Source organism: Vidua macroura, chromosome 2 (assembly GCF_024509145.1).
Source record: "Vidua macroura isolate BioBank_ID:100142 chromosome 2, ASM2450914v1, whole genome shotgun sequence".
Taxonomy (NCBI): domain Eukaryota; kingdom Metazoa; phylum Chordata; class Aves; order Passeriformes; family Viduidae; genus Vidua; species Vidua macroura.
Window position 1 is genome coordinate 4,476,176 of NC_071572.1, and position 71,063 is coordinate 4,547,238.

The following is a 71,063-nucleotide window of genomic DNA, read 5'->3' on the forward strand; positions in this document are numbered from 1 at the left end:
GTGCTTATTACACATGTGGGGCCACCACCATGCAGTAAGGTAAAAGCCTGCACAGCAATCCATTTTTTCCTAATCCCAGTAGGCAAATCCCATGGGAAGCCATGAGCTTTAGGCTGTGGCATTACGCAGGGCGTGGGTTTGTAGATTTAAAAGTGGGATGGTACAGTAGGTGGTAGCAGTGGTTTTCCATGTCCTCTACATCTCTAGAAATACCCAGCCTTCTGGTGCTTACCTGTCCTGGGCAGACACTGGAAGCTACAGACATGGCTGGAGGTCACCTTGGGTGGACACCAGCAGCTTTGCCCCTATTGTGCCAGACCTTCCTTTCCTACACTTTGCCAGGAGGAGGTTCCCATTTCAAATCTCCCCAGCAGAGCATTTCACACATGGAATATGAGGGGGTCCCTCATAGCCCCATGTAGAAACACATTTTAGATGCTCCCATTTTTACCTCCCATGTTAACATGACAACCAGACCCATAAAGAACAAAGTACCTGGACAAAGTTCCTGTTTTACTTCTCCATTTAAGAGCATGAGAAGTATTTCAGGGTCCTGACATGTCTCTTAAAAATCCTTGGATCCCTGGCAGTTCAATTTGATGGCAGCCATTGAAAATATTGATCAAATAATAAGTAACATTTTCAGTTTCTCAGTGGCAACTGTTTCTCCATGTTCTTTGTGCAGTGTTGTCTAACTCAAAGTGGGAAGTTTCCACTATACTTAAAAGAAAAATAGAAGACAGGAAAAGAAAGATGAAAGATGCTCTTTTTTGAGGCAGGCTGTGCTTTAAGGAAAATTCTGACCAAGAGCAATCCACCCAGATAAGCAAAGAGAAGCTGATGCTTTTATTTAAACATAGTGCCTGGAGGGAAGTAATGTATGACTGTGATTTATGTGATCCCATCTTAGCTGCAGTGAGATGCTGAAAAATTACTAGAATTCAGAGGATTGAGATAGGTGGTTTAATAACATTTGAGTCATTTGAGTGACAGCAGTTCTTCATTTCTGGGGCCTCGGAAGTTTTGATTTCATTTCTCTGCTTTGGTTTATTTTGGGGGGGTTTTTGTGTCTTTTTTTTTTTTTTTTTTTTCTGTGTTTTTGTTTTGGTTTGAGTTGGGGGGGGGTTGTTGTTGGTTTTGGTTGGTTGGTTTGGTGTTTTGTTTTGTTTTGTTTTGTTTTGTTTTGTTTTGTTTTGTTTTGTTTTGTTTTTCTTTCCAGGAGAAGTTTTCAGCAGCACAGGAAATGTAGCTTCTCCTCCAGAACACAGACTTTACACTAGCAGTTCCTTCTTCCAAAGTCTACCCAAAGAATAGACCTTTTGGCCTGTCTCCATTTCCATTGCAGGTCTCATTAAAAATAAAAAATACTCTGGCCTCTGGCACCTGCTCCTCGAAGGCAGGAGAAGCCACGGTCCTCTGAGGAGGCCCCGGGCTGCCAGGTGGGGAGGCGAGGCCCAGAGCGGCACTTGGGGCACGGCTCAGCTGCCCCGCGCTCAACCCAGGCCTCCCGAGGGACAGGCACTGGGAGCCCGTCTTCTGCAAAAACTCCCAGTCTCTGCTCCCTGTCTTCTTCTTCACTCAGCTCAGAGAAGCTCAGTTTGTGCCGTGTCCTTCTCCCGCAGCAAGGGCTTGACCCCATTGCTGTGGACGCTCACGTGTTCCAAAGTGTCCTGAGCAAGCTCTTTGTCACCATCATTGTCCCAACTGGACTGCACAAAGGGTCTGCTACCATTGCCTTGGGACAACTCTTGGCCAGCGGAGTCTTCCTCTTTGGAAAGCTCTTGGCCAGCAGAGTCCTCCCAGTCAGACGGTTCTGGGGAGCTTCTGACTGCTCCTTGGGACAGCCCTTGCTCCATGCATTCTTCCCCATGGAAAATTCTTGGTAGCTAAGGGCTTTTCCCTGGGACAGCTCCTGCTCTCCTCATCCCAGCTGGAGAGTTCTCCACAGCCACTGACATCTCCTTGGGAGAGCTTTCGCTCAAGAGATTCTTCCCAGTCAGAGATCTCTTGGTAGCTCCTAACATGTCCCTGTTGGGAAAGCTCATGATCCACGTCAGATTCCTGCTCTTCCTCCACGCTGACAAAGGCCCCCTCCTCAGTCCCTGACAGGGGCAAGACTGAGCCACCCACTGCCCTCACCAAGTGCCTGCTGAGGGCCTGGTGTTCAGCCAGCTGGACAAGGGGCTGGGTGGCTGCGAGTTGGGGTTCGCATTGTCCTCTTGCATCTCTGCTGTGCTGTAGTGCACAGGGGTCCTGGGAGCTGCTTCCTCCTGAGAGCGGCTCTCCTGGGACTGGGCACCCCAGGGCACAACAAGCACCTGTGTCACCAAGGGCCACCCCCAGCACCCCTTCAACAGCCGACCCCAGTGGAAGCAGCACGGAGCAGCCACGGACTTGGCACTTGTAGCCCCTGCTGTGCCCAGGCCCCTGTGAGGCTTTGGACATGGCCCCACACGCCAGCCCCAGCCCCACCCTGCAGAGCCCTGGCCCTGGGGGCTGGGCTACTCAGGGCACGAGCCACTGGCCAGATGGACAGAGCCAGGGAGCTGTGGGCAGTGGCTCCATGTCCAGCTGCAGGCCGGGGATGAGGGGTGTCCCTCAGGGCTCTGCCTTGGCCCCGGGGCTCTTGCATGGTTTCCCACATGACACAGACAGCGGATCCAGCTCACCCTCAGCACATTTACAGGGGATGGGAAGCTGAGCAGGGCAGGGGCATCACAGAAGGAGGGGGCCGTGCACAGGGACCTGGACAAGCTTGACAAGTGGGACCACGAGAACCTCATGAGGTTCAACAAGGCCAAGGCCCAGGTGCTGCACCTGGCCCGGGGCAATCCCCAAGTCCCGGATTCATCAAGGTCGGAAGAGACCTCCAGATGCCTCAGACTAGCGCTGCCTCCCCGGCCGCTCCCAGCACCTCCAGAAGCAGCGGCTGCTCTGACCTCGGGGCTCTGCCCTGCGCTTGCCCACCTCCAGCAGGGCTGGCCCGAGGGGAGCGCCCGCAGCCTTTGCCTCCGCGCCACAGCCCCTCTGGGCAGGCTGTCCCCGGCGTGCGCGGGCTCTGCTGGAGAATGTCCTTGCAGCCGCAAGTACCGGAGAAAGCCTGGGGTCAAAGAGTCTCTGCCCCGCAGGCACGGCTTGTTTATTGCTTGTGGCAGTGGGGGCGAGCCCCGCGCGGGATGGAGAAGTGGGCTCGGGGTTGAGGGCGATGGCGCCGAGGCTACTCCCGCTGTGTCCCGTCGCCTGCGCGGCGCCCCAGAGAAGGAGCCGGGGCCAGGCTCGGTCCCTGCTGCCACAAGAACGCAGCCGAGGGCTCCCCGCCCGCCGGGGCTGAGGGGCCTGCTCCGGCCCCTCGTCCCGGCCCCCATCTCGAGCACGGCCACCCAGAGCCGGTTGTGCAAGACCACGTCCACACCGATGGCTTTTGAACATCTCCTTGGGCTCTACAACCTCTCTGAGCAACCCGTTCTAGTGCATGCTCACCTTCCAAGTGAAAAGTTTCTTTTCCTTCTGCTCAGAAGGAGCCTCTTGTGTTTCGGTTTGTCCTTGGGTCTTGTTCTGTCTCTTGGGCGCCAGTGCAAGAGCCTGTCTCTGTCCTGTTGGCACCCTCCCTTCAGACATTCCTATACCCTCGTCAAATTCCCCTGCAGACTTCTATAGCCTCTCCCCCTCAGTTCCCTCAGCCTTTCTTCCTCTGAGAGATTCTCCAGCCTGTAAATCCTTTTCATGGCCTTTCAGTGGCCCCTCTCCAGTGACCATAGCACTTCAGGAGTGGCCTCACCATTGCTGAGGAGAGGGCAAGGATTTCTTCCCTCAGCCTGCTGGAAACACTCCCCCTAATACAGTCCAGGCTGCCCTCAGCCTTCTCTGCTGGAAGGAGATGTTGGCTGGTATGAAATTTGCTGTGGGCCAAGACCCCAGGTCCTTTCCACAAAACTCCTTTTCAGCCAGCTACTGCCAGCGTGTGCCAGTGCCTGCAGTTGTTTCTGCCTGGCTGCAGGACTCGGCACTTTGTCATGCAGAACTTTGCCAGATTCCTGTCAGCCCATTTCTTCAAACCTGTCCACATCCTTTGGGATGGCAGCACAACCCTCTGTGTGTCAGCCACACCTCCCAGTTTTGTGTCAGCAGCAAACTCACTGAAAGCATGCTCTGCCCCACCATCCAGAACAGGAAGAATGGGACGAGAAGAGTGCTGTGGAGGATGGGCAAAAAGGGGACTTTCCTTAGGGAGAGTGAGGCAGGGAAGGCGTTTTGGGGTGAAGGAGACACATTCAGGTGACAAGGTCCCGAAGCTGGGTGGGCTCCCAGAGCAGACAGCAAAGGCTTCTTTGCTGGACATTGTCAAGCACATTCCCAGCACAAAGCAGAGGCAAGAAGAAAAGGAAAGCGAGGAGCTGACAGAATCCTGGAATGCTGGCGGCTGGAAGGGACCCTGAGCAGGTGTTACAAGAGAGGCCTCTGCCCAAATGAAGGTGCAAAGGAGACCATATGAGGACAACATATGGATTTTATTTAATGTGGATTTTATTTAACAAGAAAGAGGAGGTAGAGAGTTAGAAACAAATAGGAAAGAGGTCTCAGAAACAGAGCATCAGTTAGAACTAGATGATCTTTAAGGCCCTTCCACTAGCAACCATTAAATCCTGATCTAGACACAGGAAGCCAAATACTCACTGTATCTACAAGAGTATCTCTTCAGATGAGCTACAAAAATAAATCAGAAGAGAAAATCAGTTCTCCCTCACTGTGCTGCAGGAGCTGATGTGTTAAAAAGCAAAATCCCCTTTCTCAGATGAATGGAAAACAAATGTTCACCTCCCCTTTACAGGTCATTGCTGTGTGACTCATCACGACTCTGCCTTTTATCTTCTTAAGACACACCCCATAGTTGCAGTTGTCCAATATTAAATATCAGAGAATCTGACATTTATTGTGGTACTTGCTTTCTCCTGACATGGAGGATTTACTGATCAACTTTTCATTTCCTTCACTTACAACTCGTCATATATGTGCATGTGCAAGTACGCTGTAGTTAGACCTGGTTTAGGAACTGGTTGCTCAGTCTGACAGACAGGGTTGGGGAACGCAGCTACAGTTCCTGCACAAATAAACTGGTGATTGTTAGTGATAGGAAAATGTCTGGAGCACAGGGTTTGCCAAACTCCCTGCATCCCTGTTCACTTCGACTACAGCACTGGCCTGACTGAGAGCAGCTTTGCACATAACCAGCAACTGATTTAGAGCACTCTGTCCTTTACTGAGTCCCACTTCTCACAGCTCATATGGATGAACTGTGAGGGCTTTTTTTGTGTCATTTCAGGGAATGGGCCAGGATCACAGAAAGTTCATGGTTCCCTGCCACAAACCCTGTGTAGAGCTCCAGCTGATGGCAGCTGAGAGCCCCCTGCAGAAGAGGGGCTGAGGGATGGTCAGATGCTTCTATAACCTTGTTTTGGGAGTGGATTTCGCTAAATACCATGGGGAACTTCAACAAAGTAAATTTCCCAGCTCTCCCCTTCTGGATTATGTAACATTTCCATCAGATAGGACTCCAGTCTACTGGTGCACTCCTCTGATCCCTTGCCTAACAATCCCATGGACAAAAAAAAGGAGGTTTTATTTTGCTGTTGTTATCTTAAAACTTTCATAGCACTATACTAAAAATGAGGGCTCAAGAGTTACCTAAGATATAGTTTCCCACAGTTTTTATTGCAGGGCACCTCAGCAGGAATGCAACACATCTCATCTATTTGGTCTGGCTCTAACTCCATTAAGAATGCAGTAAAACTAAGGAAAGGAAGGCTTCCTCTACCTGCTCAGCAGAGCATAAATACTCCTTGTTTATGGATATATTACTACAACCATCATTTTCTAATGCTGCTGATACTGATATCTAATACCCCAGGAATTTTCCACAAAGGGATTTGCATTTAGAGTTTTACAAGGTTTGTTTCACATAAATATAATTTAGACAGAAAACATCAGTGAAACATACACGTGGTCAGTCAGGGATCATTGTTGTTCCTCGGGAAAAGACTGTTTTGGAAGTTCTTGAACATTTATAAGGCACAACTGGTGCAATTCAGATGTGGCCCTGCAAATTTCGTGATGCTGTTATCCCATGTTTATTCCCAAGATGACATGGCTTGCTTGTGGACTTGGCAGCTCAACCCCAGGTTTCCCGTAGCAGAGTCTCAGGTATCTGGATCCTTAAAGCAATTTATTTCCCTGGCTGGTGCCACAGGTGCCTGTGACTTTTAAGGGGCAAAGGGTCAGTGCCAGTTCTTGCCTGGGGCTCCCACCCCCCAGAGCTCAACCTGCAGCTCCTGCATCTGCACCCTGAGCCACCTGCACTGATTGTATTCCTCAACTCCATGCCGTGGGGAAAGCATTTTCCTTCTCTCACAGTCCACTGCTTGGTGTCTGCACCTCTACTTGTGTTTTGCTGCAGTGAAGTGAATGTGTCAGTGAGATACTGATGTATTTCGTAGCAAAGAGCAAGCATTAATTAAATCCATAACCTGTTTTCTAGTATGGCATAGGAGGGATAATTGAAATTGTAACTGCTTAGCAATGATAATTCCAGACCAAGGAATGATCTGGTGCAGAGGAAATGAGGCCAGGAAGGGGTTACCCTGACTGCAGGCGGGGATGCCAGAGCCAGGGCTGCTCCCTGTGAGGGAGTGAGGTTCCACTGGCTGATGAGATAAGAAATGCTGCAGTATTTTGGTGGTAGTGGTGCAATGGGAGCACTCAGGGCCCACCTTTGAGCAGCAAAGCTGGTGCTGGGGGCTGGACCACGGGGATGAAGTGCCCTATGCACTCACACAATGGATACAAAGGCAAATGTAAGGAATCAGCCCATTCCACATCTTTGCACTGTCCTTGTAAAACCACTTATGGCAGTAGGACTCTGCTCTGGATATTGTTCATTAAATCTCTTAGCATTTAAGCATAAACATGTGCTTAATTCACCTTGAGGGATAAAAAAATCCCCCACCACTGTTCTGCCAGATCCTTTGCTACCATTTAATTTCCTGCTGACAGTAGTAATTTACATGAATTGAAGAACTCATCTCTGTAATTTTTAATGTAACAAGATTTAAAGAGACAGACAGGAGGAAGGTCATGCAAAGCCAGTTGCACCTGAACAGTTCATGGACAATCAAACACACTACATGCTGTGCTTTAGGTTTCAGACTCTCCCTGCCCCACTCAAACTGTAATATTTTAATGCTGTGAGGAACTCTTTATTTGCCTTATCTGTAACAGATAACACTCTTTATTTCATTATCAGAAACTAAGGAAGTAGAAAAATGGTTAGAGAAAAATATCACTTCTTGTAAATGTCCCAGTGGCAACTGTTTAAATACCAGAATCATAATGATCATTAACAGATTTCGGTACCCCTTGAACAAATAGGTTTAATATTCTAGATAACAAGGTCTTAATTCTTAGTCACCCTCCCTATATAAATTGAAGAAATGGTCCCTGTCTTTGAGGGGGGATATTTTTCTTCATTTTTCTTCTTCCCCTTTTTTTTGATAGCTTCTACTCATTGGGGTTATTTAATTAATTTTGGGAATCTTGTTGTGTGGAGCTTGCTTTGGAGAAGTGTCCAATCTATTGCACAGTTAAAGGTCTTCTTTGTTTTTTGATACATTACTTCATTTTTTACTTCTGATTACCTTGAAATTCAGAGACAGAAAAATACTTCACCTTATCAGCTGTTGGTGGGTTAGTTTCTTTGTTGCTTTTAAGCAAATCTTCACTCTTTTATTCAGTGAAGTTTGTACCCTCCCTTTACAATAGGAAATTTCATCATTTTCTAAAGAGATGAAAAAATGCAACATGTAATTGAAAACAAAGTCAGGAGCATGGACAACAACAAAGAGGGAGTTCAGATGTCATTTCCTGGACTGACTTCAGACTGCCTTGCTTTAGACACTCTTTTAAAGCTATTCCTGGGCCAGGAGTGGAGGTTTTCATAGTGTAAAAAAGAAAACCCAAGTCAAGATTCAGTGTCCAGACAGACAAAATGGTTTTGGCAAACACACCAGCACAGGCAATTTGTGAACAGAGCCAACAGTTACAGCATTTTCAGGTGAACATCATTGTGAACAACAGCATCTGGTTGATGAATCCAGCTCTGGCCAAAAGTAATCAGCCTGGGAATTCATATGAGATTGGGACTAGCTACAGGACTCTCCATAAATATTTATGAGAAATAAGGAAATATTTAGTATGAAGTAGAAAGCAAACATAAATCCCTATTTTTAAAAGTTGAAGCCAAGTTTCCACCTCATTAGATTTGTATATTTACTGAAAACTCTGAAAGAGCATCAGCTGAAACCACAGTCTCTTCCATGCCTCTCAAGGAGAACATCTGAATTTCACTTTGCTTTACCCACTACTACAATCACTTCCGATGACCACAAAACTTGCAGTAAAGGAGCCCAAGAAGATTCCCCAAACAATCCTGTTCCTATGGAATAAACCACTGCTCAAAACTCAAATGCAGGAAACACTTCTGTCCACCAGAGAAGCCACTGAAGTTCTTGCACACCAGCCTTGGGGGTGACAGCAGGGTCTGGTCCCTTTGCTTCCAGCAGATTCCCTCTGGTGATCAGGGGTCAGAGTCTCCAGGATGATGAGCTCCATGTGCCTGGCTCCAGGGTGGGGTGGACACTTCCAAGTGGGGGGAACTGTGCAAGGATCATGTGAGAGAAGAGGGAAGGGTGGGGGCAGAAAGGAGGGTAGACAGATGGAAGGAAGGAAGGGTCACTGTAGTAAAAACAGAAGATATACTGTCTGCCCTGCACAGTCTGAACTACCCCCTCTGCCCAGAAAGCTTGAAGTCTAATAAATCACAGAATCACAGAATCAATGAGGTTGGAAAAGACCTCCAAGACTGAGTCCAGCCTTTGACCACAAACCACAGTATCAACTGAACCATGGCACTCAGTGCCATGTGCAATTATTTCTTGAACACCACCATCACCTCCCTGGGCAGCCCCTTCCAATGCTTAACAGCCCCTTCAGTGAAGAAATTCTTTGTGGTGTTCAACCTGAACTTCCCCTGTCTGCCCTGCGCAGTCTGAACCACCCCTCTGCCCAGAAAGCTTGATGCATAACAAATGTGCAGGAAAGCTGGAAGAAGGGAAAGCCCCCAGGCAGTGAGTAGACAACAGGAACTGCAGGTCTCTGCACACAGCTGAAGAGGACACAGCCCACTAGGTAAGGCTTTCTGAGACTACAGAAAACCTATTATCTGGATAGTCCAATGCATGTGGGATTACCCTGGTATTAGTGATGTCAGCAGCTCCCACTGCTTCAAGTAATTTGGATCTCTCAAATTTCAAGTATTTTTGTACTGGAAAAAGATCCCCTTAATTACAATATCCAGTTTACATAAGGCAGTCAGGCCTCACCAAACCGCATGCAGACAAAATGCACTCATCTCCCTCTCTGTGACTGACAGGAAGCCACACAGTGATGGCTACTCACACAAACAAGGTTTTATCCCACTCTTCATGCTCTTCAGGATTGCCCCTCTCATTGTAAGGATGAAATCTGCATGTCAGACACTGTGACCCAAACTTCAGCCAAGTCAAACAGCATACAAATACACCTGAGACATTTGCAGGAAGAGGTGGACGTGTTCATACACAGCAAATCACACAATTCCCTATAGCTCATCCCTACTAGAGAAGAACAAGGCTCAGGAACTAAAGACAATGGCTCTGGTTTGTGTCTCTCTCTGCTCTGAACCATGGAGAGCATTCTACCCACTGATGATGTATTTTTCAGACACTTTTGTGCACAGATACATTCCCCCCCCGCCCCCCCAAGAATGCACATTCCCCCAGTTATATTTTCTCTCTGACCTTTCCATTTCTCTATTTATTTTAAAGCCTTTCAAATCACCACCCACTCCTTCCCACCTCATGGGCTGCTTTTTGTCTCCACTAGCTTGTGCTGAAGCAGCTTTGCACTGGAACTGAAAATCTCCTCCAAGCAGTAACTCGCTCATCTATCACCCCCACAGTGGGATGGGGAGGAGAATCACAAAAAACTTATGGGTTGGGATCAAAAGAGTTGAATAATTGGAACAAGTAAAATATTATCATAATAATTTCTAACTGAAATTTTTAAAAATTAAGCCCAAGTGATGCACAGTACAGCTGCTCACCATGTATTGATTGATGCCAACCTATCCCTGATCAGCAATAGGACCCCTCTGGCTAACTGTACCCATTTAAACCCTGAGCATGGCATTCCGTGGTGTGAAATATCCCTTTGGCCCTTCCAGCTCTGCTCCCTCCTGGATTTTTGTGCTTCTCCTCTCTGGCAGAGCACGAGAAACTGAAATGTCTTTGACTGAGGGTGAACAGTAGCTAGCAACAATGAAACATCTGTGTAGTGTCAACACTATTCTCCAAAACACAGCTCTGCACCAGCTACCAGGAAGAAAATCACCTCTGTCCCAGCCTCAGCCAGGACACTGGGGAGGGGGGGTTCTGGGGGTGGGGCTGTAGCAGCCCCCCAGCACCTCTGGCCGAGGGGGTGGCACTGGGCTCTGTACAGAGATGCACAGTGGGGGAATAAGAGATATTGGGTGGGAACTGAAACATGGGGGATACATCCAACCAGATATGAAAAGGAAAAAAAAAAAAAAGTGATTAGTCAATCATTTGAATGAATTTCATTCTGTGGAATCTCCATACCTGAGGGTTTTCAAGACTCACTGGGATAAAGCCCAAGGCAACACAGTCTGAATCACTTTGATTTATAAGGTTTGACTAGACAACATCCAGTATAATATCTGAATAATTTTATGATTAAGGATTTTTCCTAGTGGTTTCTGTCACAGAATGGTCCTGCCAACTACTGCATTTACACTATATTTTGATTTCTTTTTAAATTATAGTGTGAAATGGCTTTGACAAATGTTTTGTCATTCATCTTTTGCATCATGCCCCATTTTTCTGTTCATTAAAATTATTTCAAAACATACTCTGCACTGTCAGATTTGAATAAATACTGCTTAGTCTATTTTAAACATCTCTGTTGTGTTGTGTTAATCTGTAGAACTGTATGCCAGTGAAAGAAGCTGTTATAAATCATTACATATACATTAAAACTGTTTTCAATGCCTTACACTAAAAAGTTTCCCACTAAGGGGGTCAAGTTTTTATTTTGCAGTTTCAGGAGAAAATAGGAGAACCAAACTCTTGACATGTGGAAAAAGGAGAACCCTGATTTCACTGTTCACAGCAAGTGAAGCTGCTCAGAGTCCTCCCTTTTTTGCTACATAGTCCTGTGATTAAACAAAACAAAACTGATCAAATAACAAAGGCACAGCTGAAAATTCATAAGCTAATCTCGAGTATTGATGTACGGCTCCCAGATAGATCAGTTATGGTTTAACATGCCTCAGTAATTGCAGCAGCTATAGAAAACAAAGACTAGAAGACAGAAATTTAAGATAATACATCAACTGAAACCAGGCATTTCTAGTGGATAGAGGAGCCAGACATTCAGTAAAACTCACTGCAAGGGTTTGCTAAGTGAAGTTACAATTCTGATCTTGGAGTAATGGGAAAGTGAGCTTCACAGCCATTCTTACAACCCACAGAATGTGCAGCTGGAGACACTAAATTAACTCACGAGTTTCTGTATGACAGCATGTCTTGTGTTGGAAATGCAAGATGTGGCTAGGGGTATGTGTTCTATCACCATCTGTCAGAGCTGGGGCAGTTCTCTGCTGTTCACTGGGCAGTTTTTTCTTTATCTCTCCCACAGCCAATCCTCCCTCCAGGAGATCTCTTCTGTTCATGGCCACTGAGTGTCCCTGCATGGCTGAGAAAATTCCATCATCCCATGGGGAGATGCTGTGCCCAGGGGAGGAGCCAAGCATTCCTACCTGGATACAATCTGACCTGGGGAACACCACAGCAGCCTTTGCCCACTGCATTCCCAGAGGAGCAGCTTTCTTCCCCACTGCATTCCCAGAGGAGCAGCTTTCTGCCCCACTGCATTCCCAGAGGAGCAGCTTTCTGCCCCACTGCATTCCCAGAGGAAGCCCAGGCCCATCTCCAGCAGCCCTGGAGCTCCAGAGGAAAACTCCAGCCTTGTCCAGGATCCTGCTCCAGCAGAAGCACAGCTGGCACTGCAGGAGGGCTGAGCCACCATGGAATGGGACTGCTGCCACCTCCCTGACCCACAGGCTGCCAGGGCCTGCTCTGACTCTGGCAGGGTTGGTACAAAAGTATTACTGCATTTTTATTTTATTTTTATTTTTTCCCTAATAAGCTGTTATTCCTACTCCCATATCTTTGCCTGAGAGCCCCTTAATTTCAAAATTATAATAATTCAGGGGGAGAGGGTTTACGTTTTCCAGGGAGGCTCCTGCCTTCCTTAGCAGACACCTGTCTTTCCAAACCAAGACACAGGAAGTGTACTCTGTAAGTTAAATGCTTGAAAAGCTTTTTCAGAAACCTCTATGCATCTCACAAGAAAAGGCATGGAAGGCTTGGATCCGTTTAATAATGAACCAGAGCTCAGAGGAACCTGAGAATGACATCCTGAATGCTGCTTGGAGAGGGTCACTCTGAATCAGACACCAGCAAAGAAGCCTCGTTCTCAGCAGTATAGGCTGGTACAGGATTTAGAAGAAATAAAACAAATTATCATGGACAAATAATGATTTGTCTGCTTTGGATTTAAAAGATGCTTTCTTTTGCATTCTGAAGGATGAGGAGATCTAGACCATCTAAGCATTCCGGTGGGGAAATCCAACAGGAGGAAAGGTGTTGCTATTCCTGCAGAATTGATGGTGGGACACTCGTTTCAGATGGTCACAACAGCTTACAGGGATTTTCACTAAGTTACTTCACCCTGTTGTTGTTCTCTTAATGCTAACCCTATTATGCTTTGTCTTAATTGCAGCACTGAATATTTGCATTTGAAAAATCATGAAGCAATTGACTTGCCAGTCATCCCTGTGATTAATTTCGGGAAAATGTGTGATATTCATAAAAAGTGAGGCTTTTGAGTGCTGTTGTGGCTTTAAAACCACAACTGGAGGAAATAATGAACAGCTCCCTCAAAGATAAATTATGTTTAATGTGTCTCAGTAATTGCAGGAGCTGTGGGGAAAAAAAAAAAAAAAAAAGAATAGAAGAAACTTGAGATAATGTAGCAACTGCAGCCAGGCATAAATTACTGCTGAACCAACAAACCAAGGACACTTGGTGAATAAACTAAGACAATGCCAGATAGCAAGGAACAAAGCAAGGCCAGCTCATCAAATCAGGAATGGGTCATTTTGGCAAGGGGAGATCACAACCACTGACTCACTGCCCACCAACCCAAAAAACTCACTGACTCAAAAGAAGAGAAAGACTGAGCATGAGGACTAATTAGCAAAAGAAGTGAGAGAATAATTTAATGAATAGAAAATAGAATACTAATTAATAAGAGAACTCTGTGACTTGTAGCCAGTGAACATTAATGCCTTTGTTTGTGTATAAATAGTAACAAGTTTTGATAGTCACTGGGCTGGCTCTGTGGATTTGCCACCCAGCACCTCTTTCTGTGCAAGACTGGAAATAAACCAAATACCTCAGCTCTGTGTGAGGATCAGCCTTTTTCACACAGAGTAGAAAAAGCCATTTTGGGACAAGAGCATGACTTAGAATATCCTTCAGATTGATATCCTGCACAGTTAAGTGCAAGGATAGGAATGGTGAAGGAGGCCAGGAGAGCTCAGAGCTGCGGTGTCCTGCTGCAGCCCATGCCCAGCATCCTGCCACCCGCAGCCAGAGCTGGGGAACAAGTCCCCTGAGTCACTGCCAGGTGAGGAGTGAGGAGAAAGGGCTGGTTCCAGAGAAGTGTGACTGCTGTGCAGTCACACCCATGGACCTGAGTAAGGCAGTTGGAAACCCACCAGAACAGCCAGGAATTGAGAACAACTGATCACTCGAGGCAATGGGCAAAACCAGAGGGAGTGAGAAGCAAGGGGGGTTCCTGCATCCAGCTTGCAAAGCCCCTGACTGAACAAAGTATACTGATGTTGCTTAACAGCTTAGAGCCTATTAACAACAGAGGAAAAAAAAAGAACTAAAACACAAAAGAATGAGGGCAGGAGAACAAAGACGGAAGAATAGGAAGCATCCTGACCCAGTAATGTTGAGAAAACACCAGAAGGTCATGAGAAACAACTTGTGACTGTCCTCTGGCAGCCAAAGCACATCCCCAGGGGAATGGTGGCATGGTTTACCACCCTGGCTGGGATGTGAAGTCCCACTGGGAGGTGGAAGAAATACTCCTTGTCCTGTGGAGGTGGCCCTCACCCACTTGCTTTTTGCATGGAGGGATGAGGAGGCTGAAAGGGTCCCCTGGATGGCACAGGACCAGCATCCCCAGCAGGCAACACTGGTGGGAGTGGGGCACAGCAGCTTGAACCAGCAGGTTCTGCCCCAGGTGTGAGTGAACTGACTCACTGAGATGCCTTTTTGTGGGGGAGGAAAGGCAAGTTGTTGCTCAGATATTTCCAAGTAACTCTGCCATTAATCCCTGACATCATATTATACAGTACAGCCAAGGAAGGAGGAGCTCAGCTGAGTTGTGAGGAGTTTCATTTCTGCTGTTCACTAAACATACAAGGAAATGAAAGTAAAAAACCCAACATGTTGCATTGTTATTTCCAGGGCTATCACAAAGCTGTCTCCTCAATAGTAGGGATTTCACATTTGCCTGACAGAGCCCCTCCAAGGCCTTTCATGGAGACAGTTTTGTCAAGTCAAGAATTGTGTTTTGAGGTGACAGCTGTAACAGATTCAGAATTGCCTTTGATAAATGCATTTGCTGCATTAGTGCTAAATATCCTAAGGCTACACAGTGATTAATTAATAATTCACAATTCACTAAAAGTTCAGCAGTAATTAAGCTTAGCTTCACCTGGATATCATCTGCTGAATGCTGAACTGCTGTACAGAGGTGTGGCTACTCTTCTGAGAGTCTTCAGTGAGGAGAGGACTGAGATTTTTACAAGGGCAGGTAGTAAAAGGACAAGGGGGAATGGCTTTAAATTGAAAGAAAGTAGGTTTAGATTGGATATTAGGAAGAAATTCTCCCCTGTGAGGGGGGGGGAGGCACTGGCAGAGGTTGCCCGGAGCAACTGTGGCTGCCCCTGGATCCCTGGAAGTGTCCAAGGCCAGGTTGAACAGGGCTTGGAACAGCCTGGAACAGTGGAAAGTGTCCCTGCCCATGGCAGAGGGGTGGAACAAGATCATCTTTATGTTCTTCCAACCCAAACCATTCTAGGATTCTCTGGCTCTCTGAACTTCTGGCTGTGAGGTCCCCCCTTCTCTGTGGACACAATTCATGTGTTAGGATATCCATGTCCTTAATTGAGCCAGGTGCAAAGTAAGTAAGTGGTGCCCACTCGTGGCAGCTCTGTCTTTTGAAAGAGCCTGGTCATTTCCACAAAAGCCAAATATTTCTCCTGTGAGAATTAGTTTCATTTCTGGTCCTTCTTGTCATAATGAGAAGGTGGAGCCTGTAAATAAAAAAGCATCTGAAGAAGTTTCGGAAAGTCACTGCTTCTCCTTTCTACAGGACACTTACAAGGGTAAGTTTCTCTCTTCCTTCGTCTAAAAAGAGTAATGCAAATTTTTGCTTTTATCTTCATTCCTTTTAAGGTGACAAGGCTGCATAAAGTGTCTAGAGTTAGTGTGATTAAACAGGGCTGCCAGAAGCAGGATTTTTTGCTTTCTGGGGTGGAAAAAAATAAAAAAAGAAAATATGTTAGTATTATTTCCTCTTTAAAAGGGAGGAAACTGAGAGATGGCATTTAATTTTTTTAAGCCATTATTCAGCAAGATGATCTATCCAGCACTATTTATGAGTAGGATCATAAGCTTTGCATTGCTTCATTTCCTTTCTGAGAAGACAGCTGGAGTTAACAAACATAGAACACAGAAACTGTGAGGTTTACCCAAATATCCTGAGGTCACAGGATGTGTCAGCCAGAAATCCATGTGTTCCTCTGGCTGGACAGAGAATGAATAAATGCAGGAGCTGTGCGGATTCAGCACTGCAGCTCTGCACCTTGAGTTTGAGAGGGGACTTTTTTTAGAAGGGGATTTTCATCTTCTACAGATGCATAGCCAAAGAAAAAAACAGAAAAAACAAAGGAACTTCTCTTCAGAACCATCGGCAGGTTGGTATTTGTGCAGATATGGGTGTGCAGCAGAGTGCTTCATGTTGTTCTGGGAGAGGTTTCCCTCACATAGACAGGAAAATTCTAAAGGTAAAGCTCAAGGAAATCGGTATTATCCCGACAAAGGAAGCAGGGCCAGCTCTGGTGAGAGGAAATTTTTGGCAGACTTTCAGTATCATCGCGTCATGTAGGTGTCATGTTTCACATGTGGCTTCTGGCCCATTGGAGAAGGGCTCTTTACAATTGCAGCTTTTTTGTTTTCCTCTCCTCCTTTCTTCCATCCGATGTTGTCGCGGCTCAGTACACAAAGAAATCACTATGCCCGTGTGGTTACAGAGCCCACCCACCCTTTCAGGGGAGAGCAGCGGTGTAGCCTCAGAAATGCACACGGGTGTTTATCCTGGTGCTGACTGCAGGTATCTTTGTGCTGGGTCTGCACGCTGTGGTCTGCACCCCATCTCGATGTTTGTAAAGGGTGACTAAAGAGACTCGGTTTTCCCCATGCATCCTTAGCCTTGCCCACGTCCCTTCCACCTCTGTGATGGCCATGGGGTTTGTCCTGAGTAAACACACCAGGTGGGTATTGCAGGATGTCTGGATGTTTGCATAATTAATTCATTCCAGAGATCAGGGACTGAGATGTTTGCGATTTACTTTGTTGTAGATTGGCCACAAAAAGAATATAAAATGCTGCTGGAGGCTGGACCAACAGGGCAAACTGGTGTCACGAAGCTGCAGGAAGTTTCTGGCTTGATTTTCCCCCCTCCCCATCCCCTTCTCTCCCCACCCCCACTAGAGATGCCCACAAGGTACCTCCAGTTCCAGTGCTTTTGGACAGGTGTTAAAATACCCAAGGTCCACCTAAATACAAACATAAAATCCTAAAGTAGCTCCAGAGGTGCTTTGTTGCTTTGCAATGGTGAATTCTGCAAGGCCAAAGACTGGAAATCTGTACATTTCCACCTGAACCTGCTCCTATTGTAACCCTTTAGACACGGACTGCTGAATAAATCTGGAGCTAAAGTGGAGCAGCTTGCACCTAAACTGCTCTGAGAAGTTTTGGAAGCAAGGGGATCTCACTTGTGACTCAGCAGAAGGACCATGACCTGATTATTATCCATTGTAGTAGATGATAAAGTTGTTGTTTTGATATTGAACTGGCAATATTTACATACTGTACTAGCAATAAACCTAATTACAAATGTCCACACAGTCACTGCATCCAGTTTCTCATGCCTGGCACACAACCTTCTGTCAACTGCTCTGCTACAATGTTTTTTTTTTTCTAAACTTGTTTTACACATTGAAAGTCTAACCTACATTGTATCTGATCATCCTATTTTGGCATCTGTTTAAATTAGAAAGCCTGTAAACTTAATTCAACCAAAAAAAAAAAATTAACAGAACAGGAAGTTATTTCAAGCAAAGATGTGGTTCTCCCAATATGTTTTCTGAAGTGTTTGAGTCTTGGGTTTTTTTTCCTTAAATCACTTTCTCTGGAAATTGCCTTCCCTGGATAATGTCACATCAAATGCCACTAATTTCCTCAGTCACTCATAGAAAACAAAATTTTTCTTTAAGGAAATGCTGAACAAGGAAATAAAAAGCTTCCTAGTCCTCCCTTCTCTAACATCATGTGAAGAAAAGTCTGCTTTTGGCAGAGGGTTTTAAACTATAGAGGAGGGGACCAAGATGCAGAGTTTAGAAAACAGGTGTCAGACTTGCCCCTGACAAGTATTTCTTCCACAGAAGAGGTGAGATGGGCACTGAGCAGACTATGTTTACACAGCCCTGCACTTCTGACCCCAGGAAGTTAAGGATTCATGTTCCCTCCAATCCTGCCCTAATACTGACTGAGCTTCTCCAAACACCCTTCAGCAAAATTTTTCATCTAGGAGAATTGGCTTTTTGCAAAAATTGATGTAACTTTTTTTTTCCCCCCCAAAAAAAATACTGTTTTTTCCTGTGGCATTTTTTTTAAAATATAAAAAATAAAAGCATAAACGAGGTAGGGAGAAGTGTTTCAAGTCTATCCTCTGGAGAGCAATCTTAGTGATTTGAAAAGAGCTGGTGCACTTGGTACCTACCAAGGGTTTGGATCAGGAAATAGAGGTGTTCGATTTTCTCTCTTAGGTGGAGTCACTCACTTCCTCCTGTTTGGTTTCAGAAGCTGCACCTCAGAGTGGTTGGACCAATATTTAGTGAGGCACTATGGACAGCATACGTTCAAGCCCAGTAAATCAGCAGACCATGGATAAAAAGAAAGCAGCATTCAAACAACTTTCTGAAAGAACCAACAATACCCTAAAGAAAGAGGGGTTTGTATTTTCTTTTGTAAAACCATTTCCAGAAGCTGCTAAAATTCCTCTCCCACCAGAGGAACCAGAAGAAGATCCTGAGCTATCAGAGAAGCTGTTTGAGAGTAAACCTAACTATGACCAGGACTTGGAAAAAGAGTTTTTCGGAGAAGAGGACAAGGTAAGGCAAGGGGAGGGCACAGATCCTCCCCACTCTTAATCTGTTGTTTCACTTTGTGCCCCAAAATTAATTCCTTTGTCTCTTTGGGCAATCTGCACTTGTTAGGTCTAAGGATAACTTTTGGGATGAGGCCTAGCAATTATTCATGTAAGTAGCAAGAGAGGTACCTGCAATTAATATGCAGACATTAATAATGCAGGTCTAAAAAAAGAGATGGCTGCAGCCTAAAAGCCAATTTAATGTGTGACATGTGTCTGTTTCAATCCTTGCAACAAATGTTGAACAGAAATCATAAAAGCTGAGGTTTTTTTTTTTTTTCTTGAGGCTCTTCAACCCTTAACAGAAATGCACAGAAAGGTTTATAATAACCTGTTTGGATATTTAACACTGAACACGGGTTGGTTCTAAGTCTGCGACACAGTTATTGAAGTTTTTTGAGAATTTACTAGCTATTAAACATTGTAGTGAAGAGAGTGAGCAGGGGTTACTAAAAAGAGTTTAAAATGCCTGCCTCCAATAATATGTGCTGCCTTCCTCATCTTGAACCAAAAAATCTGCTTTGTCTGAGTGCATCTGATCCATAAACATACTTCTGGAGGTATTTTTCTTGGATAAAAGTGATGGAGAGAAACTTCTATTTTTTGTTTCAAAAAATCAGGTTTGAATATGCCTGGCCCAATATGTCTGAAACAGATTGGTGTTCCCAAAATTGCATCTCTAACTGCAGCAGTCAGACTGGAACATTGAGAGAGGAACAGGGAGAAGAGACCAAGCTGATCTTTATATACTTTAGCTGAGCATATTTAACAGCAGATGGACCAGTTTTGCCAAAGACTGGAAATTGTTTTGTTTTCACATAAATGAAGAGGCTGTGTTAATATCTGGACCTGTGTCAAACACAGAAATGACAATAATCAGTCATTTAAAACAACTCACTCATATTCATGCCTTATGTGAGCCTAAAATGAGGCAAAGAAGAAAGAGCCATGATGATCTAAAAGATTTCAGCCACCTGTTAAGAATGTTACAGCAGAACTCTTTTGGTGCTTGTATACAAACTAAATCTTCAAATTCCAAAACAAAGATCGAATAAGCTATTTTTTACCAAATTCAGTGATTTCTGGGATCAGTCTTCATTTGCATACACATGTTTCAGTACATCTGTGGATGAGTGGAAAAAAAATGTCTGTAATTTAAGAAACTGTTATTAAAAAAATTAACAAAGCAAACGTAGTAATGTGTTCTTTATCTTTTCAGGATGGCTTCCAAAATTTGTTATTTTTACTAAGGATGGTCTGCGAGCCAACCTCAACTGTTTCTTTCATATTTACAGACACCTGTTTATTACATGGAGATGCAAGGATGCACAGTGATATAAAGTACAGCTTGATGCCAGTAAATAACTTTTACTAAAGATCGACGAACAGAAAATGTGTTGTTTTTTTTTTGTTTTTCTTTTTGACTATGGAAAATTCATTGTAAGTTTAACTCTTAACAGGCTGCAGAACACACCTTGTACAACAAATATGAGGAGAAGATCCGACCCTGCATTGATCTTGTTGACAGCCTGAGAGCTCTTGGAATAGAAAAGGACCTGTCCTTGCCTGCGATTGCGGTGATTGGAGACCAGAGCTCCGGGAAAAGTTCTGTCCTCGAAGCCCTGTCTGGTGTTGCTCTCCCCAGAGGCAATGGTAAGAATTCACTTTCTCACGTTTTCTCTTTGATGAGGTGGAAGGGTTTTTGTTTTTTTTTTTTTTTTTTCTTTTTTTTTTTGTTTGGTGTAGAATTGGATAACTCCATGACTGAGAAATGGAGGTGTGAGTGAGGCACCACAAGGTAAATCTAAGGTACATGTTCCACATGCTCAAGAGACCAGGAGTAAGAAGTGTAGTGTGATTACCCCAGCTGACTCTGTGCATTTCTCAGAAAGCAGCAGTGCAGCAGAGTATTAATTTCACATGGAAAACCAGTTTTTAAATTTGCTTTTGGGATTGTCTTGGGTTTTTTAAACTACATTTTCTTACAGATATCTTTTATTATTATTATGCGTAAAAAGTGTACAAAGATCTTTACTTAAAGCATTATTTAAGTCAGAGATGATTGTTGAAATACTTTAGAGCTCAAGAAAATCCACTTTCCAGCTCTGTGTGTGCATTTTTGCACACATAATTTCTGCAAGTTCCATGTGAGTTTACAATATAATCTAGTCTTCCAGGCTGGAGTTGTGGATAGGTTTTTCATAGGATTTAGTTGCAGCACTGAAACAGATAATCCAGAGAGGAGCAAAACTCCATCTGTGGAGGTTTTCAGGGCCAGACATGTCTGGGAAGAGCCATGTTTGACCTCATCTAGCACTGGTGACTATCCTGCTCTGAGCAGGAAGTTGGACAAGTCCCCTCTGGCAGCGTCTATTGGAACATTTCCACGTTTTTGGGTGAAACATTTTTGTGTGAAATATTTTGGTGTGACACAGGCAACCCTGTGTACACCACACACCTCACAGCCATGTTTCATGCACAACCTCTGCCTTTGGAACTGCTGCAGGTATTGTCACTCGGTGTCCCTTGGAACTTAAACTGAAGAGGTTGCCTGAAGGGCAGGCCTGGCAAGGGAAGATCTCCTACCGAAATGTAACCCTGGAGCTCCAGGACGCCTCTGAGGTGGACAGAGCAATAAGGCAAGGTGAGTGGATTTGGCTGGCTCCGTCTCCTCTGAATGTTCCTCTTAGACTGAACAGCATCCACAGTGATTGTGGAGAAACACCAAGAGCTGGAATCAGAGCAGAAGAAGCTGGGTCAAGAAAAAACAAAACTCAGTTCTCTCAAGGGAGCTGTGCCAGTTCTTCTGTGGTGAAGATGATTTATGATGATGATCCCAGAATGGCCTAGATTGGAAGGGACTGTAAAGGTCTTCAAGTTCCAACACCTCAGGCAGGGATGCCACCCACTAGATCCATGATCCTTTTATCCTGATCCATGATAAAGGCTCAGGCTGTGTCCTTACGTGCATGGTGGTTTCCTGTTTTCCTGGTTTGGGGTGGTTGTCTGTCAAATTGTAAACATGGAACCTAAATGGTTACTGACATGAGTTCAAAAGCCCAGAGAGTGCCTGAGGTATCTCTGGCTGGAAATTTTGTTATTTTGGAGGAAATTGCAAGAAGGCAGAGTGGAGAACAGAGAGCTTCTGGCAGGTACTGTGACCACGGGCTCAGTCACTGCCCTTCACATGTCTCAGCTTTACTGTTACAGCATTTCAGGCTGGGTAAGAAATCTGTGTTCTTACGCAAAGGGCAATAAGCGCTTGCCCTAAATGTGAAATTTGGATTGTCCTTACTTTCTTGACTAGCACAGCTCTGCAAATTGTTATTATTTATATTTTTTTAAATTAGCTTTTCAACACATTATTTGGATATTCTCAAAACTGGCCAGGCAATTGGTATGAATTAAGGTAATTAAATTTCATCAGAGCTGAAAATCTCTGATGAAAATGACTGGGGTTTCCTTGCTTCCCTGTGTTCACAGTTCAAGCATTATTGCCATGTAGCATCTGGGACAATTTACTCTCAATTTCCCTATCAAAATGTGAAGAATATAGAGCAACATCTATATTTCTTTCACGGCATCCAAGGATTAATTAATGCTTACAAAGTCTCTTGTTGTTGAGGAAGCATTTCTACAACTGACCAGTGTTTTACCTGATCCCTTTCATTGTGGTTTATTTATATGTATTTTGTCTGCATACATGAGAGTGCATAAATATATGCTCTGTAAAATATTACAGCTCATATTCCAACAGGACTTCACATCAACTTGTTCTGCATGATAATTTCTTAGATTTTTGCATAAATTGATTTAATTGTGTGGCTGGATCTGAAAGAAAATGCCAAGCCTGAAAGAACCTTAGGTGGTAGTTGGTACATTTCGAAGTCATTGTGTTCAGCTTTGGTTTGATGCATCATTTGAAGCTTGTATCCATTGCCTTGTTCTTTTCACAGCCCAGGATATTGTGGCTGGTCCTAGAGGTGCCATTAGCGGGAAATTAATTTCCCTGGAAGTTCAGTCCCCTGATGTTCCAGATCTGACATTAATTGATCTTCCTGGAATTGCCAGAGTGGCCGTGGGGGACCAGCCAAAAGACATCGGGGACCAGGTAAACTCAGCCTCATGTGCCAACCTGTCCCAAGCTCTCATCCCCTCAGGGCTCCCAGCAGACTTTCTGTGAAGTAAACAGAGTAAGTGGAGGGCATCTCTGCTCTTCCTCTATCTGCTTTAGGAAGAAATGCTGGGAAATGCAAATAAAACTCTGGTAGGATAAGGCCGGCTGTGAGGGTGATGTGCAGGAGCTGGGTGCGTTGTTTCCCCTAAAATACCTTTAAATAGCAACTTGGAATAAGAGGAGCCCAAACTAAACTAGATATAGCAAATAGAAATGAGACAAGGTTAGATTGTCTGGGCTTTACTTTCTGGGAGGAGAGTAATTTGATTCTACAGTTAGATAACAATCTTTCTCTTGTATTGAGAAGAACGCAGCAGATGTGATAAAATCCAAACATTTCCATTGTTCCCAGCTGTCTGCGTGCTCCAGAGATGGAGTCTGTAGCACTGCAACCTGTCAGAAACTGAGATGGGTGGAAAGTATAAAAGAGAGGCATTTTTACCAAAATCCAGGGAAAAAAAAATAATTGATTCACTGTGCAATAAGCACAATAGTGCTCTGTGAAGCTTCTACAAAACAACACAAATTATGAGGAACTCATTTTGTTTGGCATTGAAACTAAATGTCATGTTCATCTTCAGTTTTGGTGCTTTTTAAAATTTTCCTACAAATATTCCACTGAAAAACAAGCCAAAGACATTTGTGCACCTTTCAGAGATACAAATTTGAGATTTATCAGCAAAATCGAGCTTGCTTTCTTTCCATAAGTGTATACCTACACATCAGAACCTGCTTTTCTTACATGTGTTAGATATCAAATACCTTTAATATTTCTATAATGAAAGATTATATATGCACAAGAGGTTAAACTCCACGTAGCTGTCAAGACAGGCTTAACAACATTAGTCTGGTCTCATTCATGCCAGATGTTTGGATTAATCCTGACATAAGGAAAAAGGCTGCATTCTTCTGCTGGTCCCTTTCCATGCCATCCTCTAGCATGTAAGACTATCCTCAGCACATTTAATGGCATTTAATGTCATCAGGCAGTGGCTCATACTGCTAGAAATTGTTACATCTTACAAGCAAGTGTCTGATTTCGCTGAACCTCCTCACTGTTGTATTGAATTGCAGATCAAAATACTACTTAAAAGAATTATTGGCTGCAAAGAGACAGTCAATTTGGTAGTGGTGCCATGTAACGTGGATATTGCAACAACAGAAGCATTGAAAATGGCTCAAGAGGTGGACCCTACTGGAGAAAGGACAATAGGTGAGATAATTTTTTAATCTATGAGCTGAAAAGGAGGTCAAATATTTTTTTATCCCTGCCATGAGGTCTGATGTTCTGTGTTCTGTGAAATTAGCTGCAAGAAGAAGAGAGAAAAAACTCCAGAAAACAGCCTAAAGAATATATTTGCAAGTATTTCTAGTCACAATTCTTGAGTAGCTCCAAGAATCCCTTAGTTTGTTGTCTTGCTGGCACTCCTGTTGTGAATAACTGGAAGCTGAAAATCTCAGTTAATAGTAGTTGATCTGAAGTTATTGGTAAAAAAGCTTTGCTTTAAAAAAAAAAACCTTTAAAGAAAGGTTTGCAATGCAAAAAGCATGGTGGGAGGAACTGCAGAGTGAGTTTTACAGCCTGGGAGCGGAGAACTTTCTAGGAGAGAGAATACCAAAAAAAATTTCTTTATAAAACATGGTACAGAGTGTTCCTGCTTGGTTGTTAACTTTCTCTTTTAACTTCACAGGAATACTCACAAAACCCGACCTCATAGACAGGGGAACTGAAGAGGCTATTGTTAAAATACTGCGAAACAGGGTAGTCCCCCTCAAAAAAGGCTACATCATTGTGAAGTGCCGTGGGCAGCAGGACATCCACAACAAACTGACCTTGGCTGCTTCAATCCAACAGGAGAGAATCTTCTTTGAGAATCACAAACATTTCAGGTACTCCTCACAGAAAAATTCTCATCAAAAACATGTTAAAGTCACGTCAAAGCTTCCTGTTGATTTGCTGAGATTTAACTACTTAGGGGTCACAAACAGGTATTACTTATACTCAATATTTCTCATTGCCCATATAGGGTTGTGTTTCAGTAACCCAGAAGATTTCTACATGCTGAATACATTTTTTTAAATGTTTTTTTGGGGTTTTTTTGGATGCAAAACACATGGGGGGAGTGCTGTGAACTTCAGAAGTTCCGAATAGTCCCAAAGAATTCGAGTTAAAGCATCTGAGCACTTCAATCAGGCACTGAAGTATTTCTGTTCACTGTAAAACATGGAGGAACAGCATGAGAAAGGCTGTGCTGAGGACACAGGCTGCCCAGATGACTCAGCAGCAAATCAATCATAATACAGAGAATGGCAGCTGACAAGGGTTGTGAACTTCACACATGAAGAAATAATAGAACAGCACATTCATCTGCTGTTAGAATTTGCTTTTTTCAGATTTTTCTCTGTTTCCCTTTGCTCAGTCAGTAGCTGTCAAACAACTCTCAAATAAACCCAGAGAGTCCTGGGCTGTTGCCACATCTGCACCAGCACGGCCCAGAGACCCTTTCTTTACCCAAATTGTGTAACTGAATTGGGGAAAATGGAGCAGAGCATCATTGCTGCCTCCTTGCCCTGCACAGCCTGGCTAACCAAAGCCACCTTTTCCTCTTTTTTCACAGGGCTTTTTTGGAAGAAGGAAAGGCTACTATCCCCCATCTGGCAGAGAAGCTCACAGATGAGCTTGTGAAACACATTATTGTAAGTAACAGAAGTCCCATGCTGAGCTGTTTGTATCAATTACTACGTAAAAACGAGTTCAACCCTTCAACCTTGGATTTCGTCTTTATGTGCTTAATGATCCTTCAACTCAGTGATCAGAGAACAAACTGAACTGAGAGGCAGAGGTAAAAAGCCCCATGCTCTGTCTTCAGATTTGCCTTTTAACTGCAGATCAACAATAAACAAATTATTTCATCTATTTGTGGCTCATAATTCCTGCCTTTTCAATGACAGCCGTGATATTTCTTTTTGTTTATGAGTGTTGATCACCTGGGTGACGAGTTACTGCTGTCAGCTTACTGAAATAGTGATTTCTATTCCACTGAAAATGTCTTCAAAACATCAAGATGTTCTATTATATTAATATACTTGGGTAAGGTTATTGGGGGTTTTTATTTGGTATAAGTATATCTGCACATAATATATCTTATTCCTTTAAGAGAAGATGATAAAATATAGGGAACATCTAAATTCAATCTTTTCTCAAAGGAGAAAAAAAAATTAAGTAAATTTACTGAAAATAAGCAACTAAACAGCCAGGTTCCATCAGGAATTGAGCAGTCACAACTTTCCTGGCACAAGCTGTGAGGATACTGTTTTTGGCTTACTGTGGGTGAAATTCTGCCCTAGACTGCAGCTCTTCTGCCCAGATCTCAGTGAGGTCCAGCCTGATCCCTCAGGGAGATCCTGGCTCCTGAATTCCCTCAATAAAGGCCATATTTGCTTTTCCGTGTTATCCCACTATCACGCATGGGACACTGACAGCAAGCTATTGGATTTGTAAAAACAGCAAACATCCCCTGCAGGTGTAGATCACTCTTAGAGGGATTTTGTTTTCCTTCCAAAACCAGACAGGTTCAACCTATCTCAATGTCCTTCTTCACTGTTTCCTCCCCAGAAAACTTTGCCAGCACTGGAGAGCCAAATTCGTGACACCTTCCACAAAACATTGCAGGATCTGCAAAGGTACAATAGAGGCACACCCCAAACAGAGTCTGAGAAGCTGTTTTTCCTCACAGATGTAAGTATCAGTATTGGTCACAGAGCACAGCAAGGAGGTAACTGTGGGAGAAAAAGAAACCACCTGAAATTATCAAAACATTAGCATGGACCACTGGGAAATTTGTGGTATCCATCATTTCAGTGAGGGTAACACAGACAAGCCACACCTGCAAAAATAATGGACCACAGGAGCTCATGGCCTCTTCTAAAATTTTTTTCCTGTGATTATGGGACATGAAAACTAAACTACTTGGTTGATTGGGTCAAAATCATGCATCTCAGCAAGGGAAAACAAACTCCTGTATGCTCAACACTTTGAAGGGTTCCCATTGTTTAGACTCATAAGATCAAATGCATTCCTGATATCAAAATGTGGTTTGCAGGTCCATCCAAGTGCCTCATCTCATGGAGTTACTCCCTGATAAGCCTTCAGAAGGTTTTAGAGGTGTTTATGGAAGCTTATCAGACTTCATACAAGTCTGGTCTATTAGAATTTAGTAAATGGCTCTAAAAGTCTACAGGGGACAAAACCAAAAGAATATAAAGTTTGTTCTCCTCTAGCTGTTACAGTTTGGGGGGAAAGAATAAAAAAAACAGACAAACCAGGAGCTAAGAGCACAAAAGATGTAAGAAAGGGATGTTTTTTATTAACTATGTCACTGCTTTAATATCAAACAACTGCAGATTTGCTTAACATCCACAAATTAGTCTGAAGAAATGAAACTTCACTAAATTGCCTGCTTGTTGCTCGATTCACTGCAGTTGATCAAACTCTTCAACCAAGACATCTCTCAGAGCACACGGGGAGAGGAGCAGTTGTTTGGGGAGGAGGTCAGACTGTTCACCAAGATCCGCAAGGAATTCCGCTCATGGAACATGATTCTCCTGGAGTCTGCTGCGAGGGGTAAGCACAGAACAGTCTCAAGCTGCACCAAGAGAAATACAGGTTGGATATTAGGAAGAAGTTTTTTACAGAAAGGGTGATAAAGTTCTGGAATGGCTGCCTGGGGAGGTGGTGCAGTCACCATCCTTGGGTGTGTTTTAAAAAGCCTGGATGTGGTGCCAGGGTTGAGTTGAGGTGTTGGGGCTGGGTTGGACTCGATGATCTTGAAGGTCTCTTCCAACCCAGTGATTCTGTGATTCTGTCAATTCTGTGAACCCATCCTGGCAGCTGACCTGAGAGCCCATCTCCCTGCTTTTAAACCCAGACCCAGCATCTTCAGTAAATGTTTTCCAAGAAAATTAAGAGCAAGAAGCCAGGAGCATCCATCCGTTCTGGTGTCCTGGGGACACAGACACAGTTTGTGTTAAATGCTGTCATTACAGAGAGGTCAGTGCTTGTCTCTCTTCATCCAGCACAGCAATAAAATCAAGACACTGGCACAGAATTTGTTGGTGATTTTCTGAACCGTTCTTCTAAGTAACAGCAACACTAATGAATAATAATAAATAATAACAATCTACATAATTTTTATTGTTACTCTTAATGTTTTTATTTTATTATTGCTATTAATATTTTAGAGTATGGGTGGGGTTTTTTCCACTTTAGCTCTGGGCTAAGGTGATACCTCATACAAAAAAAAAAAAATTAGCAAATTTGTACAGTATCAACAAAGAAATACTGACTGTGATATCTTAAATAAAATAACTAGTCAACAGTAGATTCCCCAGAAAAAGTGTTTAGTGAGCTTGGAGATTTGTTTTGTTCAGGGATTTTTTTAAACTTGGAAGAGACTGGTAATGGCCAGCTGCTTCTGTGAGGGTGAAAATACCAAGAAGAACTAGAATTTTTGTAGCCCATCATAATTTCTGTCAGTCAGATGCTTGATGCAATGTGTGAGATGGCTCATTCAGAGAACAACAACGTGTTAGCTCTGTTCTGTGGTAACAAAAAATCATCTCAGTAGTTTTTCCTCTCAAGAACAACTCAAAGAGGAGAAATAGACTTCCTTCTTAATCCTGAAACGTGTACATTGAGTGATTTAGTAGCAAAGCAATGTTATTTTACCATTACAGCTAAAAAAACCATCCCTGGTAAAGTGTGGAAATATGAAGACCAGTACCGTGGACGGGAGTTCCCAGGCTTCAGCAACTACAGGACTTTTGAGGACATTATAAAAGAGCAGATCAGACAACTGGAGGAGCCAGCAATTGAGATCCTGAACAACGTGATGAGTATGGCCCAGCCCATGGGAGGCTCTTGTGTGGGGGACACTGCTGGGCCTGACAAGTTTATTTTCCAGGAGAAGCTGATGCTCTCACTGATGCTCTCAGGATCCTTCAGAGTGTGGAAGTAAATCTGATTCAGCTTGGGGATTGCTATTACAAATGCTAACAGCGTTTGTTAATACTTTTCCCATGGGCTCTTGGAAGGGAATTAGAAAATAACTATAATAAATAGAAAATAACTATAAAAAACTACAAAATAACTATAATAAATAACACAACAAGGAAACAGTACAGTAGAAGTACTTGATTTAAGTGGTCACACTCTTGTACCTGGAAATCTAAATTTCTACTTGTTTGTATGCATCATAAAGGCAGAGTGCACCAGTACAGCAGCTCAGCTATTTCTGAATGAATACAGAAAATGAGTAGTCTCCCAAGTCTCATATTAACAATAGCTTAAAACCCTCACTTACTTACCTGACTTTATTTTGTCTCTCTGTTCTTCCCTTAGAACTGGTTGAAGAGAAATTTATGGAACTCGCTAAAAGGAATTTTGCTAATTTTCACAATCTAGACAGAGCTGCCAAGGTGAGGCACTACTATAACCTGAGATTCTCAAAAGACAGAATGGCATTTGTAAATACATCCATGATTGTGGTACCTTATGCAAGTGTGGAATTTCTTGCAGGAAAGTAAGAAAGAGCCTGAAAATGATGGCGTGATTGTAATGGCACTAATGAAAGTGCATTTTGCACAACTTTGACAAGATCTAATATACACATTATTCATTCTGCTCACATTCTTGACAGTGCAAAGAAAACCTGGTGTGGCTACCTTGAAGAGTTTATCATTAATTTCAGATTTAAGTCCTGCAATGATTTCTCAGAGTGCTCAACTGTTTTCTTCTCTCTGAAAGCAAGCCTGGGTTTTAGCCAGTGCAGGAATCTCGTCTTTGATGAAAGGGAGCAGGAGCAGACAAACCAAAAATCATCCAGCCATGAAAAAACTAGAAGATGGCTGTTCACAGTTTGGGCATTGGGTGGAGTTTTGGGGTGGAGTTCAGTGGCGTGGATGTCCTTGAAGGCCTTTTCTAAGAAAAGAGCTTGAGGAAAAGATGAGAAGCAATGCTAACAGTCAGGAAACAGAGTCCACTCACAGGGTACTGCTGAAAAAGGAAACTGAGAGGCAAATGTGAGTGAAATAGGTGCTTTGCTATTTCACTTGCATGGTCAAACCCTGCTGAGCTCCCAGGCCAACCAGACAGTGAACAAATAAATTATTTCATCCAAACACAGAGGTGTTCAGGCAGGGTCTTTAGGTGTAACACAGTGAGAGGAATGAAGAGGGAAGAAGTTCTGGCAAACACTGGACATGAGAAAACGTATGGGGTGTTTTCCTAGGGATGCTAGGAAAGCATTTTAAGGGAATTTGAGCATGACTGAGGGAACTTTGCCACCCCCACACACTTTTAGGTGGAAGTATCAAAAAGGCCAGAAAGAGTCAGATGGCTGCAATAAAAGCACCAGACAGAGAGGGGTTAGACAGGGTTTGTTTGCTGACTACAGATATTTTCCTTGGGGTTCCAAGCACCAGATTTGGACTGATCCCACTTGTGTGTAAGGAGGGGACAAAACTGCCATATTTTCCTGCTCTTTCACAAGAGAGAGACCACAATCCAAAGCATTACTCCATGTTCCCATGTTCTGGGATTAGACAGTGCTGCACAAGGGCAGTTGAACCCTGTGCCCACCTTGTCATTCCCTGGGGATGCTGCTAATCACTGGCACCTTCCCAAAGGGAGCAAATGTCTCAGAACTTCTTGTTCCTTTCTTTTCTAGATGAAAATTGAAGACATTAGAGACAAACAAGCAGTGGAGGCTGAAAGACATATCCGGGCACAGTTTAAAATGGAGAGAATCATGTACTGCCAGGATGACCTTTACACTCAAGACTTAAATACTATTAAGGCACAAAATGCTCTCAACATGTCCTCCGGGAAAGATCTGCAGTCTCAGATTGCTCCAAAGGAGTCCTCTCTTGTCATGGAGATGGTTTCTCACACCAGTGCCTATTTCTCTGTGAGTTCACAGGCAGATTTGCTGCCCCCTGAATGCCACAGCAGATCCCCCTCAGCCAGATCTTGATGGAGTCAATACAGCCTCGAATGCCACGCTAGCACTGTGCAGGGAATAGCCAGGGGGTATCTCAGTGTCTCATTCAGGTAGATGCTCAGCTTCTCTGCAAACTACTTGGAGCTTCTGACCAGTGATGAGAGTGTCAGTGCAAAGCTGGGCTGTATCAGCAGGATGCAGGATATGGTGATTAGAAAAGCCTGAAGGTGCCAAAGTGACAGCTGGCTCCTAAAGCACTTGTTAGCTACCTCCCAGTCTGGCTCAGGTCAGCCTCAAGCCACTCTGCACATTCCTACAGCCAGCAGAAAGTGGTGTCAGTGGCTTGCAGTCAGATCCTAAACTTCTACAGCAGGAGGAACAATAATAAAACATTACATTAAAATATATCAGCTGTCTGTAGAGATCAGAGTGCATCTGCTGTACTGCAGATAGCACCCTGTAAGTGAAGTCTCTGAAGATTTGCTTTGTTGTAAAACTCCCTCAGAAAGCAACAAGTTTGATATTAATAATTCAGGAAGGTAGGTAGCAGCTCACTTTGAATTCCAAGAGCAGGCTTTGTGACAAATTCCTGCAATTAAATGGTCAGGCTGCTCAGGCTGATGAAGACAAAGCCCTTGGTTGTCATAGAACAAGAAACAAAGCCATAAGTGCATAAGCACGTCCATCCCACCTTGCTACACACTCTGCTATATGTTTGATCTGCAGTTAAATATTTTTGTAAACGCCTTGAGAGCCATTTTCAACAAACCCCCAAATGCCAGGGCACCACAACTCCGTGGGACTGACTTATGCAAGGCCAAATACAGTTTGAATGAGATGGAAGTTAAGTGACCATGGCTGCCTACACCCTATAGGACCTGTGAATGCCATTTTCAAGTTGTGCTACAAAATGAAGGACAGAATCTCTCAATTGCAGCCAGGCACTTAGGTCTAAGTGCTCACCCAGCACCAGGAGGGCTGGAGGCAGCCACTTCCCAGAGCTGGGAGAGGTTTAGAACCTCATGTTGCCCTAAAGCACCAGGTGGGCCCCCAAACCCTGTGGATGTCCATGGGGAAAGGGCCCCACAAGCTCTTCTGGATCAATCTGTTTCAGTTTGCATCCATAAATGAACCAGGCAGTTGGTCAGGTCAGACAGGAGATTATCTTGTGAGGATATCAATTAATGTAATGTAGGCACAGTCTGGTCTCACTACTGCTGAAGACATTTCCCCTTAAGGCTAAAGCTTCCTCCAAAGCTGTCTTAAGCTTAAAAGGACAACCACATCAGAAATACCATCTAAATACCACCATCTAAATAATAATCTAATAGAGGAATTTACCAGCTTTAGGAAAAATCACTCTGATTTCCTGCATCAAAACATATTGTTAGCATTCAATGAAGACAGGTTGGACTCCAGAAACTGGGCACAAGTTCTGTTTGTCAGGAATGTCCTCCTATAACTTGTCCCAGTGACAGCTGACAGAGCTGAGCAGAGGAAAGTCTGCCTTGGGTCTAGTTTGCTGAGGGAAAAAAAGCAACAGCTGACATCCCGCTTATTCTCAATTTTTAGATTTCAGGTACAAAAGACATTGTTTGCAAACACTTTTAGTTCATAGCATCACTCCCTTCTTGAACAATAACTCAGTCCAACATTTTAAGACCTTGGAACCACTTTTTTTACAGATTACCTATAGACCCTTCATTTTTCAGTTCTTTTTACTAATTTAGTATTTTGCCTTTTTCTTCTTCCATCTCACAGGAAGCAAGTAAACGCCTCACCAATCAGATACCTCTGATCATCCTGTCTTCTGTCCTTCATGACTTTGGAGAAAAGGTGCAGACCTCAATGCTGCAACTTTTGCAAGATAAAGAGAAGTTAAACTTTCTCCTCGACGAGGACTCTGAAGCTGCTAAAACCAGGAATTGCCTCAGCCAAAGAGCTGATCGTCTCACCAAAGCCCTCCAGTACCTGAGAGAATTCAGCTTGTTGTAATTTCTTTGTTTTTCATAAGTTTTTTTCTCTCTTCATCTTCTAGCATTACTGAGGAATTTTGTATAATCCCATAAAAATGTAGTGTCAGCCCAGACCTTTGATACTAATTTCTAGTGTTCAGTTTTTCTTTATTTTCCATAATCATATGCAAACAGCTGCCTTTGCATAAAGAGCTCCACTGAGGGAGTTGTGATTAAATAAACATTATCCCATTTTTAAACATTTCTTTTGTGAACTCTGTTCAACCACTGGAATAATCATTAAAAAGCTAACACTCTGAGGATTATATGTTTTGTTGGGTTTTTTTTTTCTCTTTTTAATGATGGAAGCTGTATAATTCACACACTGTAGAAATCAAATTATCTAGCTTTCCTCAATGAAGCTTAATGCATGACACTGATCTCCCACTTTCCTTGTGTTTTTGGCTTGCTGGGGTTGTTCTATTTCCTGCTGTCACCTAAATCACACCTCTGCAGTGTTACCACTAAGTCTCAGCCCAGGAGGGAGAGAGGAGCAGACAGCAGGCACGAAACCCTTCCAGCCTAGAAGGAAAAGAAAGGTTTATTTTCCTTTATGTGACTGGCGCATGCAGAGGACACCATTGGCTACGTTCAGCCTCCTTTCCCAGCTGGCTGATTTGCAGAAGGCCAAGAGGCTCTTCCTCTCAGATGTCTGCAGCATCACCTGAAATTTCAGGATTGATAGGCAACTCACCAGAGGGCAAGATTTGGATGTCCAAAAGGAAAGAAACCTCCCAGGATGTTAAACATTACAGGGGTGTCTCAGCATGTGTTTTGCTGCCTTTCTCCTTTCCCTCCCCAGGGCAAGGAGAACCTTTCCAAAAGTTCTTTCATTTCATGGAAGCCAATGCAAAATATATCACACACTGTGTTCACGACATTTTTCACACAGAAGATTTGGTTAATAACCAAAAGTAATGTCTGCATCCAGCTAGAAAAAATGTGTTTATACCAGCGTTTGATGCAGTCATTTCCAAGTTTCTTACAAGAGAAGCCTTCTCCTCAGGCTAGATATGACAGAGAGGGTTTGATATCACAGTCCCTGTCATATCCCCATTCACCCCAACATCCAGGTTCCTCAACCTTCTTGAACACTGCAGCCAGTTTCCTCTTTCTCCCAGTACATTATTTTGCTATTAGTGACTTCCAGTGCTGCAAGAAGCCACAGAAAAAGTGTCTCATGCCTGTAACAATTTAATTTTTTGATTTCTGTTTTGAAAGTACTTTAAACTCTTTGGTTATTTCACAGTATTCCCCCATCCCCAGGATGTGCTATTGCAAACACCCATCTCACACCTAGAGAGGAGAGGCAAGGCCACATTGCTCCAGGCAGCATGAGGGGGAATGACAAAATAGGGTGTGACTCCCTCAAGCCACTGCCTGCAGGCTAAACTTCCTTATTCAATTCAATTAAGTCAGAGTGATTTCATCAGACCCAGTCACCAAAACCACTCAGCATTCCTGGACATCCTGTTCTATTTCCCTGGGTTTGTTCAAGGACCAGAAATATTGGAATTAAAATAATCTCTCAGCTCACACTCTTGAGGTGTTTTTCTTTTTTTGCTTGTTTGTTTGTTTGTTGTTTGTTTTGGTTTTTTTAATCAGACTCTCAAAGCACGTCATACACTGAATCCAGCAACTGCTTTCAAAAACAAAATCCAAGTCAACAGATATAAAGCACAACTAAGGAAAACTATTAGTAAAAAAAAAAAAAAAAAAAAAAAAAAAAAAAAAAAATTTATTTGGTGCAGTGTTTACATGTAAGATTATTGCATTTCAGTACCAAAAGAGAAAACAAGACTAGTAGAATCATTTCATTCAATAAAGATTTATCCTTCTTAACAAAGTGACTTGATATGGCTTTTTGATCCTCTACCATAATTATAAATTATCGTCAAAATCCTCAGTCAGGTGGCACTCGGATACGAATTACATTTTGCTAAAAACATACAGGTGGATACATAAAGGAGAGCTCTAAGGAATCAGAAGCCAAATTTAACACATGAGGTAGTTCATCTCGTCCCGCAGAAACGCAGCTTTGTGTTTCCTTGTACAAAACATCCAGTCCCTGTGTGTGTGTGTGTGTGTGTGTGTGTGTGTGTGTGCAGCTCCAGGTGCAGCACAGCCTGGCTGGACACTTCGCCCTTTGACAGCAGGGAGAGGTGCAGAGTCACCTTCAGTGTGCTCAGCCAGGGACATCAGCACTGAGACTCCTCCTGCTGCAGCTCTGGGGCATCCCTGTCCAGGGCATCCCTGTCTGGGCCATCCCTGTCCAAATCCCACATCGACAACGCGCCCCTTTTGGGTTCAGAGCAGCTTAAGGCAGAACAGCACTTTTTTGTAAGGTCTGAGGCAGCCAGACTGCACCAGTCTGACTTTGATTGACGGCTGTGTTGAGATCCTGAGGATTTTTAACTACCTGAATAGACAGTGTATTTTTTTTTTTTTCTGTGCCTGTACTGTAGTGCATGAAAAATTCCCTTCATATATATCCCTCACCTTCTCACTCTCCTGAGACCCCACCTGGAATAGTGCATCCAGCTCTGGGATCCCCAGCATGGACCTGTAGGAGCAAGTCCAGAAGAGGCCACAAAGGTGTTCCAAGGGCTGGAGCACATCTGTTATGGAGACAGGCTGAGAGAGCTGGGGTTGTTCAGCCTCTGGAAGGCTCTGGGGAGACTTCACCACCTTTTCCAGTCCCTAATGAGCCTACAAAAGAGCTGGAGAGGGACTTTGGACAAAGACATGGCGTGAGAGGACAAAGGCTAGTGACATCAGACTGAAAGAAGGCACATTTGCATTAGATTTTAGGAAGAAATTCTTCCCTGTGAGGGTGGTGAGGCACTGGAACAAGTTGCCCAGGGAAGTTTAGGATGGTCCAGCCCTGGAAGTGTTTAATGCCAGTTTGGATGGGGCTCTGAGCAACCTGGGATAGTGGAAGGTGTACCTGCTCATGGCAGCAGGGTTGGAAGTGGATGATCCTTAAGATCCCTTCCATCCCAAACCATTTTGTAATTCTACACTAAAAAAACATTCATTTCTTTTTAAATTGCCAACCAGCAGCTCGGAGATTCAACATTCACATTACTTAACATTTAATTTAAAAACTACTAAACCAACTGTCTCAGCATCCTGCTACAAAAATCTGGAATTAAACTGTGATTGAAATTGTCATTATAAGCCTGATCATCAAGTGAAAGTTATTCAACAAAAGAGAGACATTTCAGCAAGCAGTTGACAGAATGACTCTGCCAGGCACCACAAGGAGAAGAAAGGTGCTCATTGTGATAATCCTTCACTGATTAAGATCTGTCACTGTAGCCAGCACAGAACCAAGTGTGCAATCCTTCATGTTACTTTTAAAAAGAAAAATCAAAGAGGAAAAATAAAATCAACCACAAAGTGAATAAATATCCCAGGCCCCCATGGCTTCATTCATTCTTGTCCTCAGGAACATCAATTAGCAATGTTGTCATCTGTTTGCCTGTTTAAAAGACAAAACAAAACAGAAAACAAAGGTTCAGGTTCTGTCTTAACAATCACTTGGATGCTTCCCAACAAAACAGCTTAGTTATCATGCAAGTCACATTTATTTCTTTATTTTTTAAATGCAAAACCACGTTTCAGGATGCGGGGCCTTAAAATTTATGGAAAAACTCCGACTATTTTACCTGCATATTTTTATAAATCCAGTCTGTAAACACAGTCATATTCCCGTACACTCCAGGTTTGTTGGGAGTGGCACAGCCAGTGCCCCAGCTGGTATCTCCAACCAGCCACCACACAGAGTGGTGGTGAGTCACCAGAGGACCTCCACTGTCACCCTGCACGGGCACAAACACCTTGTTAGTGACACAGCCACCAGGAAAAGCACGACCCGTTTCACTCCAGGAACACAGCTTTAGTTTCAATATAAACCCACCTGCTATTCAGGGAGTCCCTAAAACAAGATATGGCAGCAGTTTTGGTGTTATTTAAATGATGTCTGCTTCCAATAGGGATGAAAATAATTTGCCCAGAGCCCTCTAAGTAAGATTGGCATTATTGACTTTCTTGTTCACAAGCACAACGCTGTGATTAGCAATATAATAATGATAATAATGCTGTAGTTATGAGGAGCATTTGATCACGTTCAAGTACCAAGTAACAAACCATCCTTGAAGCATTAAAAAGGAGCCTCAACCCCTTGGGAATTTAGTGAGGACTCAGCACTGGCAGCCATTCAGATGATGAAAAAAAAGCTCTCCTCTTTAAAGGGATGCACCACCAAAAGAACCAGAAGCCCAACCAGATGTAATGCAAATTTTTAATTCTGGGGAGGGCATAGGGTTTATTTGAAATAGAGAAATGATGAATGGGAGAGAGGGAAGGAAGAGAGGAAGGAAGAAAGCGAGGGAGGAAGGGAGAAAAAAAGAGAGAAAGAAAGAGAGAAAGAAAGAGAAAGAAAGAGAGAAAGAGAAAAAGAGAGAAAGAGAGAAAGAAAGAGAGAGAGAAAGAGAGAAAGAGAAAAAGAGAGAAAGAGAGAAAGAAAGAGAGAGAGAAAGAGAGAGAGAAAGAGAGAGAGAAAGAGAGAGAGAAAGAGAGAGAGAGAAAGAGAGAGAGAAAGAGAGAAAGAGAGAGAGAGAGAGAAAGAAAGAAAGAAAGAAAGAAAGAAAGAAAGAAAGAAAGAAAGAAAGAAAGAAAGAAAGAAAGAAAGAAAGAAAGAAAGAAAGAAAGAAAGAAAGAAAGAAAGAAAGAAAGAAAGAAAGAAAGAAAGAAAGAAAGAAAGAAAGAAAGAAAGAAAGAGAAAGACACAAAAGTAATCAGATCATTTTTATTTCATCTTTTATATAATTATTAGCTATTAATTAGGAATAATTACCTGACAGGAATCAAATCCCCCTGCTAGGTCTCCAGCACAGATCATTGTAGGCAGAATCATGCCATTGTAGATATAAACAGCATTACACCTCGAACGTTCTATTAAGGGCACCGCAACGTAATTCAAGTGATTTGATGTTTTACCTGGAATTGAAATATGCACAAAGGTGCAAAGGCAAAACCAGAGTCAGCATCACATTACTTTGCTATTACAAAAAATCCCAGCAGCCAAGATGAAATAAACTTCCTAGGAGCAGTGGGATGGAAATTTCAGATGTAAGTCTACAAGAGGTCAAGAGAACCTCCCCCAGTACTTTTGTTATACCAAAACAAACCCTTCCTCCCTTTCCTTTTTCCAGTCTTGCAAATTTACTTGCATCATTCTCTTCAGCCTGAGGAGGTGAAAAGGAGCAGCTCCTGCCCTTTCCCACATCCACAGGACATGCTTGGCACACAGCAATCCTTGCTGCAGGAGAGGTGGCTCTGCCAGCAGGGGCACAGAATTATCTCCTGGGTGGGTATTTCTGGCCCCCAGAACTGATCTGAGGGTCCTTTGCAGTCTGCTGAATGCAAAACCTCACAACTTGCTTTGAGACAGAATGCCCTGGGTAAATATTGCGGGCTGTAAAACAGGTGAAAAAATAGTGTATGGTCAAACATAATTCAAACTGCCCCATCAGCCCATGCAACAATATTCTTAGGATGAAGAGGACTAGTTTATGTGAAAGATCAAAATATTCCAGAGGCACTTTTTACCTCCTTGGTGCTCTGCTCCCCACCCTGATATCCAGCACTGCTGGTTAGGCTGGAACATCATTCCTGGATTGGGCAGACAAACTGGCCTCACAGTTTCTGCAAAACAAACAGAAAATAGATGTTCAGACAGAACTCAGATTTAAATGGCCACCACTTAAACACCAAGCATTCCCTCTTTACTTTACATGCCTTGCAGGCAGTCAATGCAGGAAGCAGCAGAAAGTTTACCAGCTGCCCTTTCCCTGAGGGGTACCTCATCTCCACCTCAAATCCACCTCATCTCCACCTCAAATCCACCTCATCTCCACCTCAAATCTACCTCATCTCCACCTCAAAGTGAGGGACAAGCAGTTAGTGGTTCAACCCTAATTCATCAGGTTAAATAGAACAATTAACACCAGCTCTTCTGAGCAGTAGAAGACTGAGAAAAAATCTGAAAACTACAGCTCTGCATTCTCTTTGCAAAACTCTGCTGAAAACAATCACAAGACAAGCAAGATTCAGTATTCTTATATACAAGAAGTGTGCAGCACAAAAACCTGGAAAACAGACAATCTCCCTGCTCTCAGCAGCAGAAATTCCCTTTCAGATCACTCCTGGTAGCTTTAAACTGATGCACTGAAACACAAAGGGCCTGCACACAAAAAGCACTTCAAGTTTAAATAATGGCTTGTTCTCTATTTTGTACTGATTGCTTACAAACAACCTACATCTGCTTTTATGAAAGGAACTTCTTGTAATGTTGAATTCTGAAGGGTTTTTTGACCATCATTTGACCTGACTTGAGAGGGGATTTAATCAGCTGCTCCAGCACTGCACCTGTAGTTGTCTGCACATACAGCAGTGGCTAAACTGAAGCACCATAGAGCATTCTGAGGTAAAAATATATTATTGAGATGAGCCCAAACCCCCTATCCATGTAATAGATTTAAATAAATCCTGCTTAGGAAACCAGAGGCTGTGCCCTCTGTCTCTATACCCTGTCTCTAGGGTAATTTTGTGTTTTCCAATAAGTGTCTACAAGGATTGCTTGATGAAATTCTGAAATTTTAAAAGGTGTGCTCACTGCCACTGGATTTTTCCCTTAAGAGGAGCAGAATACCTACCAGTAAAAACCAGTGGTGTCTCCAGCTTCATAAGGGCAACATCATTGTCTTTAGAATCTGTGTCATAATCTGGGTGGGAAATTATCTGCTGCACTTTGTATCCACTTTTAAAGAGCATCTCATCCTGATTCAGAATCCCAGCATAAACCCTCCAGCTGTGTGGGTCAGACAGTCGCCTGCAGAACGAAGAAAAGGTCTGAAGGTTTTCTTCTGTGGTGACAAGACAGGGATTAGGACCTTCAAAAAATTGTCTTCAGGAGCTGTAGTCAAATGTTTGTGTGAGCAAAAATGCACATGCATTTGACTACAATTTCTGAAGAATAAGACAGAAAAATTGCTAGACATGTAACTTGAGGAAAGCTTGGCTCTAGTTTCAAAAATATATTAAAAAAAAAAAAATCTTTGCAGTGGGTTAAGTATTGCTGTCCATCCCCTTAATCACTCAGCACAACAAATTAAGTCTGAGACTGCAACACTGAAGCCTTTTGATTTCCATGACTGAGGGATCAGGCAGGTATTTCTCAAGTCTCACATGTCAGTGGTATCAGCAGAAGCCAGAATTAGTAAAAACATGATCTAGTGAAAGAATTTCACTATCTTGAAAACACCAGGGGTTTTTTTTAGGCTGGTTTTGGGTTTTGGTGGGCTTTTTTAATTGCTAAGCATGCTTACTAGGTGTTATTTAAGCAGCCTCTTGTGCTCCAGCACAGTTTACAAAAGCTTGACAGAAAACCTGCCACAAGTGTTAAAACTCCCTCCATGAGAAGCACCAAGGCAGTTGTGCCTGCAAGTCACCTCCAAAAAAACCCCAGATCAGGCTGAAAACCGGGTCTGTGCCAGCTGCAGCTTGGTTGCCATTCCCAAAGCTTTAGCACACTGCAGAGCTCAAATCCAGACAACAAAGGAGGGATAAGATCTCCAGGTAGAAATCAACACTTGCATTCCTTTCTCAAGGTTAAGGACAAATATTCTTCCTTGCCTTAGCCTCAAACTGTGATCCAGCCAACCAACCATTAAAAATGGTTTTGTTTTGTGTTTTCCCTCCAACAGAAGCAGCCAACTTTTAAAGAAATTCTTGCCCTTTCTGAAGGCACCACACAACCCTCAACTCTCTTTTATAGGTTAAAAATGTACAAAGCACCAGCTATTTTTCTTGTTGATGGCTACATAAAGTGCTCCTTGGATAGATATAAATCTGTATTTAATACTGACTTGGACTTTACTACCCTGTGGCAAGAAGATACGAAAAAATAAATGGCACAGGAATCTTTAAATTGATTGTATCTACAGCAGTGTGATATTTGAGAATTTGGGGAGGGGGAGTTTCCTCACAGTGTAATTCAACATCTTCATGGAAACATTGTACTGGCTGGCATTACATTTGGTGCCTTGAGTTTACATCTTAAATTGGGTGGGTATCTGTGCTCAATATCTCCCATTTCATTTTGTAAATAGGACAAAATATAAAATAAGGCTTCCTGTAGAAAGCAGACAGATGAACTGCAGCCAGCCTCCTTCCAGAACCAATCTTCCCTTAATACTTCAAATTTTTAACACAGACAAAACACTGCACCAATCACCTGCGTGCCAGGCTGGGTGGGGCAGAAATTCAGTTTTAAAGGAGAAAGTGGGGAGAATTGAAGATATTCATGCATTTCAGCCTGAAGAAAGGCAAACAGCCACGGAGAGAGGGACTCACCCTTCCACACAGTGTGCTGCTGTCACAAGCCAGCGTGGGGTGATGATGGAGCCCCCGCAGACGTGGGTGCCCTGCACGTGCAGGCTGACCTGCCATGGCCACTGCCCCAGCACGGCCCCGCTGCCCCCCACGATCCTGTTCATGATGCTCACGCTCTTGCTGGACAGCCCACACTCTGAAAAGTCGGTCACAGGCAGAGGTGGATCAAAGAGTGAGCTGGGAGGTGGATTCTGCACCTCGGGCTGCCCTGGCAGAGGGGTGCACACGCCACGCTGGGCACAGCACAGCTCAAAGCCCTGCCCTGACACCAAGTCTGCCATTGCCCAGACCCCCATTAAATTGCAAACCCCACCTGGCAGCAGCTGCCCTTGGTTCACCATAAACTCTTCCCACCTTTCAGGAGTCTCTGGCGATTCTGACACCCCTGTGTTGTGCAACAAAGCAGCCAACAGCCAGGAGACTCCTCGGGACAGGAATCGCCATCAAGCAGGCATTGCCCACCCAATTGCTGAATCTTGGAAAGCAAATGTGCCACAGACATCCCAACACAGCTGCTGGGGGACGGATATGGAGCTCCACCACAAGTCATTTAAAGGAACCAGTAGCAGCAAAGACAAAAACAACTGGGGAGCCACTGTATTCCTTATCTCCTCTCCCACCCTGCTCCTAAAACTGCATTATTTGGGAACCAGAGTTAAATCTTTTGCCCATGCAAAAACAGCAATTAATGCCACAGGTCCAAAAGAACTTGCCAGCCAGAGCATTTCAAAGTGTGAAGAAGCAGAAGTTTGCAAAAGCCAGTGAGTTACCTATGCAACGCAGAGAAACCACATTTCCTGAGGCACAGGAACCACTGCAGGAGAAATAAAAAAACCAAACAGGATCTTAGGCACTCAGTGAAGGAAATGGTGAGCAAAGTCCACCCTCCAGCTGCTTTCTACCCTTTCCAGCTACATGCCCTGCCTTCAGCCTCATCTTCCTGTGGCAGGTTCCCTCTTTCCTTCACTTTCTCCAGCTACCCTACCAGCAACCATCTGGCCTCCACCATGCCTTGCATTCACCAAAACTGTCCTGTGGGAGACTGCAGGCACGAGCTCAAAAGGTTTGAAAGCCTTTTGAGAAGCAAGATGAAGTGATGAAATGGAGCTGATTTAGGCAGTTGTTGCAGAAGAACTAAACAAGGGAGCTGCAGGAAGTTTGCAGGCACAGCAGACTACAGGTTTTGACACTGGACACTTCAGAGTTGTTTAATGATAATAAAAATGATGCTTTCCACAGTGAAGATCCATTTTTGCATGCTGTGTGTTCATGTGACTGATAAAAGGCTGTGCCAGCTGCTGTGAATGTGTTGCAGCTTGTAGCTCTTGTCGCCATACACAAACTCCTGCAGATGATCAGAGAGCCTTACAAAAATACCTTTGACATGGCAACCTTCTAGACAGCACAGAGGACGGGACATTTTTTCTTTTAGAAGAGGACAGGGAGGATGGAAAAAACGACAGCTGTGTCTTTAAAAAGAGGGAAGAACAGTTGCTGCAATCAGATTAAAAGCAAAGTCTCTTTCCCTCCAACAATCCCCACTGAAAGATGTGCTCTCATTGTGCTGCAGGCAGATGCTGCACCTCTTCCAGCATCTGGAGAGAGCCTGGGTGAAAGGAGAGAGGCTTTTATTAAACAAAGATACCTTCTGTACAGCTTTTTGTACAAGTCTATATTCCCAGCACTTGTGTTCAGCTTCATGTAGCTCTTAAAGCTGACTTCAGTTGCCACCCCCTGACTGTAGAAATATGTATCCCTGCAAAACAGAAAGTCCACAGTGAAACCCAGCAGTGGTTTCAGTTTTCAAACAAGTGATAACAATGAGCTGTGCCAAGCCAGAGCTTCTGACATGACAGCAGTAGAAATCTTTATTTTTGTTTATTATATTTATTTTTATTTTTGTGAATGTGGAAATGCACCTGGTGGTACAGCCCAGCCAGAGTCTCAGATTCTTTGAACATCTGTCAAGTTCCACTTCCTACCAGTCACTGGGTTAAAATAATATTATTAAATTTTATATATTTTTATATTTATATATTTATATATAAATATATTTTTATATATATTTTAAATAATGCTTTAATTATTTAATAATACTATATAATATTAAATATTTTAATTATTTAATAATGCTTGTAAATATTATTTTTATCTGATCTGCATGCACCTCATGTAACAGGGCAAGATGCCTTTACCAGTACATTTTCACAGCAAAGTCTCAAACACATTAAAAATGGCAAGAGGGAAATTTTAACCTTTGTTTGCCTGAGCAAAGGCTGACAGAGGTTGCACTTACACGCTGTAGCCCATGTCTTTGCATGCAATCTTCCCATAATCATCATTCCAGTCATCTTGGCAAACGGGATACCAGGATTTGGTGATGGGTGAATAAACTTCCAGAATAAAATTTGGTCCAAAAAGTCTAACTGCCAGAAAAGGAAGAAAGGGAAAAAGGGAAAAAAAAAAAAGGAAACTAAGAACACCACATGCTATTATTACTGTTTTCTCTGCTTGGAAGTAGTTACCCATAATATCCACTTCATGTATGAACTGATGTTAATTTAATGCTCCCTTCTACTCAAATTCTGAGTAAATAGCCAGTAGATAGAAATATGGCAATGACTTACTTCTTTTCATGTAAAGCAATTTAGAAGAACTAACCAGTTTTAAAATGCAGATGTACAAGATAGGGTTCATCCCTTCATTTCAGCTTTTAGACTCAAAATTCCCTTTTATATTCTTCTACCACTGAGAAAGATTGCAATAATGAAAATTTCCTGATCTTTTCTCTACACAACCATTTATTTCTTAATATATCACATACTGTGTATAAATAAAATATGATCTATTGAAAAATACTTTATATTATCTCTTAACACACCAAATTTCTTCAGAGAAGTGCTTTGGAAAGCAAGAATGTAACCAGGAGCAATTAGCTCTGACATTCCACGTCCCATTATGTATCTGCTTGCACAAGAATTTAATAAAAAATAGTTCAAGCAAAAGAACAGATTGAAACAGGCTTCTCCAAGATGCCATTATTCAACCAAATGGAGTGGAACAGCTGCCAGCAAATGCCAACCCTGCATGAGAATGTGCTGAATAAAAGTTTACAGAGGGAATTTAAAGCACAGCTGGAGTTTTCCAGTGTGGCACTGGCACGACACAAGATGCCAAACCTCTGGAATGGACAAATCAATGTTTCCACCTTCTACCTTCAGCTCTGCACTAAAGCTCCCCTTGGCATCTTTTCAAAGCAATGATTAGGCCAGCTTTTCTCACACAAATGAGTTAGGAAGTAGTTGAAGAACTAAGAGGAGAACAAGGAATACAAAATACATGGAAAAAGACAAGCCTGACTGAAGACCACCAGGTTTGTTATCACCTGAAGTTTACTGAGAAGTCACCACTGGCCGTTCCATCCAGAGACAATGCTAGATCCAGTTCTGCACAAACCCCATTCAAAAAACTGACTCAAAGTCAAGGCAGCTGAAACCCCTGAGCATTTTATTTCAGCTTTTCAATCGGGCTGGAAACAAACCGAATATCTATCCATAACACACATTTAATGACAGACCTTAGGCTAAAACACTCTTGTTGCAGCTTAGGCAAGCTCTGGACAAGGCAATCTGCTCCCAGGCTCCTGCAGTTGATGCAGGTTTTCCCCCCAGCCCTTGGCTGCTGCCACTCACCACAGCGGGTCTCGTCCTCCCCGTTGGGGCAGTCGCTCACTCCGTCACACCACTGGGAGGGGGACATGCACACCCCTGAGGATCCACACTCAATCAGGGAGCTGAGACAGTGATTCTCTACTGCAGGGAGACAGAAGCACAGCCACGAGGCTGCACATCAGCCCAGCTCTCAAAGAGTTTCCCGCTTGGATGGAGCAAAACGTTGGAAGCGGCTCTCAAACCCGGAGGTGGGAGAGACCCAGCCTGCCACAGCAGAGATGGATTGCTCTGTCCTTTGCACAGATCAAGTCTCTGATGCAGCCGATTGGGTTTTGGCCACTTGCCTCCCTGAATAATCAGGCACCATTAAGTTGTCAGAAAGGAGTCAGCTTTGCACTGGCAAAGCCTTAGCACGTAGAAAAGGAGGAGGAGAGTGAGTGCCTCAATTATGGACTTTTGTTCTCGTTTAAAACAAGATTACACTCATCCTGCTTAAATCAAAATGAGTGAGAACGCCTCTAAGAACACAAAGTGTCATCCTAATAGTTCTAAATGAACTCCCTTAAAGTCATAGAAAAGTTTGGAAGGGGTCTTTAAACATCATTTTAGTCCAACCCCAATGCAATGAGCAGCGACATCTTCCATGAGATTTCTCCTCCTCTTCTCCTGAGCAGAATGGAAAGGAGAGACTCCTAAAAACACCAGATTTTTTAGTTTCCTGCTTTTTTAGCAAAGCAGCTTTCATTGAAAGGGACATTAAGACAGCACAAGGCAAACTTCACCTGAGTTGAACAGAATTGGTCCAGCCCTGCTTCAGAGCTCAGTCACCCCAGCTGGGGATGATTTCTAAAGCAAACATCCATGGTACAACTTAGAGTGCTGAGACAGGCTGGGCTCATGCAATGTTTACACAAAAGTCCCACAGAAACAAATAAATGGATCTAAATGACTTCTGCTCCAAGAGAGATGTCATTTTAGTGAAACAAAACACATCTTGACCATTAACACTCCTGCAGTTAAGGTTTGCACACTTATTGCAATCCCCTCCCTTCACCTGAAATTAAATGAAGCTTGAATTTGGAAAGTAACAGCAACATTAAAAAGAAAGGGAAAAAAAAAAAAAACCTCAACCCACAAACAAAACTGAGCCATTAAGAAGCAACATTAGTTCATCTCTTAGGAGAAAAGGAACAAAGACTTTTCTATCCTTAATTCAGAATAAAGCATAAAATGAGAACGGATATATCTAACTTGAGAAGTTTAGTACATCTTTTCTTTAAAAAAAAATAAAAGAAAAAATATAACTTACCAAAATACCAGATGAAGAAAGCAGCAATTGCACAACAAATTACAATTAATATAGATAATAATATTATTATGGTTTTCCTTAGACCTGAAATGAAAGCAAGGAGGAAAAGAGAAATCAGGTTCACAAGTAAAGTAATTTCTACCCACCAGCACTATTTATTTGACATTAAAATCAGTCATTTATTGCCAGACTTTTCTCCATTCCACCATCCTTCCTCCCAAAGGCCCCAGCTTCACCAGCACCCCAGCCAGCTGTCACTTCTTCATCCACAAGGAAGCGGCCACTTGGAAGGGAAGGTCCCTTTCCTTTGTTATCTGACTTCGACAGATCTCAGGTCCAAAAGCAGGAGAAACCCCCCCAAAACTTACTGGCTGCACAGGTTCTCCTGGGCGGGGGCGCTGCTGGCCTGGTGGACTGGTGGGTGGCAACCCTTGGGACGTAGCTTGGCACGGAGGGAGGGTTGGTGGAGAAGAGCTGGGGGTAAGGATTAGCACCTGCTGCCGGCCTGGCAGCGTAGAGGGGCTCTGGCTGGAAGCCCCGGTTCTCGTAGTATGGCGGTGGTGGACCCTGAGGGGCAGCGTGGGGAGGGAGGGAACAGGAGAGAGTGAGAAACAAGGCTGCCATCGGGACAGAATCGCACAGTGCTGCTCTGTAAAATACACCCCCCGCACACAGAACACTCACTAGGGACTCTGCCGGGATCTGTGATATTGAAATGCTCCCGAGATTGTAGAAAGTCTCTGTCTTTCAGCCCCGCTGCCAAAGGAGGAGTCGTAATTCGTCTGTGCTGGTTATCAAGGTTGTTTATTTCTTCTTATCTAAAATATTTTCTCTCTGACCTGCAGCAGGTCTGTCTGGCAGGACAGCGTGCGGGGCTCTGCCCCTCAGTGGGATGTTACAAACATTCTAGACTAGAAGCTACGTGTGCTGTATTTACAATAACGTGCCAATATCTATCACCCATGTTGAACAGTGTGTCCCCAGCCTAAACCAATAGAAAAATGCCAACACCACAGTGAAACATGGAGGGCATGAAGAAGAAGAAAAAGGACAAGACCCGCCCAGTTTCCTCCATCTTGCCTCCTTTGAACCCCTTATCTAGAATCCTAAAATTCTACTTTTGCACCCATGCCACACTAATTACTACTTACATCAAACACTCAGAGCTTGTAATTCATCCTGTAAGATTGAAAACTCTTTTCCATGGACAGGGATCAGAGACAGTGTCTCTCGGGGCTCTGTACAGGGGGTTCCTGACCCCCTGCCAGGGTTCCAGACCCTCCAGGGCAGCCAGAGGGATGCCCTGGATTCCCACAGGACTCCAGTGTACACAGACAGAGAGATTCGCAGAACACGCCTAAAACCTCACGTTTTATGTTGCCCTGATTTTTAAAAGTGTTACTTTTTCTTTTATAGTTCTTTTGAAAGTTTTAAAGTTCTCATAAAACTTCTTTAGCCTTCTGATAATGTTTACATATTTGAGAGTCAGAGTTCCCACACAATTTCATGTATAAATAGAATAGTTCACATATTTCTCTGTGGGTGGAGAGAAATGATTGATTGATCTTTGGACCAGTGTGGTTGGAGAGGTGGTAATTCCATCCTCCAATCCAGGGTCACCTTTGGAATTCTGTAAATACCAGATGTTTGAATAAACCTGGGTCTTTTTGTCTCTTGAACTTACCAAGCTTCTGTGTACTCATTTCGTGTCCAACAGCGACAGTTTTGAATAATAAAAACAACACAGAGCGAGGCTGGGAATCCTCTGACAGGATCAGTTTCCTGATCCATAGCAGCCCAGCCCAAGGAGGATTCTTGAGCCCAGCCCTCCCAAGCTGTTTGCACAAATGCTTGCCCTGGGACGTCTGACAGGGTAAAAATGAACAGCAAGGACAGCTGTGGGCTGCACCATCACAGAAAGAAATGCTGACAAGTAACAGCCTTTGTCCAGGTCCAGGATAAATGCTTACTGCCCCATTTCATGCTGTGACAACACCAGGTACACCTAAGCTATTTCTGACACACACTGGCTTGCAACAGGAATATTTATCCTGGAAGAGCTTTAAGAACTAGTTAGAAGCCATTCTAACCTGGCTTCCCACCAAATCCCACCAAAACAAGCTTAAAAAAATCAAACGCATGTGCTCAAAAGCATAAATCTCCCCTAAAAGTATCTGAGCACTTGAAATGTTGGTTAATTCCAGGCTCTTACCCCTGCCTCACAGCATCTTCTCCCCTTTTTGCCAAAAAGGAAACACAGCAAATAGTCCATGTTTTAAAAGACTTGTTAATCAGGACAGCACTCAATGGGCTGTCACGTGTAAAGAAATAAAACCGTATTAAAAGAAAAAAAATCAGAGAGGAATATTGTGAATATTTTATTTACTTACTAGAGTAGAGGTCATTTTTCCTTTGTCAACAGTACAGAAACAATTCAAGTGTTGGGGAGTAAAGAGTGAACCTATACAAACAAACAAAAAAGAAAACAATCACAACTGGAGGCTTTGTCCAGCTTTCTTGTCAGTTTTCCCTTTGGAAAAAGACCAGATTTGCAGATGGGGGAAATAAAACAAATTAAAAAAAAAAACAAAACAAAACAACCCAAACCAAGCGGAAGTATTTGAAGAGTGGCTACAAATTAAGGTGCAGCATGAAATCAGATCTCAGCAGCCTCTCAATACAAGGCTGAGGATAATACAGTGGTGACTATTCATTAGCACGAGGGCAGTACAAACTGAGAAGGTCAAGTCAGTGCTCACTCTCGCTGGCAGAACCAGAGTCAAAGAATACCCTGGCAGAGACCCACATGGTGTCAGTGCCATGCTCAGGCCCTCTCTCAACACTTACTGAAGTGTCTCTCTGAGGTTTATGACACAGAAACCAGCAAAGCATCAGGAAATACAAATTCAACCAATTCATGATACTTGCAGCCCCCACAGGCCAGGTTTTTTTCACTCTTACGTGTTCTAAAGAGTTGTTTTCTTGGCTGTGTGTTGTAGTCACTGAACCAAAAACAGGGAGAGAAGCACAGCAGGGGAACTGTGCCACAGCAATATTGAAAGTTTTGCAGACAGGGCACAAGAGAGGTTCTGCACTGAACGTTTCAAGCATCCAGCAGTTTATTTTAAAGTTAAACGTTAACATTGAGCAAAACCACCGATTGCCACAGACACAAGAAATGCCAAAATGTTTGCTGGTGCAGACCTAAAATAGGCAGTTATACAGCTCCACAAGCTGTATAAATCATTCTAATAAATGCTGCTGTCTACTGAGTCCTCTCATGTTGCACTACAAGAAAAAAAAGCCTAGAAAGTGCCTCAGTCCTGCGCTGAGAAATACCTTTCTCTACCTTGCAGAGCAAAACCCTGCACACTGCAGCTGTGTAAAGATACAACATCATTCAGCCCAAAGTAACAGGTTATTTTTTAGAACCTCTATCAAGGCATCATCTCACCCAAAACTGAACTGCAAACGTCACTGAAGAGATTTCAACAGCTGCTCAGCCCCTCAAGCGTGCCAATTCTTTGTGACACTTCAAGGAAGGCTGATGCTGGTATTTGCTTCTCATTGCCAGCAAACATGTAAATAATGCACTACTGAACTTATTTGTGTGGCAGACAGGTGAGTCTTACTCATACTTACTGAAAGTCCATCAGACTGGTGACTAAGGCTCCAGGACTTCTGCTTTGCTTTATGTCCCATCCATCCTTGCCCAGCTCTTCACAGCAGCTGGGAAGTGCAGCTCTGCCCAGACTTAGGGACAAATAAATCACAGGAGGATATTTCTGTTCCTTGTTCTCTGAAAAGGAGAAGGAATAAAAGGGTTAGGATGGAAGGGTCTCTGTTCTCAAGAGAGAAGTGGTGATTCTGAGGTAAGCAAACAGGTACTATGACCAAAAAAAAAACCCCAAATACTTTTTTTTTATATTACCATATGAAAGGCTTTGCAAATTAATAGGGAAGAGTGTTTCCTCACTCTTTTTTGGGAGTTTCTGGGATTGCTTTTGGTTTGGTTTTGGGTTGTTGTTGTTTTTTGGTTTTGGATTGGTTTTTTTGGTGTTTTTTTTTTTTTTTTTAAATTTCTTATTAATCTATTTCCTATCCAGCTTCTGATTAATAAGTTTCCCTGTTATAAAATACAGGACCTCATAGGTAAATACAAACTTCCATGATATTACATACACAAATTTCCCAGTGTTTTAAAACTACACAAAACCAAAATCACTGAACTCCTGTTAGCTTTGCAAATGTTTCAGGCAAAAATCAATCTGTAGCATCCAATAATGACATAATCTGGTCTTCCTGAGCACACATCACTCCCACACTTCAAAATGTTTTACAAACACATCAAGGGAACTGCGACAGCTTCTCAGATAAGGAAGCTGGGTCATGGAGAAGCAAAGTGACCAGTCAAACACTCCCCTTCCCAACAACTAGAGAGCTAGAAGGGACTGGTCTGCTTTATCTCACTCCAATACTTTGGCTTCTAACTCACCTCACACATCAGATAAATTTAAATAGGCCATTTAAAAGTGTCATAAACCCACTCTGATGGCGCAGAAGAGTTCAGTGTACAACTGTCCTTCCCTCTCACTGCCCTCATTCCTCCTGATGTCTGCTGAGCTATTATAACACTTTACTGAAAAAAACAAATTTCAGGAGTCCTTTAAAGGGAGCTAGAGGTCCCAGACAAGGGAACTGGGATGGAGTTCCCCACCAGAGAAGGCTTCAAGGTATCACAGGGTACACCAGAGGCTTGAGGGTTGGCTTGCTATCAGCTTCCAGCTCTGGAAAAAGTGCACCCAAATAATGAAAGGGACCCATCAGTCCTGTGCAGTCAAGCCCCTAAATTTCAAAAACTCCAGTATGGATGGAGCAGAACCAGCATTTAGACCTCCAGCAACACAGAAGGTCCAAAACTGAGTGAGTTTTCCTATCATAACTCAAAGTACAGGAAAAAAAGCCACTGTTTCTAATGACAGGAGAGACAAAGAGTAAAAAGCCACCACTGGCACAGTTCACTGATTAATAAAGTAAAATGTGTTATCTCACAGATGGTAGCTGCTATTTGAAGTATCTGAGCTTCTTACATATGCCTTAGGAGTGTTAATATTATATTATCTTAATCATGGGTCATTAAGTTTAAGAAATGCATCACTATTTCCAGTAAATTTGTCAGAAATGAAACCAAAAAAAAGGAGCACAACCAAACAACAACACAAAAAAATAAAAAAATATTAGATTAATTCCAAACAAATTCAATCCAATAGCTTTTTGTATTTTTTATGTTTTTCTACAGATTTCTGCAAATCAGGTCTTTAAGTAAAAGCTGCATCACGACCGGTCTGTACTTCATTTGACAATGTCCTTTTTAATGAAAAATGGACTTGGCAGACTCTCAGCCCTCCAGAGGCTTGTCCTCCTCCCTACCACAGTGACAGTCCTTCTCTGCCCTGGAGAGTTGTGTTGCTCAGCTGCACATGGTCCTCACCACCACGTGCTCCTAAACCCCTCATTGAATTTTGGTGAATTTCGGGCAAAAATGAGACCCTGATTTTGCCTCATTATTACAGCAGCATCGGCTCATGGCCCCCCTCACACCTCCCGTGTCCTTTGCTGGCCAGGAGCCAACATCCCAAAAAGGCAACAGACAGAATGACAGGCAAAGAAACCCTAAATGTCTAAGCAGGATTTTGCAATGACACCAGACCTGCTGCCTTTTACCCTTGCCCTCCATGCAAGAAATAACAGGACTTCCTCAGCACACACCAATTCATAATTGCTTATTGGCTTCCAAAGCTTTTACACAGAGATCCCTATGGGCTGTTTCCATGCCCAAGTCAATAGGGTGGAATAACTACCTCCAGATATCCTAATTCAACACTGTGAATTCAACTGGCCAAAGAAACCAGAGTTATACTGGCAGCAGCTTGCTTCCTGCATTTACATATTGCTCCAATACGTGTTTTGTGCTATTTCCTGATACAGAAACAACATCAGCTGTTTGCTAAGCCCTGTGATGGTTATCAGCAGTTGAAAAAGAAACCCCAGAACAAAAAAAAAAAAAAAAAAAACAAACAAACTAGTTCTTCACAGTTAGACCTACATAAAAGCAACCACATGTAAACAGAAATGTAACAGGACAGAACAGTCAAAACCCAATGAACGAAGTCAAGTTCATCTTCTAAAAGGAGGAAGCATAAAAGCATGCAAACATTCTACATGAACCTAACACACTGCAACTCATCCAAAAATTCCCTCTATCAAGCAAACCAACAGAACTCACTGAGACAGTAAAGGAGTAATTTCAGTGCAAAGCTCAACCTTAAAGAAGGGCAAGCCAACACATCATGGCATTGATGACGCTAGAAAGGAAATATTATTTCATTTTTTTTCATTTCCAACCGTTTTATGAACACCTAAAAGTTTCAGCAACATAACCATGAACAAAATATAACCATGATATGATGGTGTGGATGAAAGGTTAATGGGGAAATAAAATTAAAAAAAAAAAAAAAAAAAGGGGGGGGGGGGGAGGAAACAAACAAGGAGGTGATTCCAGATTCATTTTCATGAAATTTTCACAGAGCAATTTCACAGGACAGCTCCTGCCTTGTCATGTGGACAGGAGGAAAGAAACATGGTCAAGATTCCTGTTTAACAATCAGTACTAAAAATTATCATGACTTGCAAATGAAGTATAGAAAGGTTAAAAAACATCCAGTTATGAATGAAGAAGGAAAAGAGCTAAATAAGATTTTTCATCCCATTAACAAGATTTCCTTGACACTTCTTCAGGAAGTGGCACTGAGTATTTTTATTGTGATGATTTTAAAAAGTGATTTAAATTTACTCCATTTATGCTCTGGCAGGGATCAAAGATGAATTGACTGAATATCTCAAAGTCATCAAAATCAGGGTCCTACAGTGTCCTGGCCTTTCAACAAATCTTCTCAACAGAGGTGAGTTCTACTCAGGGTGCCTGTGCAGTAACATCACAAGTATTTCAGAGAACTTTGTGAGACTATGCAAATATTTACCTGAAAGGTGGCCACAAATAAAACCTCGTCCTTCTCACAGTTCCTAAGAAATAGTTTTGAAGCTATTTTAGATTAGCTCCTAAAATGCCATTATAATGTACAACTACTTATCAAGAGGTGTTAAAAAACAGCACCTCTTGATAAGCTCTATCAGCAGCGGCTCACTGAAGTCCACAGCAATATTCCCCAGGCCAGGAAACCAAGATTAATTCTACTTCCACATGCAAAAAAAAAAAGGAGGAGGCATTAAAAATCTCTGAGCGTAGCAGTCACATTTTAAAAAGTTATAGGATGCCATACTCATACTACAAAGAATTGTTTTATTATTGTTGTTATTCTCATCTGTCTGAAAACAGACATTGACTTCAAACTCGGCCTTGTCACAAGTGCATCGTGTGCTTTGTTAGGAACAGTGGGGTGAGGAAGGAGGCTGAAATGCGTTTTTCTTTTTTCTCATTTCACTGGGTGAGTGGTGAGGGGCACAAGACCGTACAAAATCAGCCATTTCTGAATCAGAAAGGACCAAGAGCCCAGAAGAACCAGAGGCTCTGGCATGGTAGGAGATGGACCCATTGTTCAACTGCAAACCACAGCGCCTGGATCACAGGAGGAGCTGGAGGATGCAGGAACAGCCAGCTTGGCCTCTGGATTCCTACTTCCCCTACACTACATCCCAGGTTCTGCCCTTGCCCTTCTTCCAAGGCATAAGCAAATAACTTTCTGGCAGAAAGCATGTTTACTAATCATTTTCATATTTGATTATTACCTTCTGGCTAAATTCAAGTGTCAGTCTACGTCACTGAAAGTCGCTGGCAAGGAAATAAACTTCTCAGGAACATTTGTTCACCATATTTGAGCTGCAAATACTGTGATGTGAATAAGGCAGTGCTAGGTACCCACACTGCAGGAAAATAAAGCCCAGCAATGTTAACAAACCAGACTCATTTAGATACCTGTCCAGGTCAGTGATTTTTAACCTGTGACCTACAGGTCCTGAGGAGCTGCAAACCACTTCTAAGAGGTCTATGGCAGATAAGAGTGAAAAGCAAATCTTGCTGGCAGGAGGTTTGAATTCACTCCGCGGGGAGGCTCGAGTTGCCAGAAACAGGTTTCAGGATGCACACATCAAAGCCGTGGGGGAAGCACTGCTGCAGGGCACAGGCACCACTGAGCCACCACCGTGGCACTGGAGCTACTCAGTGTGGACCAGCCCTGGACTGCCAGAGGAGGAAAAGCCCATATCTTCAGGACTGGCAACTCCAAGACAAATATTTTGACCAGCATCCCAGAATAATGTGTTGCTTTGTTTTTCCATCAACATCCAGGAACGTAGTTCCAACTTATTTCCAATTTCAGGCTAGGCTACCGTGATAGATTTGCTCTAGGCTGACTGTCCTATGAACCAGAATAAATTTTAACAGTTTAAGAATGAAAGGAAGAAAGACAAAAAGGCATATGAAGTCCTACTTTGACATCAACATTTATCTTAGCCCATATGTCTTTTGGCTTTACATCTACACCTGTAGGTAAAAGCCACAACTTGCCATTTTCCCAGTTCACTGACCTATGCCATACACCTCCTCTTTTCCCACCTAATATTGCTCTAGATGATGCAAATAATCCAAGCTGCTTCCTTGGGCTCTTTCTAAAGCACTGGAGACATTAGTGTCACTTAACTCAGGACAAACAGGGCCACTTAGGACAAAGGCTCCGTGTGACAATGCTCCCTTAAATTCACAGACACCCACCCACCCAGGAAGCTGACGTAGAGTTTCGAGGTCCGGGTAAGCAATGAACGCTAATCCACCTGCGAGGAGGTGTGGACTGGATTCACTTCAGCATGCAAAGTTTTGGCACAGAAATTTGAACGGTACTGCTCTTCAAAAAGTTACTTTTCCAAAATCACTTGAGGAGCTGTGCCAACTTCCACCCTGAAATCAGCGCTTTTGTTAAAACCCAATGCATCAATACGCACTGAAGAGACCCCAGATCTAAAAGTTGTTCTGGTTTACTCTCTCTGTGACCTTGAGGAAGTTTCCCAGTCTTATACCCTTCATCACCAGGGAAAGAGATGTACAAGTTCCACCTGGAGCGGTGCGGGGTGGGCCGGCTCTGGCCGAGCCCTCCGCACCTTTCCCGCTGCGCCTCCTCGGACCGCGTTCTCTCAGAACCCACAGCGCCCATCCAGCTCCTTCCTTCCTTCCCCCGTGCGCCTTTGGCTCCCGGCTTTCCCGGCTTCCCCATCCACCGTGCTCCTTTGGTCCCGGCTATCCCACCTATCCCCATCCACCTCTTTCGTGCGCCTTTGATCCCGGCTATCCCGGCTTCCCCATCCACCTCCTCCTGCTCCTTTGCTCCCAGCTCTCCCAGCTATCCCCATCCACCTCCTCCCTGCTCCTTTGGCTCCCGGCTGTCCCGGCTATCCCCATCCACCTCCTCCCTGCTCCTTTGGCTCCCGGCTGTCCCGGCTATCCCCATCCACCTCCTCCCTGCTCCTTTGGCTCCCGGCTGACCCGGCTATCGCCATCCACCTCCTCCCTGCTCCTTTGGCTCCCGGCTGTCCCGGCTATCCCCATCCACCTCCTCCCTGCTCCTTTGGCTCCCGGTTTCCCTTACACCCCGGCCCGCGGGAAAGCGCGACTTTATCGCGCTGCATCTCCCGCTGGAGACACCGGCTGCGGGCAGGGGACACCGGGGAAAGCCGGGGGGAACGGGGCGAGCCACCTCTCGCTTTTTACTCATCCGGCGCCTCCTACCCCGCGGGACGGGGGTTCCCAGACGCCGCCGCGTCCCTCCTCATCCCCCCAAAAGCACAGCCGAAGTTTCTTAGTTCAAAGCGAAATGCAGCAAGGCGCAGCTCGCAGCGGCCGGGATGGCGATTCCCTCCCTGCCCGGCGCCGGGTGCTTCCCGAGGCGAAGGGGCCGCGGGCGGGGAGAGCAGCGCTTACCTGGGGCAGCGGGAGCGGCAGGGCTCGGGAGGGGATGGAAGGCGGCGGAGGGAGCCGGGAGCAGGCGGGGAGGAGTCACGGTGCGGGGCAGGTGCCCGCAGGTGGATGCGCCGCCCGGCCCCTTCCTCCCGCGGCGGGCGGGACCCGGCGCTGCCCGCGCCCGCCTCGCTCGCCCCGAGCCACCGCAGCCCACCGGGCCCGGAGGGACACGGGCTGCCCTGCCCTGCCCTTCTCCCCATGCCCCCAGCCCTCCTCCTCCTCCCGCGGGTGTTTGCGAAGCCAGCGAGCCGGACGGAAGCGAAGGGGGAGGTGGTGGCCGCGCCCCCTCCCCGTGTAAGACCCCCGGGTTTGGCTTTCGCTGCTCCAGCCCAGCGTGCTGTGGCCGTACCCTGTTTTTTCAACTCGTCCATGGGTCCCTGTTGGCCTCCGTTTCAGGGTGTTGCAGGTAAATAAGGACTCACAACACTTCCCTGAACAGGGCAAGTCAGCACCTGATAAAGATTGCTCGTAAAACACCGGCCGGGGCAAATCACTTCCGTTTTCTTTGGACTTTTTTTCATTTAATAACGGGGCGCTCTGGAAAATTACTGCCATCTCAATGGTCGCGTTGCTTACAACGCTCTGGTGACTTGTGGTGCCACCAGTAAGGCAGCTCTACAGTGAAGGAGGGTTTTTCTTTGCCAAAGCTGAGCTCCACAGCAAAAAAGAAAAAAAAAATTTCCACTCACATCCCAAAACTTCAGAGTAGTACTGGAAAAGTAAGTTCTCAAATGAAGAAATTCCACTCACTGTTAATAACAGCTCTGATTTAGCTGCAATATTGCTGCATGCTATGCTTAACATCTCTGTAGGGGGACTGCAGATAAGGCAAAGTACACAACTTTGGCATGCAAGTGTCTGGGGGTTGTTTATATTTCCAAATGCATATCAAGGAATTCTATCAAGCACACCAAGATCACACCTTCAGTATTTTTCCACATCCATGTATTTGTTCAGAGAGAACTATGAATCTGCAGACCCCTAGGTACAAAAACATCTTTCAACTTTAGCTTAGGTTTTTAAGTTGCACCATTTTGGGGGCTACTTCTGCTCCTGAACTCCCAAAAGGAATCAGTGAGGTTCAGTCATTTTCCAGTATGGATTCAGTTGCAGCAATTTGATCTCAAATTTCACCTGAAGAGAAAGGTAAAATCATCCCAGACAAACCAAAACACTGCAGTGTCACCTTCTGTGGTTCTCTAACATGCCCACCTGTGTGGCATGTCCTTGTCTTTAATTTACAGCAAGGTCTTCAGACCTTAGGTTTGAAGCAGTGTGCCTGGTCATAAGATTTCCCTGTTAAGTTTCCTTACCAGAATGGAGGGAAATAATCCTGCAAATTGTTACTTGGCGCTATGGCCACAAGAAAAAAAATCCCTCAAGATCTGTTCGGTTCTACTAGAGAAGCTGCACGCTTATTTTCTTTGGAAATTCATATATTTTTTTTCTTTGAAAGTCGTTTGGAGGTTATGTACTCATTCCTCTCTCAAGACATAACCTAATAACTTAGAATTCAAAACTGTATTTCTTTTGAGTTTAGAATATCCTGGAGCTCAGTTTGGATTTGCCCAAATGTCTTGCACGATGGCTACGGATGAGGAGAGAGATTTGAAAAATATACTCTGGTTCCTGTCAGTCTGTATGAAGCCACTTTGAAGGTATGACATCAATTCAGGTGCCACAAGAAGAACTGGGCAGAAGGACATAGCAGGAGGTAAAAAAAATACTCTGTGCTGCTCTGCCAGGGGAGTTTAAACCCTTTAGGAGGACCCGGCGTTGCTTTGTGGGCTAGGAAACAACAGCAGAGCAGCTCGGTTCAAGTGAATGGAGCTCTGCTTAGTTACAGCCTTGAAGATCTGGACGCTCGCCAGCAGCTCGCTGATTACCCCTGTCAACACCTTTTCTTCTCGGAGAGGACTGAGCTGCTCAGCGAACAGCGCATTCCCACCCTCCTTCCCCCAGTTATTCCCTTCCTCCTGGCTGGTATCTGGCTCACTAAAGAGCCTTGCAGGGCTCTAGAGTAGTAAAAGCCTTTTTCTTTTTTTTTTTTTTTTTCTTTTTTTCCCAGCCTGGGTTAATATTCCCCGAGGTTAACTCAGCTCCCTGACAAAGGTCAGAGGAGCGGGAGAGCCTGGCAGCGCCGGGCAGGGGGTCATTGCCTCCCCTTGGCAGCAGAAGCTGCCGGGTCTGTTCAGCTCGTCCTCCCCGGTATCTCATCCCAAACAGCTCCGTGATCGTGTAATTGTGTTTTAAATCGTGCGGAGCGCCGGGATGCGGAGCATTCGCTTTATTAATGGATTATAAACAACCTCTAAAGGACAGATCAGGGCAAGGTTTGGTTTTTCCGAGTGGCTGCGCGTTTTGGGAGGAGCAGGCAGTGTCTGCTGGAGAGGGATGTGCTCTTGCTGGGCAGCCCAGAGGTTACTGCCGAGAATTCAGGGTGTGGAGACCTTCAGCATGACCCAGCAATTGCTCCAAACACCTTTATCGCACTTAAATATGAATAAGTTCAGTGGCATTGATTATAAAAGTTATTAATGAAGTTAAATGTTAGCAAACCATTTCCTCCTCTGTATTTCTGCAGCAGAACGGCATTTGGATGTGTTCTTTTGGTTCTTCACAGGAATGCAAGCTAACCTTTCACACTCTGGTGCTAAGCTGTTGTTTAGATATTATTTTATCTGAATAAATAAATAAACTGATAAGTAAACTGCTCTTTTTTGGTGTCTGGCATCACTTACGTTGTACATCCTGGTTACTTTTGGCCTCCTATGGCACCTCCTCAAGGTGCTATAAGGTAGCTCTGCCCACCCATTTATAGAATCATGGAATATTCCAAGTCGGAAGAGACCCGTCAGAATCATCGAGTCCAGCTCCCGGCCCTGCCCAGACCCCCAACAATCCCACCCTGGGCATCCCTGGCAGCGCTGTCCAAAGGCTCTTGGAGCTCTGGCAGCCTCAGGGCCATGCCCATTCCCTGGGCAGTGCCAGCACCCTCTGGGGGAAGAACCTTTCCCTAAAATCCAACCCAAACCTCCAGACTCAGCCCCATGATGTTTCACCTGTCACGAGAGTGGAGAGTTGCCCCTGCGTTTGCCAAGACCACAATGAGGTAATTTGCCACAACTCCCTTTGTTTGTGCGGGCACTTTGTCAAAGTTCATTTCCCCCTCAGTTAATGCCCAACTTGCCATATGCTCCCTTGTATTCTGATTTCTGCCTGCGTTTCAGGTGTCTAATCAACACCCCAGGGCAGTGGGAGATAAAGTCTCCCTGAATCCAAACAACCAGTACTTACTCCAAGCACTCAGGGTGAGCTTGCCCTTGACATTTTGGGATTACAGCACAAAACTTCCTTTTACCATTCCAACAGAACTACCATTAGAGCCATCTCCAGGGAATTTCGGTGCTAAAACCCACAGCTGGAAAAAATAAAAAAACACCAATATTCCAATGATGGTGTCCTCTCTGAATTTTTTTCTTCCCTCAGTACCATGAAAGATCTCTGTGGTTGACAGAAACTACAGGTACCCACTCACCCATAAAACTACACCAAACCTGGGAACATAATTAGTCATTTAATAACTAAGCTTAAACTGAATTTATGTTGACTTTGGAAGTACATTTGCATCTGGCTGCCGTTACCACGAATACACACACATAAATTTACCTGCTGCAGGTATAGCTGAAAATCAAGATAAATGGGCAGACATCTTCAAATATAATCTTTTTTTTTATTATCCCAGCTGCTGAATGAAGCAAAAAGTGGTCCTTTGTTAGGGTATTAACTAAATATGCTGAAAAAACACAACTCCTTAAACCAATTTCCCTGTTATCTGGGAAGCAGGAGAGGGTCTCATGGGCCTGCAGATTAGAAAGGTGTGTCCTTGTGAACATTCTCATTTCTAATTCTCAGTTCTCTCCCTGCCTTTCAGAAAATATTGTAAGAGACTGAAGCCCCACACAAATGGAAACCCATAAAATTGCCCAGACTCTTTTTAGTTCTCAATTTATTTTTTTCCATTTTTCCTCCCAGTTCAGTTTTCTGGTATAGAGGCAAAGTTTTAGAGTTACAAAATGAAATTCTTTGTTGTTTCTCAGAGGGAAGACAGGAATAATGACCTTCACTTTAGTTCAGGTGCATGTTGTTTCAATGGGTTTCTCCTCTGTTACTGTATAACAAGAGAGAATAAAAATTCAAATCCTTGTTCTTTGTTGGATTTTTCTGGGTGTATCATGTAAATACAGCTGCATTTTCCCATATCAGAAGAGAATTTGACCTACAAATTTGACCTTCTATCCACATTAAAATAATCCTATTCTTGTGGCACAGAAATTAATGCCAGATTTCATTTATTGTATGATTTTTTTCCTGACACTTGGGACTTTTTTTTTCCCTCACTGATCTGGTAGTTTAGTTTTGCCTTGCACTTGTAGCACAAAGCAGCAATAAATCCAAATTGCTCAGCCAATTAAACTAGGCTTTAGTTACTCATATGCCAGCCTGTTCTGAAGCAACTACAATGCATCAGTAAATTTGAGTTTCAAGGCAGAATGATCTCACTGTTCTCATAAAAAGAAATGTCAAAAATGCATTTTAACTTAACATTTAATTTTTTTTAATTTACAAAAGAAAATCTACTCATTTCTTATGTGATTGGCTTCAAAAAAGCAGAGAAAGAGCTGTTTCAGAACAAATTAGAATAAAATACATTTAGTCTTCCTGATGGATACAGAAAAAATAAAATTTAGTAAAATAAAAAGAAACAAAGCACAATAAATCTTAAATTATTTTTTTCTTTTTTTTTTCTGAATCAGAAATCAAAAATTATGTTTTGGATGCAATTTTGGATAAAATTAACATTGATTTAAAGAAGCCAGATTTTCTCAACTGATCTTTAATCATAATAAGTTTTTAAAATATTGACTGTTAACCATGCCATCTTGTATAAAAAAAACCCCACCTTATTTTCTATAGTTCCCAAAAAAACAGGGTTTTTTTCATTTATCTTGTAATAATTCTATGCTAGATAGATTTAAAAAAATTAACAAGACCTTTTGCACAGCTGAATTTTCTGAATCCCTGCATGAGATAACGAGAGATAAATCCCATCCAAAAAGAATTGCCTTTTGTTTGTCTGAATAATAAAGAGAGGGTGATGGTTTTTTTTTTCACTTTCCATATTAGTTCAGCTCTAGATTTGCTGTATAACTTCAGTGAATTTGTTTCTGTCTGCCTGCATTTCCTGCTCTGCAAAAAGGAATTAATGGTATTTAATGTCAGGAGGAGAACAGCTATATTCACATTTAACCAAATATTTGTAAAATGCTTGGAGACTTGTTGATTGACCTGTTATAAAAGGGTAACAATAAAGTGTCCTCTTTATATTTACTTGCAGCTAGACAAGCTTTTATGGCCTGTTCCTGCATCAGGTATAAAAGTACTTAATTTTTATCAACAATTGGACATTGTTTTAATTCCGTGATAAATGAAGAAGATGAAGTCAGAGAATTGTAAATCACTGATTGGTCACCAACAAGGCACTGATCCAGTTCATTGGATCAGGCAGGTTATAAAGGAGGAAAAATGCAGGTCAGTTTCATCTGTTTATATTTTTCAGCAAGCCAGTAATTCACTTAGGCCCAAATATATCTAATTATGAGAAAGTGCTGTTTGCATATGCAGTTTTCAGGGAGCTGTGCTTTCCATGGAAGCAGCCAAATGTGTTGCCTTTGACAACTTTTGACAAGACAACTTTGTTTGTGACTAAGGAAGGATTTTTCACCTTGATTCCAATATGTTCAATTATTTTACTTTACCTTTCTTTTAAATTTTAACTAAAGTGGCTCAATGAAACACCATTTGCACTATGAATATAATTTCAAGTGGAGGAAAAATTATGATTTCTGAAATTATTTCTGAATCACGGTTGCCACTCTTCCGTGTCCTGGTATAAAAATGATTAACTTGTAGTAGGATGTCACACTTGTCACTCTTGCTGCACTTTCCTCGTTAATGACTGAAATATGTCTTACTTTATCAGTCTTAATTTAGGTCTGACTCTCTCTTTATTCTGGTTCAGTGGCTCCTTGAATTGCTTAAGAAAGAATTTGTTTGCCTGCTTGCTGCCTGTGGAAAGAAGCCTCGTGTTTGAAGGTACAAATAAAGCCAAAATACTTCTTATCTTTAGAGAAGGTGGCACAAGGGAAGAGATCCTTTCTGGTCAACAACAAGATTTGTGGCATTAGAGTTTTCCTCTAAGAGGTGATAGACTGATGCTTCAATTCAATCTTTATCTAATTTCCAATACTTTGTAATTAAGCAAGTAAATTTTCCAAGAGGACATTCCCATGCTAGGTTAACCAAATTGATTTCTAGATTTTTACTTCGTAGATTTCTTTTGTTATCAAAACCCAACCACACTTTGAATGATATCAAAGCTTCATATGAAGCTAAAAGCAGTTAGCTGGAAGTGTTTGTTTTCTCTGGGGTTGGTTGAACATTGGTCATCAGACTCCTGTACAAGCACCAGGTAAGTAATTTTCAGAAGGTAATTTGAACCCATCCTGGGAAAGGAGTACAAGCTGGCTGAGACGAGTTTCTGCTGGTGATGGACCTGTTTTCTTAAATATTTCTGTGTGCACAACAGCAACGGACTCATAAATACCAGCTAGGGCTGGCATCTGCACTGCTGCTGTACATGAAACTGCTCAAAGTGCAGGTGCAATAAAAAACACTTGACAACACTGCATGGGCACTGTGGAAAATGGCCCTAAGAAATGAGTATTTTCACAAATACCCAAAGCTGACAAAGCCTGTGCTTTAGATCTTAACATTTTACCCCTTTCACTAATTGGTCAGGTCATTGCAAAATGCTGATTATCTTGCTGTCTGTGTGGGCAGGTTTTGAAGGAAAAAATAAAGAATGGATGGCATAAATGGAAGTCCGGTAAGTGAAGCTGACCAACTGATAGTTAATTTTATGGACATGTGTTTATAGTCAGGATTTTATTTTATTTTGCCACTTTTTTTTTTTTTTTTTTTTTTTTTTTTTTTTTTTTTTTTTTTTTTTGCTGCTACATGCTGCCTAATACACAAGGAGCTGTATTTTTTGTGGGGCAGTTGTATTTTCCATTCCCTGCATTATTTTTAAAAGTCTGTTTCAAGATCATCCTGCCCTATCTGATTTTGAGGAAGGTACATTATGATTTATTTTTTTAATTTTCCTTTCTTTTGTCCCTTTATTTATTCCTCTGGTTTCTGCTTGAGTCTATGTACATGTGACAACTGTTAATATTAACTATACAGAAATGAAACCTTTACCGTGTTTTATCTTTCTCTGCCCTTGTTGTATCTTCAAAACAAAACAATCCTCTGCCCCTGCTTCCTGCGGAATTTAGTTCTACTGAACTACTCCAGCCGGATAAAGAGGATTTCCACACCTTTGAACACAGCTGCAAGGTGTCTGTTGTACAAAAACAGGGAGCTCACCTCTTCTTGAACCGGCTGAAGTGGCAGAGAGAGTTTGTAACTTCAGATCCCTGCTCAGGAGTGATGCAAGAGCTCTGGGCTTGTGTCCCCTGCCCCTTTCTGAGCTCTCCAGGCCATTCCCAAGGGAGCCTGGCTTATCAGGAGTGCCAGTGCCAAAGCTGGGAGGGTCAGCTGATAAACACATGAAATGCAGACCTTGGAAAATAATGATTCCCCAGCCTGTGGGTTGGATAATCCCCCAAAGAACATCAGGACAGTCCAGGTGGACACCTCTCCAGAGTGCATGTCATAGATGTTGGCAGCATTTGGGTGGGTTTTAATGTATTTTTTTCCTACAGCTTTTAAATACAAAATAACCCTCTAATTTAAAGTTATCCTATAAGTTAGTGTTAACTTAAGGATAACTTAAGTTATCCTAAGTTCGTGTATCTTGATACCAGCCAGATTTGTTGGAAGGTATCCTTGGAGAGATCAGAGCTGCGACTCAGAGAGGAAGTTACCCTTTAAGTGTTGGGAACTGTCAGAAGACCTTAAGGCAAAGAATTCACGAAATAGCCAGATTTTAGCATCCCATTGCATGCTCCAGAAAGGCAACTTGGAGCTAACAATTCAGGAGAGTGTCTGTACTTCAGCACTTGTTTGAGCCCTGTCTGAGAAGACTTGGAATTTCTTAGATATGCTAAAGGTGACAAATCAGCCCAGATGCCCGTGAGTCATTTCATCAGCACAAACTGCTTGACCTTCAAGCACTCGGAGCTAGTCACTTATGAAAGGATTTAAAGGAGGCCACTGGCTCTCCTGCATCCCGTTCAGCCAGAAAAAGGTAAATTTTATGTAATCCGAAATTGTAGCACGTGTGACGGGGCTGCAGAAGCTGCAGCCTTGACTCTTACCTAGGTGGGAGGTCAGGCTGTTTGTCAGGCTCTGAATGGGGCAAGAACAGCAGGTTTTGACTGTGGTGGGATTTCACCTATTTGCATGTGAACAGGGAATCCTAATGCCGGTGCTTCTGCATGGATTAATCCTCAAAGGGCTCCCGGGAGCAGCAGCAATAATCCCTGAACAGCTTCTTCAGGTGCTCCCTTCTGCAGGAGGAAAGCAGGCGAGCAGAAATCATTTCAGCTGAGTTTAGCTAGCTTGTCTTGTGGGAGAGGGACAATCCGCCTGCCCTGGGGACATCCAGTGACCCAGTGCAGAAGGTGAGCAGTCCTGTGAAGCACTCCTGAAGTTGTATCGGTGCTTGTGGATGCTGTTGTGCACAAAATACACCCAAAGCCAGAACTGGAAAGTGAAAACAGTGAGGTTATACCCCTAAAACTGCTGTCTTGCTCAGAGAGATGCCCCAATTGCTCTCTCATGGCCCAAATAAAAGGAACGTGAGCATAATAAAAGGATAAAAAGGAAACCTGCATCCCTCTCAGAGGTGCCTGAAAGATTGAGTCTTCCTTAACAGCAGGAGCTTAGACACTTGCTTGGGCACAGATTGGTTTAAAACCTGCAAGAAGGCAATTTTTTGGTGTGGCTTTCAGAAAAAGGGTTGCTGTGATACATAAAGAAGGGGTTGGCTCGGCTTCAGAGAAAAGTGGTTACAGAGCATGAAATTGCAGAGCTGAGGAGCAGCTGTGTAAAGCATGGGTCTTTAGGGACAAAGAAAAAAAAAATACATGAAGGCACCCTGATTTCACTCTAATGCTTTTGAGGTTCTCTCTTGTTTTTTATTCTCCCTGGTCAAGTGTCCACAAGAACATTGATGCTTTTTTTAGATTGCACCCTCCAGGCTGTCTGGAGCTACCTCCTAAATGTGGGCACCCCTAGAAGTCCCTGGGAGGAAAAATGTTCCAGCCAGGACTCGAAATGCACTTTTACTTATGCATTACACTCCGGTCCTCACAGCACATACTGTTCCCAGGCCACTATTTCTGTCCCCTGGGAGCAGAGCAGTTGCAAATTACCTTCCATCGAGACTATTGTCTAGCGGGGTTATGGATCAGAAGCTTGAGTTTCCCTCCCGGGTTCTGCAGGGAGCACACAAAAGCCTCCTGGCTGAGCCACCCAGGGTGGTTGGCTGCCACCCACAAGTTCTGGGTCAGCAGGGAGTTTTGACTGAACTATAAAATCTACGCTGGAAGGAGTTTGAGGGGCACACTGTACAGCAGTGGCACTACTGCTGCAAATGATGCTAGGAAATGGCACAGGCTTCCATGGGATTCCCCCCCCAGGAGGGTTTGTCATCAACAAAAACAGACCTGCGGTAGAAGTTTGCGCCAAAGGGGATTCAGGTATGTTCAAAAGCTGGTGGGGAGGCCTGGTAGAGCTGTAAAAAGCCGGGTTTAGCCAATGGAGGTGCTATGGAAGAGCTCAGAGTCAGGTGGATGTTAAACCTGAATCCAGAGCTTTCCCCTAGCCTCGTGGTGCAGGCAGGCATTTGTCAGCTCCACGGTGTGTGTGTGAGTCAGCACAGGCAGGCAGCCAGAACAGCCACGAATAGCCACGAATTTATGACTAAAACACAAATAATAAAGTGATTTCCAATACCGCTGTGACCAGGGGATCCCTGAAGCAGAGGCACACAAGAGGAGACACAGACACTGTTAAACTCATGCCCATGCCAGGGGATCTCTGGCCCTGCTCTTTGCACAGGCTTATCAAGGGTTACTCCAGCTGCAAGGTCACCTGGGCTGATTTACAGCCCTCCTCTACTCTTCTGCTTTTTAACCCGTTCCTCCCAAGACTGAGCATTAAAGAACTCTGCCCAAATAGCTGATGTGTCCTATTGAAACCTTGCCTGGAAAAAGAAAACAGACGAGCTATTCAGGAGTAAAAATCCACGCCAAATCAAGAAGGAGCTGGTTCTCCTTCCTGGTGCACACAGAGCACTCTCTGTGCTTGTGTGAAACCTTTGCCAATGCTTTTATGACTGCACCCAGGAAAGCACAGACTGTAAAGCCCCTGGAGCTTTATAAGAAGTATGACCAGAAATTAAGAGCTGTGTTCAGTCTGAGAACAAGCGTGGAGCTGGCATCCTCCTCCATCCTTGGGCTTGCTTTTCCATGTTCTTCAGGAATGTCAATACCTCGTGCCAGCCTGACCTTTACCCAGACCTGACTTAAGAAGTTAGGGAAATGCCTGGGAAAGCTCAGGTACATCATGATCCTTATTTAATTAAGAGATTGTCTCATCTTCTCCTCGCAGGTGCTGTTCAGTGTGTAGAGACCCACAGCTAAATCTGAGATCTCCTGAAGGGAACACTCAAGCACAGCCTGTGTTTTTTCCAGGAGTTGTCTGGTTTAAAGCTTCCTCAGGATAAAGAGGGAGGTAAATTCCTCTTTTTCCCCATGGACATTCATGGATGGTCCATCTCATGCTGCCTTTCACAGCAGTGACAGACTCCATGGAGGACACCACTGCAAAAAAAAAAAAAAAAAAAAATACAGCTTTGAGGATCTTGGAGGGAAAAATTAATTTTTCTTTTTTCAGGGAAGAGCCCTGCTGACTATTGACACTTCCTGCATCGAATGTGTCCTCTGTTTAGTTTTGTCCCAGAGCATCTGACCTCAAAGCAACATACAAGAGTGAAATTAGGACCTCAGAACAATACACAAGAGTGAAATTAGGGAACAGGCTCCTGCAGGATGGTTTGAAACATGGAAGACATGAAGAGTTGACTACAAAAAATCCTCCACATTTTCCAGAAACTTTTTCCAGAAGGGTCAGTGCAGAGCCTGGCTCTATCAGCATCAAAAGGGCAGGCAATTGCAACAGGCTTTTCACACTGGCGGTGCAGCAGCTACGAAAAAAAACAAAATGAAAAACATTTAATGGGGTATTGCATAAAACAGGCTGCCTCAAGACAACTTGAAAAACTTGTTTCAGTAAAGCTACATGAGAAACAAACAGAAAAGCAGTTATTTTGTGTCCTTTGATAGATTTTTTTTGCTTGGTTTTGGCTGGGGCTTTTTGCTTGGTTTTTGTTTTTTGGGTTTTTTATCTGGGTTAGTGAGTCTAAAGCTTGTGTGAGCTCTTTTGTGCATGTCTTACCTATTCTGCTAAACATAAGGTTGCAGGACGCCCTCTTGGATAGGTTTTCCTCAGACAAGTTTTGTGAGATGCCAGGACAACATGGTACCACTGGTGCCTGCATCATTCTGGTTCTTTGGGGTTTTTTGTGTCATTCATCCCTTAGAAAGGAGCTGCTTTGGCCATGTTAGGAGAGGTTAACAGAGAGGTGCTGGCAGGAGCTGCCTGGATGTGGATGTGAGCTGCTTGCTGACCTGAACACCTCCCTCATTTCTGTGTGACCCACATCCACCTTTTGCTTTTCCAACAAAACCAGCATAGAACTGTCCTGTTTCCTCCTCTTTCGACCCACTTTTTTCCCTTCCTGACATGTTTTCCTGATCTTAAATTTACGAGACCATTTCTCCATTCTGGCCTCTCTAAAAATATAATTCCATAAAAAAAAACTCACCTATCAACACAAAAGAAAGGGGAAACCTTCTCTCTGAGAGTGATGTCCATAGGAGAGGGGGTTTCAGAACCCTCTTCACTTGCATTTTGTTGTGAACATCTGCCAAGTCCATTTTTGTCATTATATAACAACATTTTAATATTAAATCTTAGAGATTATTCATATGATCAGCTGTATAACTGCAGTGGGGCACTCAGCTTCTCATAGACTGTGCTGAAATGACAGCAATGAATGCTCTGAAAGATAAATGGCAGCAGTCAGTTCCTTTGAAATCCAGTTTATTTCTTCATAAGGTACCCCATTTTCAAAGGAATACAGTGTATCTTCATCCTTATCAGCAAAGGCTGACCTTACATAGCTCAGTGAGGACAAGCATGCATAATTTATAACTGACCCTTTCCTCCTGCAGTTAATCTGGTGGAGCATCTTGCCTAAAAGCACAAGTTTAGGATTGCAAAGGCGCATTTTTGCCCTTGATTGCAACACAGGTGAAGTACAGTTAATACCTGCTGTTGGCTCTGAGAACTGAAATGTCTGGGGGCAAACACAGGACCCTGGCTGGGGCTCCACTGGGACAACCCTTCTGGGCTGGCTGGGGAATGCAGGGGGCAACAAGTGAGCCTGCAGAGACTTTTGCTTTCCAGCCTGGGGAGTTTTGTCAAGGCACAGATAAGGAGCCAGACATTCCTCTGACTGGAACTGGGAGGTGGGATCTTACTGGTTGTGTGGAGCTTGGGAGGAGTGCTGTGCTCCTTGCCTTTCAGATGTTGAAAATACCCAAAAACCCAAGGTGCTCAGAGCAAAATCCCTGTTAAGGACACAGTGAATCGCTGCTGAAATGTTCACGAGGATGTGGCACTTTGGGACAAATTTTAGGTGTCATTATGGGGTTGATGGTGGGACTGGGTGGTCTTGAAAGGGCTTTCCAACCTGGAGGATCCTGTGATTCCATGATTCCCAAATGCCCCATCCCAGGTGCAGCACTTGGCCTTGTTGAACTCACGAGGTTCTTGTGGTCCCGCTTCCCAAACTTTTCCAGACCTCTCTGGGCTGGCAGTGAGACTGGAAAATCTCACTGGTATCTCTCAGCCTTGATGATTCTGTGACTAATGAGCAGGGGCAGACACACATTAATTAAAGCCATAACAAAAAAAAAAAAAAAAAAAATCACGCTACTATAAGATTTAAGTACTCTCAGAAAAGTGTCTTAAGTGCTAGAAGGTAGAACATAAAGTTAAGAACTTGAGCTTCACGTATCTTTTCCCTTCTCCCCTTTGTTTTCTGGTCAAAATCCTTAAGATTGATTCAGCTCTCAGAAAAGGGACTTCAGAAAGTCAAATTTAATTCAAATGCAATAAGATAATTGGGAAATGTAATTTTTTAAAATATAATTTAATTCATTCCTAAATACTGAAATAAACTCTGTGGAATTTTCTCAATTTTTTCCTCACTAAAATTTATTTTTTGTTTGCTTGACTTACCAGTACTAAGATTTACCTAAGGTGCAAACGGTTTTAAAAACTGAAACTGGAAAGCTATTTAGAAAAAAGTGAAGTCAGTTGTTTCACTGAATATGAAAAAGGGCTGTAGAGAGGACAAAATACTTGCATGTTTGAATCTTAGATAGAGACTGAACAAATAGATCCAGATTTCTGAAGGAAAAAAAAGTGTGTGGGTTCAGTGTAAAAGTTTTTGCTATTCTAATTGGCCAATACTATTTAGTGAAAGAGCTTTTCTGTATAAATACACATAATATATTTAACACCAAAAAGAAAATTGAAAGGATGAAAGTATGTGGGTTTGCCTCCACCTAACTCCTGAATAGCAAATAAAAATTAATGATCAAAATGACAGCAAGAGGTGTGAACTTTCTCATTCATTATTCAGTTTTTCTTTTGTTGTCACATACACTATTTATGGCTCTTTGAAAATGAAGCTGCATGCACAAAGTGCCTATTACCACTCCTGTTATTGTAGGTCCTTTGTTTGGCTGTAAGTCCTTAAATTATCAAGCAATAGTTTTTATAAGATTAATACATTTACATCTCAAATGCAGGTGCATGCTGTTGCATGAGTAAATGGAATGAATCACAGGCGTCAGAATAATAACTGTAGGCCATAGTGGAAGGAGAGATTTTGATTTATTTTATGGGTATGTGTGAGAGAACAGTGAAATGAGATTTTGGGAAGAGGAGATTGGACTTTATCTTCCTTCTTCCCCCACAACCTGCATCCAGTAATATGTTCCGGAACTCTAAAATTATAAGGCCAAAATGCAAAGGTTACACAAGTAACTATGCTAAAGAATAATAATTGTACCATGAGAAAACAGCTGGCAAAGACTTATCAGACTGCATAGCACCACAAGCTTTTAAAAATTTATGCTTATTAATAAAAAATTATGCTTATTAATATTAATTATGTATGCAGTTAAACGTAGTAAATTCATATTGTTGGAAACCAGATGAAATTAACCCCAGGGGTAACCAATTAAAGGCAATGCAATTATACAAGGATTTCTTTGGAGCAAAACATTGAGGGGAGAGGTGATATTAGGAGGTTTAGAGAAAATTAAGACATGGACTAAAAATAATAAAGTTAAATTAAGATGGGAGGTAATCAGAAATGGAATGTGGAAAAGAAATCAGAAAACTTTACTTCTGCTGGAACTTGGGATGAAAAGGTTCTATTGACTGTGTGA

The 71,063-nt window shown here is 43.3% G+C and overlaps 2 protein-coding genes across 2 annotated transcripts; one reads left to right on the forward strand and one right to left on the reverse strand.

The window, feature by feature from the left end:
* The first annotated feature begins 15,396 nt into the window (after window positions 1–15,396).
* On the forward strand, window positions 15,397–33,202 carry LOC128803522 (interferon-induced GTP-binding protein Mx-like). The gene is made up of 14 exons (XM_053970583.1): window positions 15,397–15,637; window positions 18,396–18,706; window positions 20,205–20,397; window positions 21,251–21,388; window positions 22,701–22,855; window positions 23,996–24,134; window positions 24,613–24,811; window positions 25,540–25,618; window positions 26,538–26,660; window positions 27,404–27,545; window positions 28,658–28,816; window positions 29,322–29,398; window positions 30,649–30,888; window positions 32,683–33,202. Exons 2-14 carry the CDS (start codon window positions 18,440–18,442, stop codon window positions 32,914–32,916), a joined length of 2,145 nt encoding a protein of 714 aa, XP_053826558.1. The 5' UTR covers window positions 15,397–15,637; window positions 18,396–18,439; the 3' UTR covers window positions 32,917–33,202.
* Window positions 33,203–34,655: 1,453 nt separating this feature from the next.
* Window positions 34,656–56,395, reverse strand: TMPRSS2 (transmembrane serine protease 2). The gene is made up of 15 exons (XM_053970207.1): window positions 56,365–56,395; window positions 50,019–50,175; window positions 48,767–48,837; window positions 46,745–46,943; window positions 46,377–46,460; window positions 45,089–45,208; window positions 43,693–43,822; window positions 43,042–43,152; window positions 42,167–42,210; window positions 41,358–41,532; window positions 39,659–39,834; window positions 38,553–38,648; window positions 37,798–37,940; window positions 36,608–36,760; window positions 34,656–36,420 (listed from the first exon to the last, which is right to left on the reverse strand). Exons 3-15 carry the CDS (start codon window positions 48,779–48,781, stop codon window positions 36,409–36,411), a joined length of 1,458 nt encoding a protein of 485 aa, XP_053826182.1. The 5' UTR covers window positions 48,782–48,837; window positions 50,019–50,175; window positions 56,365–56,395; the 3' UTR covers window positions 34,656–36,408.
* Window positions 56,396–71,063: the final 14,668 nt, after the last annotated feature.

What these genes read in the sequence shown, in the direction of transcription:
- LOC128803522 (XM_053970583.1), top strand. Translation starts at nt 18,440, where the DNA reads ATGGACAGCATACGTTCAAGCCCAGTAAATCAGCAGACCATGGATAAA. An exon ending in TTTTCGGAGAAGAGGACAAG is followed by an intron (nt 18,707 to 20,204) that starts GTAAGGCAAGGG and finishes AACTCTTAACAG; the next exon opens with GCTGCAGAACACACCTTGTA. An exon ending in CCTGGAGTCTGCTGCGAGGG is followed by an intron (nt 27,546 to 28,657) that starts GTAAGCACAGAA and finishes TTACCATTACAG; the next exon opens with CTAAAAAAACCATCCCTGGT.
- TMPRSS2 (XM_053970207.1), bottom strand. An exon ending in GCAGCACACTGTGTGGAAGG is followed by an intron (nt 39,835 to 41,357) that starts GTGAGTCCCTCT and finishes TTCGTTCTGCAG; the next exon opens with GCGACTGTCTGACCCACACA. An exon ending in GGGAGCAGAGCACCAAGGAG is followed by an intron (nt 37,941 to 38,552) that starts GTAAAAAGTGCC and finishes TTTCAATTCCAG; the next exon opens with GTAAAACATCAAATCACTTG.